Raw genomic sequence first — 72,089 nt, 5'->3', positions numbered from 1 at the left:
GCTACTTGTTGGAGAAACTGTGGCCATATTGAAACCTTTATGCATATATGGTGGTACTGTCTCAAACTACGGCCATTCTGGCCAGCTGTCCTTTATCCAACCTCAACAATTCTTGAGATTCCTTTACCGTCCAAACCTAAGCACGTGTTTTTACCCTTACTTATCTCAAACCTCCCCCCCTTCCTGGAAGAATCCTACTCCTCCAACGCTGCAAATGGTCTGCAGTCGGGTATGGCACGCCTACCAGATGGAACATATTACCAGCATTCTGAGGGGCTCCTTTGTGTCTTTCTACAAAACCTGGTTCCCATGGGCTTCATATCAAATTTAAACGTTACTCAGATTCTAATCACTACCAGATTCATGACTGGACTACTGATTAGACCACTCCTGCATTTTTATTGCGTGAACGTCTTTTCCCCACACTCCTTTCCAATTTTCCCCACACCCCATCTACAACTCTGAACTGTACCTCTTTCATCTCTACATCCTATACCCCCTTCCCCCACCTGTTTGAAATGTTAAAATTATAACATCACTGTAGTGCAAGACTGGCATATAGCTGACATAATGCAAAGGTATTGTTGAGAAGTGTCATGTATCCAAAATATGTTTATATAATGTTACTACAGAACCTCCCTTGAATAATTGTAATGTCTCTCTTTGCACTTGATGCTATTAATAAAAAGTATTTAAAAAAAAATAACAAGGTATTTATAAAAATTGCCCAATTCTCAAAGAATTTGTTTAGTTCCCTATCTTTTGGAAGAGATGCTTATATCCAATCCTTATTAAAGATATAAAGTAATTTTTCCTTAAATAAATCAAAGGAGCGGACACTTTGGATCCATCTGTAGAGGACCCTCTTCCAAATGGCCAATAAGAGTTTTTTCCCTCCTTTGGAAACTCCAGTACCCTGCGATATAGTACCTAATATTGCCCACTCTGGGATGAAAGGTAGGAAACTGACTAGCTCCTCAGTAGTGAATCTCCAGAGATGGATCTAGAAAAGCTTCATAAAAATAGTATTTTAATATGTGACACTAGTAAACCCAGCAACTGCTGACAGTCATTAACTGCTTGTATATTCTAGAGCTTGTAAAAGTACATGCACCAATACATCCAGGGTTCGCAGAATTAATGGGCTTGTACAAATGCCAAAATTCCCTGGCTTCCGGCATACACTGGGACCTGTATTGCTCCATACAAAACTGAACACAACAATCATATAGAATTCCTTTATTTAAAATAAAGACCTTATTTCCTTCATCCTTATTACATGCCCACACTTCTTCAACTTCCTCCTTCCTCCTTGTTTTCTCCTTCTTTTCCATTTTCTATTATCTTTTCTTCTTTCTTCCTTCTTCTTTTCTTCTTCAAAAACCCAATGATTACTTAAAGAAATACAAACCCAGTTGAACAATGTGAATGACAGCTGTAGGCCTGTCAGCAAGTAATCAATCAGAACAACTTCATTCTGATTGACTACAGTGCGAGAAAGCTCCTCTGATTGATTACTTGCATATAGAGCGAACATGGGACAAACCCAGAGCTTCAAATACTTCCAAGTGGAGGAAGAGATGAAGGGGTTGCAAGACTGTGCTGAGTCTACAGGGAGATGTAAAAGAGTTGAAGAGAGAAATAGCTGTCAATCTCACCTTTGGTGATGTGTACCAGTGACTCACCTATAAACTAAGCTAACCAAACTGTTGAGGAACAATGATCCTCCCCATGCAATGTTTACATTGGGTGGAATATATCCCCTGGTGGAAGCTGTGGAGGAAGGGGGACGACTATTTGCTTGATGGACACTGGCTTTCAAATGACTACTCCCCAACAATATTATTTGGAACATTTCAGCCAGGATGTAGCTAAAGTTATGGAGCTTCATTTAGAATAACACAGCAGAAAATGATATGCCTATTTCTAGTTATGTGGGTATGTTTTGAATTATTTGGGAAGAGAATGAACTGCTAGGAAAAGGTGGTGGTGAAGAAAACCTCACAAGAGAGGACGCCTGTCATCCTGGGCATAAAAGGGCTGTAAGAACTTAATGGACTATTATTCAAAATACATAGTAAAACAGACTTTAACTGGGTTCAGCAGGTCCTGTTCAAAGGACAAATAAATCACCTGAATGGGAAAACTTATCTAGTGGAACCACTGTTAACATCTCAGAGGAGGTGGTGGTGGCGGTGATTTTGGTTGAGGTGAGAAGAGGTCAAGTGAGGGTATTCCTGGTTAATCAAGTTGAAGAGTCAATTTACCATTCCAAGAACACTATAATGGCTAAAGACTTCTCTATAGACAACACTGCCACTGCTCCTGCAAGGTTAGACACCGGAGGAATGGAATTTGTCAGCTACTAGCCCAACTGTATGCCAAACTGATGAGTTGGCTGATGGCTCTTTCAGAAAAGAGCTCACTACAGTACTTGAACATGTATGTCTAAATGTTGAGTACTGACAGTCAGAGCCGCTCTGAGGCACTCGTTGCTCTGTACAGATTACTACAGAAACACTGTCCATGGTAATCTGTACTGACTGACTGAAAAGTGTTCCTGATCTCTTCCAACAATCAGTACAGACATGGAGTGAGGCAGACCACACTGTTCCCTCAGATGTCCATCATATAATGCAGAATCATCTTTCTTTAGCACGTTACACAATGCACTGCCCCACCTGATGTCTTTGACACAAACTACAGCCCCCTATTAGATGTCCAAAACACATTGTGCAGCACCTCTCTAGTCAATTACATATGTAAAGCTTCCCCTCATTGTACATTATAGAATGTAGCCCTCTTCTGAAGCTCTAGATGCACTGATTACCATCCCTTACATATTGCATACATACATCCGTGATGTCCATTACACAATGCATAGCCTGCCTATGAAATCCATAATGGAATGCATATATATATGTAAGACTGTTCTGTGGGCAATGGGTGGTGGGTGATTGAACAGACATAAAAACACAGATACAGTAGGCTAAGACCTAGAGATTGTCAAGCTATGCCTAGAATGTCCCCGTCTCTTAAACAACTTGGTAAAAAGATAATAAAATCCTTATAAATGTGGTGTATTAGGACATATTGCTGCAAGTTGTCCAGTTACTGATGAATCTATGCTATATGTTGTTGCTTATGTCAATCAAATGTATTTCTTTGGTTGACTAGCCTGTACTGCATTACAACAGGTGGAGCCAGACAAACATATGTGTGCAATTACTGTGGAGGGAAAACATGTGGAGTGTTAGATTTTAGAAGCCTGATTACCCAAGGGAAAACTATTGGAGTAAATTGTACACAATTGGACACCCGGGATTATGCTACAGCTAGGTTGAGACCACAAAGAATGAATGCAAGGTAAATCATACAATTTACCAGTCTGGGAAAGAAAACCAGAGCAGACATATCATGTAAATCTGAAAAAACCTGAAAGGATAGGCTGGCCCTCTTTTCTAAATCTTCCACTGCAGTGGGATATGTACACATAATTCCTGAAGTAAAATAGTGGAAACCCTGTCTGGAGCTCAAGAGTACAAAGCCAAAGAATTTTTCATGAGAGATTTTCAACGATAACTTGGTCAAACTATGATTCAGCATGATATTGTTAAACAAACCAGATGTTAAAGTTAATGTCCTATAGAGTGTTACGGCTGATGGCAAGTGTCATAAACTTGTAGAACAGATCACAGAGGTCTTCACCTATAGTAGCCACCTTACCTGTAGAGCTGAATGTGTTCACAGGTACTCGGATTACCCCAGGTCTTTAGCTGAGTAGTACAAGTTCTAACCTTACTGTAGCGCAGGCGAGGACCAGGTGGTAGAAACAGCAAAGTCCAAATGGGCCGAGGTCAAGAGGTACAGCAGACAGTGGTAGTGAGTATGAGGCAGAGGTCAGGGCTGGCGGCAAACAGCATATCCGGGTAACAGGCAGGGGTCAAGGTCAGAAGCAATACAGCAGAGTCCAGTAAGTGAGCCAAGGGCCATACACAGCAGAATCAATCCAAATAGACAGAGCAGAGGAGCAGAAAAAGCAGCAGGTAATACACTAGACGCAGGAACTATAACTGGCAGGGAGGTTAAGCCCTCCCTACCTAATATACTCAGGAGGACCAATCACAAGAAGGATTGTACTAATAATTATTCCCCAGCGGGGAATGATTATTATTATTATTATTATTAATTGTTATTTATAAGGCACCACAAGGCGTCCGCAGCACCGTACAGAGACAAACAAATTACAATACAATGGGAGACAGCACAGTACAGTAAACAGTAAGCACAGCAACTCAGTAAGCTCAATGCACAGCTAGAGAGGGCGGGGAAGGGGGAGGGAGGATCCGCAAATGACGGGGCCAAAGAAGGAGGGCACGGAAGACAGGGAGACCCCCAGGGGGGAGGAGGGAGCGAGAGTGGACGGGGGGTGGAGGACCCTCGAGGAGGATGGCTAAGTAGCTGGAGACCAGAGTTAGAAGTGGTGGAAACAGGAGGAGAGATGGCCCTGCTCAGAGGAGCGTACAATCTAAGGGGAGGGGTGGACAGACAGAGACACGCAGGGGAGAGAGGGAGAGTAGGGGGACGGAGGCAGAAGATAAGGTAGGAAGTTAAGTGGGAGACAGAAAGGCTTTAAGAAAAAGGTGGGTTTTTAGGGCCCGTTTGAAACTGGACAGATTAGGGGAAGTTCTGATGCAGGGAGGGAGCTTGTTCCAGTGGAGGGGAGCAGCGCGGGCGAAGTCTTGGATACGCGCGTGGAAGGAGGTTATAAGGGGGGAAGAGAGGCGACGTCAGAGGCAGAACGGAGGGGGCGGGATGGAGCATGAATAGAGAGGAGGGTGGAGATGTAGGGCGCAGTGGAGTTGGTGAGGGCCTTGTAGGTGAGTGTGAGGAGCTTAAAGAGGATTCTGAAGGGGAATGGGAGCCAGTGAAGGGCTAGGTAGAGGGTGGAGACAGAAGAAGAGCGGCGAGAAAGGAAAATAAGCCTAGCGGAAGCATTGAGAGCAGATCGAAGGGGATTGAGATGAGAGTGGGGGAGGCCAGTGAGGAGGAGGTTGCAGTAGTCCAGGCGGGAGATGATCAGAGAGTGGATAAGGCATTTGGTGGCATCTTGGGAGAAGAAGGGCCGGATGCGAGTGATGTTACGCAGCTGGAAGCGGCAGGATTTAGCAAGAGAGAGGATGTGGGGGCCAAAGGAGAGAGAGGAGTCGAGGATGACACCAAGCCAGTGAAGTTGGGGGACAGGGGAGATAGAGGTGTTGTCAACAATGATGGAGAGGTTAGAAGGGGATGAGGTATGAGACGGAGGAAAAACTATGAGCTCAGTTTTGGCAAGGTTAAGTTTGAGGAATCGAGAGGACATCCAGGAGGAGATGGCAGAGAGGCAGCTGGACACCCTAGAGAGGAGGGAGGGAGAGAGATCAGGAGAGGAGAGGTATAGTTGAGTGTCATCAGCGTAAAGGTGGTAGCTGAAGCCGAAGGAGCTGATGAGTTCACCCAGGGAGGAGGTGTATAGAGAGAAGAGTAAGGGTCCCAGAACAGAGCCCTGAGGGACCCCGACTGGAAGGGTGGACGGGGGGGGGGGGGGAGAGAGACCCAGAGGTGGTGACAGAGAAGGATTGGGGAGCAAGGTAAGAGGTGAACCAGGACAGTACTGGGCCGGAGAGGCCGAAAGACTGGAGGGTGTAAAGGAGGAGGGGGTGGTCAACGGTGTCAAAGGCTGCAGAGAGGTCAAGGAGGATGAGAAAGGAGAAGTGGCCCCTGGCTTTAGCAGAGAGGAGGTCATTGGTGACTTTAGCCAGGGCAGTTTCAGTGGAGTGGAGGGGGCGGAAACCAGACTGGAGAGGATCAACGAGGGAGTATTCAGAAAGGTAGGAGGTGAGACGGCTGCAGACGAGCCTCTCGAGAATTTTGGAGGCAAAAGGGAGAAGAGATATGGGGCGATAGTTCGAGAGAGAAGTGGGGTCAAGATTAGGTTTCTTAAGAATGGGGGATACGAGAGCATGTTTGAAGGAGGAGGGGAAGATGCCAGTGGAGAGGGAGAGATTAAAGAGGCGAGCGAGGTGGGAGCAGGTGGTGGGGGAAAGGGAGTGAAGAAGGTAGGAGGGGATGGGATCCAGGGGACAGTTAGTGTGGGGGAGGATGAGAGTGGACTTCCTCGCCGGTGGTGGTACGGAAGGAGTGGGGGGAAGGTGGTTGGGGGGGAGGACGGAAGAGTGGGAGGGGTGGAAGAGAGAGTGGAGGAGGAGATTTCAAGTCGGATGGCCTCGATATTAGAGGAGAAGAAGGAGGCGAAATCAGAGGCAGTCAGGGAGGAGGGAGGGGGGGGGGAGGGGGCCAGGAGAGTGCTGAAGGTGGCGAAGAGGCGGCGGGGGTTAGAGGACTGGGAAGAGATGAGGGATTTAAAGAAAGATTGTTTAGCGAATGAGAGGGCAGAGCTGTAGGATGAAAGGATGAATTTAAAGTGGAGGAAGTCAGCCAGGGAGCGGGATTTTCTCCAGTGACGTTCGGCGGTACGGGAGCATTTTTGGAGGAAGCGGGTAAATTTGGAGTGCCAGGGTTGGGGTTTGGAGCAGCGGGGGTGGACGGAGTGGGCAGGGGTGACCGCGTCCAGAGCAGAGGTGAGGGTGTGATTGTAGAGGGAGACCGCTTGGTTGGGGCAGGCCTGGGAGGAAAGGGGAGAAAGGAGGGTATCGAGAGAGGAGGACAGAGAGGCAGGGTCAAGAGCATCGAGGTTGCGTTTGGACAGAGTAGGTTTGGGCAGGGGAAGGGGAGCAGGAGAAAAGGAGAGAGAGAAGGAGAGGAGATGGTGGTCGGATAGAGGAAAGGGAGAGATGGAGAAGTCGGAGAGACTACATAGGTAGGAGAAGACAAGATCAAGGGAGAGACCAAGGCAGTGGGTAGATGAGGAGGTCCCTTGGGTCAGACCATGGGAGGAAGAGAGTGTGAGCAGTTTTCTGGAAGCAGGGAAGGTGGGGTTGTCGATGGGGATGTTAAAGTCACCGAGAATGATCGAGGGGAGATCGGAGGAGAGGTGGTGAGGAAGCCAGCTAGCAAAGTTGTCAAGGAAGAGGGAGATGGGGCCAGGGGGTGGTAGATGACAGTGACGCGGAGGTGGGTGGGGTAGAAGAGGCGGATGGAGTGGACTTCAAAGGAGGAGAAGGAGAGGGAGGGTTCAGGGGGAATGACACGAAAAGTACGGGTGGAGGAGAGGAGGAGGCCAACTCCACCGCCTGGGCGGGCACCAGGCCTGGCGGAGTGGGTGAAGGAGAGGCCACCATAGGAGAGGGCAGCGGGGGAAGTAGTATCAGAATCGGAGAGCCAGGCTTCAGTAACGGCAAGAAGGTTAAAGGAGTTGGATAGAAAGAGGTCGTGGATAGCAGTCAGCTTGTTGCGGACGGATCTGGCATTCCAGAGGGCACAGAAGAAAGGGGGAGAGGAGAGGTGGGAAATGGGGATGATGTTAGCAAGATGAACAGCGCGCGGAGGAGGGTGGGGAGGAACGGGAGAGGTAGGGCGGGGGGAGAGTATGGGTATGGAGTGAGAGCGGGGAGGCATAGTAGCGAGAGAGAGTAACAGAACAGTGAGATAGTGGGGACAGTGAAAAACAGGTAAGAACAATGGCAGGAAGACAATAAAAAGGTGGAAGAAAATAACGAATTAGGGCGTGGAGGGCATGGAACAACAGTACAGTGAGATAATAAGGACAATGAAAACAGGTAAGAATGATAGCAGAACAGTAAGATAATAATGACAGCGGATAACAGGTAAGAATAAGCAGGGAGACAATAGCAAGATGGAGGACAATAACCAATTAGGGCGTGGAGGGCAAGTAATAATAGAAGGAGAGGTAATAAGGACAATGGAAAAAGGCAAGAATAATGACAGGTAAAAGTAGTTGCTGGTAAATATAAAATCAGGAAAAACAAGATAAAGGCATATAAATAGTAGAATAATAACAGGTAAAAAGCAGTTACTTGTAAATGTACAATCAGGAAAAACAAAATAATGGCATATAAAATAATGTTTTATATGCAGTTGATGCAGATAAGCCAGGGATTCAGCAGGAGAAGGGTTAACTGACAAGACGGGTCGGTACACAGTAGATCAGTTGATGCAGATAAGCCAGGGATTCAGCAGGAGAAGGGTTAATTGACAAGCCAGGTCGGTACACAGTAGATCAGTTGGTGCAGATAAGCCAGGGATTCAGCAGGAGAAGGGTTAACTGACAAGCCGGGTCGGAACACAGTGGATCAGCCGGTTTGGATGAGCCAGGTAATAAGCAGGAGAAGGGTTAACTGACAAGCCGGGTCGGTACACAGTAGATCAGTTGATGCAGATAAGCCAGAGATTCAGAAGAAGAAGGGTTAACTGACAAGCCGGGTCGGTACACAGTAGATCAGTTGATGCAGATAAGCCAGGGATTTAGAAGGAGAAGGGTTAATTGACAAGCCGGGTCGGCACACAGTAGATCAGTTGATGCAGATAAGCCAGGGACTCAGCAGGAGAAGGGTTAACTGACAAGCCGGGTCGGTACACAGTAGATCAGTTGGTGCAAATAAGCCAGGGATTCAGCAGGAGAAGGGTTAACTGACAAGCCGGGTCGGCACACAGCAGCCCACCTGATGCAGACAAGCCAGGGACTCAGCAGGAGAAGGGTTAACTGACAAGACGGGTCGGTACACAGTAGATCAGTTGATGCAGATAAGCCAGGGATTCAGCAGGAGAAGGGTTAATTGACAAGCCAGGTCGGTACACAGTAGATCAGTTGGTGCAGATAAGCCAGGGATTCAGCAGGAGAAGGGTTAACTGACAAGCCGGGTCGGAACACAGTGGATCAGCCGGTTTGGATGAGCCAGGTAATAAGCAGGAGAAGGGTTAACTGACAAGCCGGGTCGGTACACAGTAGATCAGTTGATGCAGATAAGCCAGAGATTCAGAAGAAGAAGGGTTAACTGACAAGCCGGGTCGGTACACAGTAGATCAGTTGATGCAGATAAGCCAGGGATTTAGAAGGAGAAGGGTTAATTGACAAGCCGGGTCGGCACACAGTAGATCAGTTGATGCAGATAATCCAGGGACTCAGCAGGAGAAGGGTTAACTGACAAGCCGGGTCGGTACACAGTAGATCAGTTGGTGCAAATAAGCCAGGGATTCAGCAGGAGAAGGGTTAACTGACAAGCCGGGTCGGCACACAGCAGCCCACCTGATGCAGACAAGCCAGGGACTCAGCAGGAGAAGGGTTAACTGACAAGCCGGGTCAGTACACAGTAGGTCAGTTGATGCAGATAAGCCAGGGATAGATGGTAATGATGACAGAGAAATGCCCACGCGCCCGGCTGGCCAGCAGGCCGGGTCACGGCAGTAATGTAGGAGCTTCCCGACCGTCGTCATGACGATAGCCGGGGCGCGTATGTGGGTCCGGAGCAAGTCGCGCTGGTGCCTGAGCCGCCGCGGTTCGTAACATAGAGTACCAGAGGCTGATGAAAGGCTATTTCCAAGGTAATCAAAAAGTGTTGGAGTTAGGCGTAATTAGTGATGGATCAGTCACCACTGTCCTTATCCCAAAACAACATAGAAGCTTACGATTCTGCAATGATTTCTGGAAACTTATCACTATGTCTAAATTAGATGCCACTATGTGAATGAGCTCATTTAAAATATAGGAACTGGTATATCACCACTTTAGATTTAACAAATGGGTACTGGCAAGTTATGTTAACAGGGCAAAAGAAAAAGTGGTCTTTGCCACGCTGGAGGGACTTAGATTACCATATGATCCTTTAGCTAGCCAGATATGTAAATAATGTGTACAGATGCAGAAGTTCCCACAATTTAGAAATGGTCCTTAGTCAATATACCGGATCAGAAGAGTTATTGTTATACAGGTAGGGGACAAAGTAGGCCAGTATATGGTGGTATGGCATAGCACCACGTCTCTTACTGCTTCGATTGTAAAACTATCAAATTTTATTCACTTACATTTTACATACCATCACTTCTAAATATTCAGCTTTATCACCGAGTAAGGGAATATTAACTCAGCTGTTCATGCTATCTCCACATGACCTGTAGAATTCTGTTGCCCAAAAATCCAGTGAAAACCTTGAATATAGTGGCTGCAAAGCTTATGATATTTTTAACAACTTTTACCTTGTAAATAAAGCACTTGTTGCTGTTGTTAATGAATAGAGTGTGGGATAGTAATATGGCATGACCTAGTTTTTAAACTTTGGTGGCCTGCTGCTCTTTAGGATTAATTGACTTCAAGTGAAAGCTATTGCGAGGTTTTGATACTGGTTTATACCATTTGACTGCACCATACTGTAATCCTTAGCAACAGGTGCTTATTTTAAAACGTGAAGTGAAGCATCAGGTGTACTTGCCTAAGATTGCTGTTGGCGTATCACAGTCTGATTTCTCCTGAATGGAAGACCTGTGATTTCTCACCATATTCTAGCACCACTAGAACAGAGTGTATCTCCATCCTTTAGAAGACAGGCATTTAAAGTTTTCTATCTAGGGTTGGTTGAACCCAATGATGTTGTTTTTTTTTTAGTTTTTAGTTGGGACAGCTATATTCAGAAGCTTTCATACATCTAACTGCTCAAAGATGGAGACACTGCAGTAAAGGTAAGTGCTAAAGAGGGTATCTAGCAATATTTGTACCTAGGATCTCAATTATGTTGCATAATAGGCCAAGTGGGTCTATTTTGCACATTTAAAAAAAGTCCTCCAAAACTTTAATCAGCATTGGGATAAATGCAACTATAAATATTAACTTGGAATAGACGAGCTATATCCAGCTTCAGATGAATCAGGTCGTTAACATTGCTTTGCTTAACATATTTATGCTTAATTATCTTTTGAAGAAGTTCACTTTATTGCATTACATTGTTTTTTTAAACAATGATGATATATTTTGCTAACAGTAAGCTAATTCATCAAAAGTGTCTTAGAATGTCTTGCTGTAATTGAAAGTATGGGATTGCCAGACAGGCAAAGAAAATTGAAAACAAAAACATAACACATACTAAAGTACCCACTGTGGAACATATTTTTTTTTGTGGTATGTGGTGAGATTTTGTTGTTGAGATTGTGGTAAATGGAGGGAATTTATAATGATAAAAATGGCCTAGGTGCAGTGAAAACTGTTTTTGGTGAAGTTACATGCCTTGATTTGAGCTAACACAGTTAGATTTCTGCCAAAGTGCATTGTTTTATGGAGCAAGATGCTAGTTTAAAGAGGAGCACATGTTGACACAGGAGCAAGGTGGCTTATTGCTATGTACACAAGAGTAGGTGCACAAAACTTCATTTTGCAGGGTAATATTATTAAAATGAGAAATGGGGTGGAGTGGGTACATTTTTCCCTTCTTGAACCACTTAACATTTTGAGATGTTCTATGACTTAATCCCGTTTAGTTTGGGGGTAAAAATACCCTAAACTTAAAGATACACTTTCCATTTTCATGATTTGCATTTGGCTGAAGTTCAATTTCTTTTTATTGTAAGTACTGTGCGAAAATAAGGAAATAAAGAAAAACATGTGAAGATTAAAACCTTCAACAGGAACTTCCAAACCATATCATTAATTCAGGATGTATGTGGATGTACTAAGTAAAAGATATTTTAAAATAGCAAGTAAACATGTTAACTCATCCGGGCTTAGACTGTCCTATTTCAATCTGTCAAATAAGATATATATAAGATATATATATTTGCCAACCAGCTACTGAACTTGACACTAACAGCAACCAATTACACCTAAGGTGACTTTGCTGCATAGAGTGAACATATAGTATTCCAGCAATCGGCAAAAAATATGCTAAGTAATCTGAAGAAGAATGTTGCTCAGCAAAAATAGAGGAAGACATGGAGCAGACAATGAGAGTCAGGGAAAACTGAATGAGCAGCAAGATTTTAATGAAGGTCGAACAAAGTTACATTGTGTAGTGCTTTTTTTCCTCCTACCTGAGTAGCAGTGGTTAGTTACCGCATTGCTAAATACTGCATCTGCGCTCAGCTTCCATATACTATTACACTATACTGCAGATTTTGTTAAGCAGTGTATCAGCACAAACTTGTCACACATCTTTGTGTGACAATTCTGTAAATGAAGATAGGTTTAAAAATTTGTTTCTGCAGCAGTTTTTTATTATTATTTACAGACCCCTATAATTTTTTCATTTATTTTAAAACTTGCTGATTCATTACAGTCATGGCCAAAAGATTTAAGAATGACACAAGTATTGGTTTTCACAAAGTTTGCTGCTTCAGTGTTTTTAGACCTTTTGTCAGATGTTGCTATGGTATACTAAAGTAAATTTACAAGCATTTCATAAGTGTCAAAGGCTTTTATTGACAATTGCATTAAGTTTATGCAAAGAGTCAATATTTGCAGTGGTGACCCTTCTGCCAATCAACTTCTGGGCCACATATTGACTGATGGCCGCTCATTCTTGCCTAATCAATGCTTGGAGTTTCTCACAATTTGTGGGTTTTTGCTTGTCCACCCGCATCTTGAGGATTGACCACAAGTTCTCAATAGGATTAAGGTCTGGGGAGTTTCCTGGACCCAAAATTTAGATTTTTTGTTCCCTGAGCCACTTTTGCCTTATGGCAAAGTGCTCCATCATGCTGGAAAAGGCATTGTTCATCACCAAACTGTTCTTGGGTGGTTAGGAGAAGTCGCTCTTAGAGAATGTTTTGGTACCATTCTTCATTCATGGCTGTGTTCTTAGGCAAAATTGGGAATGAGCCCACTCCCTTGGCTGAGAAGCAACCCCACACATGAATGGTCTCAGGATGCTTTACTATTGGTGTCACGAACAGCACTCAACAGAGCCTGCGTGATGCGTGTGTGACACAGGGTTAACCAAAAAACAACCACCTGGTCTGTCTAAAATGATTAAATCCTTCCGTATCTATGCTACACACTAGCTTTGCAGTACTAACTATGCCACCACCAAGGTTTTCTCTGACAAGAGCTGACACTGTTATTTAGAAAGCCTTCGGTTCTCCCTAGCATTAATCTAACACAATTTACTTTAATCAGAGTTCACATAAACCACAATGTTCTCCCCGTTTCAATTATGTAGCGCCTTGACCAAACTGTCGCGTGAATTTGTAAGAACACAGAGACTTGAACTTATTAAGTGTAATTTAATATGGAAAATACATCCACAATGCTTAAGATAAAACAGTTAATAAGAAGGCATACAAATATAAAGCAAGTGTCTCTTATAAAATAAAAAGGATAAAACACAGAATTGATACCTCACTTATAATCAAGTTTCTGGTGCTGGGGAGAAGCAGGAAAAATGGGACCCTCTTCAATATCAAATTGACTCCCTCAAGAGTGAACCAGGACTTCCATTTCCACTACAGTTTTAAAACCAAGCTGCAGGGCCCCCAGCCCCCCTTCCTGTGAGGTCAGAACCAACAGGACTGTAGAATGCAAATTAGGGTTTTATGATCCTGCTGTAGAGACAGGTTTAAGTCAAGTTTTCTTTACACTGTCCTAACTTTTCAACAGTATGACGTACAAACATGATTTTACCTCCACACAACATGTCATAAGTTCCCTTTCATCTGCATGCCCCACATGCCTCTGGTAAATATAATATTGGAGAAAATTATATGATCTTTTCGTGTGACCCTATACAGCTTGAATCTGTCATTAACATACAACCCTGTCTCTGCAGTCAGCATGTCTGAGGCCTTCCAAACATGTGTTAGATTTCATTGTCTTGAAAGAGATATCCTCAAAAGTTTTCACATTTGCTGTCCTGCCATAAATGGTACAAGGTGCTACCCTTATCTACCAGCCCCCTCTGGGTAGTTTAACATAAGCAAAACCCATTGATCTAACAGCTTCTCTGAGACATGTCACACTATTTCTAGGTATTAATTCACAAACACATATTTGCAGATTTATGTCTAAAAATTAGCTTACACATGACAGCTGGCATGACATAGGACTGATGGTAGCGCTCAACTTTCCTTCTCCAGACAAGCGTTTTTCCAGATACCCAAACAATCTGTCCGCATCAAATGTGTCCGCATCAAGATACGCAAAAGCATATTTGAGCTACCATTCATCTACATCTCCAGGCATAAGGAGTTGCAAGTTATTGATGCACAAAAAACTTAATGCATACTATATTTGTGCATGTGTGCAGCACAAAGATGCATATTTTACACACAAAAAAATGGACTTGTGTCCAACTCTAAATGTGGCCATTCAACGGCTGTATTTTGAGTGTTTTGTATTTTGTATATTGAGTTAAGCATAGATTTACAAGTCATCATCATCAACTTGTAACGTAAGTAAAGTTTTGTATAGCTCAAAATAGAATGCATCTCAAAGAGTCTCGGCTAACATTTTTATGTTATGCAAAATCTATATGGAAACAGGGCCATCTTTTCCATTGGGCACGATGGGCAGCTGCCCGGGGGCCCCACGGGCAAGGGGGGCCCATAGGCACGGCTCTTAATAAGAATAAATAATCCTACAAAAGAAAAAAACCTGCAACAAAACCTTCAAGGGTCACTGAGCAAGTACATCTATCTATCTCTATATATCTATATCTATATCTGTATCTGTATACATCTATATATCTATATCTAGAGGCCCCGGTGCACTGCTTTGCCAGGGGGCCCATAATGTTGTTAAGATGGCCCCGTATGGAAACTGCTATAAGTGGATATAACAGCACTCTAAAGGGATATAGTATCATTATTTTGGGACGATTACAAATATATAGTAATCATTGCCCAGGGCAAAAATATTTTTATTAGATTAAAAATCCAAATGGTTATCTGTGAATGTTAACTATTGTGATATTAGTCATGTACGTGAACAACATCTGTGTGATTATTGTCATGCCCCCATACTCAGGACCCATTTTAATAACACAGATTTTACTAAAGACATGTGACTGCCTGAAAATATCCTGTTTATATCACAGTCCCATACAAAAGCCCATTCTCAAAATGTCAATACCCCCTCTTAGTAGCACTTTTACGTGCCAGCTATATAGTTATTATATTTGAACTTTTAACTGTGGAAAACACAATATTAACATGGAAATATCCTGATTTATCACCTGCACACTATCCTTATTTATCACTTGTACACAATTAAGAATGTCCAGTTTTTATATAAGATGTTATTCAATCATGGAAATAATTTATGAGAATTATTCCCCTAATTATCTATGTCTTTGTCTTTTTGGCTGTTTAAGACATAGTTTAAGAAACTATGAAATTATTTAAAGGTCATTGTATTGCAAATCTATGCTTGAAATTTAGATTGGGTGCCCCTGGACCCATTGGCATCTTCTGATAAGAGATTCTGCTATATATTAAATATGGTCTAGGTCAGTGTTGGCTAACTTGTGACGCTCCAGAAGGCTTGGCTAATATATAGCAGCTTATTGCTGGAAGGGTATGCTGGGACTTGTAGTTTCTCACAGGTTAGCCACCACTGGTCTAGGTGCTCTTGAACAATTGCCATTGCTCCCACAAGCAAAAATTAGATTTTATATTGTTGGATGAGATATTTCAAGAAAATGCAATAGGTGGCCATAAAAGCCCTTTTCCCTGTAAAAGGACAGTATGGAATGTTAATAATTAATAATCAAAATGAGTACTAATAATTGTTCACAATAGACAACTGATATACTATGCCTCCACCTCCAGTGTATTAAGGTTGTTATTATACACTTGCCACTTCAGTACTTCTCTTAATATCTCATTAATAAATTGCATCCTTTCAAAACTTTTTCTTGTGCTAATTAGACCCACTGCAGTATTTTACCACTTGAAAAATAAACCTTGCATATTAAACATAACTAAATAACTATATATATATATATATATATATATAAAACATCTGAAGAAAAAAATACAAAGGGATGAGAGGTGCCTCAAAGTGCAATATTTACAACTTGCAGCCTTAAGCCAAAAATTTAAATTGCATACCGTATACATGATCATAAACAGCTTGTCTGCAGTTTATGGTGATCCACTATTTATCTTAGCGCCATGTATTTCGGCACATTAACGAATATGGATGAAGATTGCAAATAAAAGAAAAAAGACAAAGAACAATAGCACAACACTGTTTCCCTCAAGACAAGATAAACGCCCATGCATGAACCACACTTATAAAGTGTCTTTATACCAAAAGCTGAGCTTTCTCATGCAGTAATGCAAATAATCTGTGAAACTTTACTGCAATTAGCGTCCCGTGGAATAAAACTCCAACTGAGCACTTTGGTGTTAAGATTGGGTCTAATCCTACTTTTAATAGGATGTATTTTGTGTTTAACAAACTTGGTATAAACATAGGGCTAGCCCCCCAAAAGTTTCTAATTTTAAAAATGGCACAATATTTTGGCCACATTCGTTGCTTTTTTGTCCAGCAAATTGAATACGTCAATTCCCACAGTCTTTTGGGTGCTTTGTAATCTGGTTTTTGTAGAGCTTATTTGACTGAGACTGCTCTATACAAGTTGCAAATTACATTAAGATCTCTAAATCCAAAAGGTCACTTTTCCATTCTAAACCTCAATGACCTTTCTGATGTTTGTCACACCGCCATTCACTGCTCACTGTGATTCCAGCCCATGGACATTGGAGACATAGCTGTTGCTTTTTGCATGCAACTCTTCTTAACTCTCTGTAGTTTGGCCCAATACGAGCATTTCTTATATTTCCTTATCTCTACAGTATGCCACAATTATATATATTATATACACTGCTGCTCTTGTCCCCACTCCTTCTAGGAGCCCTTACACACTGTAGACTTGAGTAGTTGAGTAGTTTGTGGAACTTTACATGCATGGTGAAATCCTGAATAACTTATTCTTAATGCTGCACATTGCTCTTTATCATTTAAGGAACTACCTTTTTATATTTATTTGAGTTTTTGACCTGTCTAGAACTATTCTCCATTAAAATCTGTCATCGAAGCTAAGCTGAAGTCCCTCCCTCTAGAGTAGCTGTTAAATGTTAAGGCATGTTTACCTCTCTACTTGTCACTCTGGGGCGTATTCAATTGTTGGCGGAAACGCCGAAAATCCCACGGTCCGCGCACTATTACCGCGCGAAAAAAGTTAATATGGTAATTTTCTCACTGGATTTCAGCTCGCAGCTCCCTGAGCCGTGAGCTGAAATCCAGCTAACTACTACCGTAATAACGGTAGTAGTTTTTACGCAGCGGGATCTCGGAACAATTGAATACGCCCCTATGTGTTTCTCTCTACCTACAAAGGCTAAAAGGTCTTCATGGAGCATCCTTTTATGTATTGTATTTGAATGCCTAAACAGGCAATTTGTCATACATGCTTTAAGGCACTGCATGCATTACATGGCACCATAGTATTACATTTATACATGTATAACATCACACCGGAGAGTATTCTAGCTAACTATGGGCTCTCTTTTACACTACTACTTCTTCCACAGTGGTCAACAATTGCCTTGATAACACAAGGGCAGACAGCTTTTACATTTATTATGCTAGACAATGTTGAAATGACCATGCTCTGACAACTTAAGTAAATAAATTGAGCTCCATGTATAGTTACTCTCTTACAGGTATAAATGCTTGTACAAGTACATTTTTGCACAAGTACCAATGAATAGTGAAGTCATGGCACCTTATAGCCAAAGACCTAGAGCTAATGCCCTAATCGACCATATTACAATCTGTACCTACAGGGATACTATATAGACATTCTGTATTGTTGTCTTTTTATCACTTAGTTTTCCTTTTCAGTATTTGTACATGAAGGCAACTTTGAGACACTAATAAAAATTTCTGGAGCCAAGTGTAAACTATAAACTATAATACTAAATTCTTAAAAATTGAGCAATTGCCAATTTAGTGGTTCCCATGGCCAACGAAGCACACTTACAGTGTATCCCTAATATAATATATTATAAAACAATGAATTATGCATCTTTATCTGTAATTAGGTATTGTACAAAAGTCTCTGTACTAACCATAATAGTTGATACAAAAGTGTAAAAGCAATTGTCAATGTGGTTTACATTGATTGACAAGTAAAAGCTGGTTTGAACTGATGCCCTCTGCAAACTAACTGTCAGTGTTAGGATTCAGTCTCATGACCCATGCAGGCAAAGGGTCAAGGGCTAGAAGCACAGATTGGGTGAAAAAAACTCTGTGACTATAGAAAGTGACTATAATCACAGAACTATATGTGCAGCAAAATATTTGACTGATAATATTATCTTGATTTAGTTGCTAGCTATTTAATCTATCTCTGTTCTGGAACAACAACCTCTTTTTTTAAATGGAAGAATTGTTGACTATTTGAACAGTGCATATTGTTACCTACAGGCTATGAATGACAATAAATGTAGCCAGAAAATGTTTTATTACACAGACTGCTACACCATTAAAGTAAATTATTTTGTGATTTATTAAAGAAAATTAAAATCTTGCCATGTACAGTTATATTTTTGTTTAAATATACATAGGACAGAACATGAATTAAAGTATGTGCTTTATAGTTTACACTTCAGTAATTGTAGACCTTAGTAAGTAACCATTGACAAGAACTTGCTGTGTCTACAGGTTTACAAGAAAATCAAGTTTCTGCTACAGTGTTTATTGTAACAAACGGTGAGAACAAGGCAGAAATTAAGGATCCCATGGGAGTTTGAGAAACTTTATTGTAGAGACATATGTGACAAGCAAGTCTATGGAAATTAGCTGTTCAGTTCCTAGATGTGTTATTTCTATCTATCTATCTATCTATCTATCTATGTGTTAATCATCAAGATATATGCTCAGGGCCAGAATAACCCGAGGTCTAACTGGGCTATAGTCCTCAGCAGCATTATTGATCGGTCCGGGGGCGGGGCCGCCCCCAGCCCGATCAATGCTGCTGAGCACTGTCAGTCCAGTCCTCCGCCCCCGGCGCTCAGTACTCTGCTTACTGAGGAGATCTCGCGAGTGAACTCTCGCGAGATCTCCTCAGTAAGGAGTTTACAGGGCGCCGGGGGCGGAGGACTGGACTGACAGGTAAGCACTTGGGGGAAGGGGGGCCCTCGCGGGGATGGGGGGCGGCGGGTGGCTCACATTGGGGGCCTCACGGGGGAATGGAGGCGCCCTTAGCCCAGGGGCCTCCATTCCCTTAATCCGGCCCTGTATATGCTCAGAACTCGACTACTATAAACTAGGTTATTCCCTTTCCTCATCTCATGTAATATGAATCCTTCATAGCAGTACAGTACATTCTGACATACAATAGTTATAAAACATAGCAGCTGATGCAGAGTGGGGGGTATGACAGCGGACGTAGCGTATCTTGCGTGATATTGCTCTACGAATGTTCAGAGAGTGCACACAAGTATTTGACCCTATGCCGGCTGACAGAGTGTGATTCTGGCACTTACACTTACTTGCACCTGCAGTCAAGAGAAGGAAGGGGAGTTTTAACATAGACCGAGAACAGAGAAGGTGCATTTCTGCAACTGTGTTTCTTTCAGACTGCCCGAAACATACCTACACACCTATTACACCTGATTTATGACTCTGCATATGGGCATTAAAACACCCATTTCCTGTGTTCTTGATTTTAAGAGTAAATAATTCCCATTTTGGTCAACTCTACATCAGCCCCTTAGTGTCTTCCTCCATATATTCTGTTTCAGATAAATAAATACAATTGTATGCTAATGTTCTCAATTAATATCTTCTTTAATCATCAAGCTGGCTTATTAATGTTGTCACATTTTTGTGTACGATGGGCTCGCACTTTACCACTTTTGTTTTAGGCAAGGTTAAACAACGGAAGGATCTGGATTTCTTCAGTTAGACATATTAGTATTATCTTATGTTTCATAAAGATGGCATCAAGATCATTATAGTAATGGCAGTAAGACATTGCCACAGTACAGTACACACTATGGCTCTAAGAAAGCATTATGAAATATTTCCATAAATACTGAGAGAGCATTACACAGAATATAATGACATCATTAAATATGATTAAGATTAGATACACATTTGTTTTTTGCTTTAATTCCAACAAATAGAGAAATCACTTTGTTTTTAACTTCAATTTACTGACAGATTTTATAGTTTGGTTCATCAGACAAAAAATGTATATTAAAACAAATGTTTAGCCGCACTGTGTATAACATTTGTCAAATTAAATCCGTGCTAAATTGTCCCATTCATAGACTATAGCAGTGGTTCCCAAACTTTTGTAGTTCGCGGCACCCTTAGAGTCTCCAAATTTTTTCAAGGCACCCCTCCAAAATAATTATTGAGCAGTCCTGTTTTAGAAGTAGTTGGGTCAAAAAAATGGAATAAGTATTTAGGTCAGGACAGAAATACTTATTTAGTTGTATGCAAAAATGCCCCCTCTGCATCCAGACACTCTGCCCTCAGGTACTCTGTCCCCTCTGCATCCAGACACTCTGCCCTCAGGCACACTGCCCCCTCTGCATCCAGACACACTGCCCCTCTGCATCCAGACACTCTGCCCTCAGGCACTCTGCCCCCTCTGCATCCAGACACACTGCCCCCTCTGTCACGCTGTCCCCCCTCCTCTGCTCTCTGTCACGCTGTTCCCCCTCCTCTGCCCTCTCTCATGATGTCCCCCTCCTCTGCCATTTCTCACGATGTCCCCCCTCCTCTGCCCTGTCTCACGATGTCCCCCCTTCCTCTGCCCTCTCTCACGATGTCCCCCCCTCCTCTGCACTCTGTTACACTGTCCCCCCCTCTGCCCTCTCTCATGCTGTCCCCCTCCACTGCCCCTCTCAGGCTGTGTCCCCCTCCACTGCCCCTGTCAGGCTGTGTCCCCCTCCACTGCCCCTCTCAGGCTGTGTCCCCCTCCACTGCCCCTCTCAGACTGTGTCCCCCTCCACTGCCCCTGTCAGGCTGTGTCCCCCTCCACTGCCCCTGTCAGGCTGTGTCCCCCTCCACTGCCCCTCTCAGGCTGTGTCCCCCTCCACTGCCCCTCTCAGGCTGTGTCCCCCTCCACTGCCCCTGTCACGCTGTGTCCCCCTCCACTGCTCCTCTCAGGCTGTGTCCCCCTCCACTGCCCCTCTCAGGCTGTGTCCCCCTCCACTGCCCCTGTCAGGCTGTGTCCCCCTCCACTGCCCCTGTCAGGCTGTGTCCCCCTCCACTGCCCCTGTCACCCTGTGTCCCGCTCCACTGCCCCTGTCATGCTGTGTCCCCCTCCACTGCCCCTGTCAGGCTGTGTCCCCCTCCACTGCCCCTCTCAGGCTGTGTCCCCCTCCACTGCCCCTCTCAGGCTGTGTCCCCCTCTACTGCCCCTGTCATGCTGTGTCCCCCCTCCACAGCCCCTCTCACGATGTCCCCTTCCTCTGCCCCGCTGTCACCCTCCTCTGCCCCTCCTATACCCCTCTGTCTGCCCCTCTGTCACACTCCTCTGCCCCTCTGTCACCCTCCTTTGCCCCTCTGTCACCCTCCTTTGCCCCTCTGTCTGCCCCGCTGTCTGCCCTGCTGTCACCATCCTTTGCCCCTCTGTCTGCCCGCTGTCTGCCCCTCTGTCTGCCCCGCTGTCACCCTCGTTTGCCCCTCTGTCTGCCCGCTGTCTGCCCCTCTATTTGCCCGCTGTCACCCTCCTTTGCACCTCTGTCTGCCCGCTGTCACCCTCCTTTGCCCCTCTGTCTGCCCTTGGCCGGCCCCTCTGTCTGCCCGCTGTCACCCTCCTTTGCCCCGCTGTCTGCCCGCTGTCTGCCTGCTGTCTGCCCGCTGTCACCCTCCTTTGCCCCGCTGTCTGCCCGCTGTCTGCACGCTGTCTGCCCGCTGTCACGCTCCCTCTCACTCTTCTGCCGCGAGCCAGCTATAGGAAAAAACAAAGAGCACATAAACTTGCCAATCCGCGCGGCGCCGGGACCCAGCAGACTCCTCTCTCCCGCAGCTGACACTGACGTCGATATTCAGTGACACTTGCAATATATTAATCATTTTGATACTAATTAATTGAAAGTAATTTAAATATTTTTGGTTTGTTAAAAAATAATTTTTACACATAAAAGGTTTATATAAAATTATATTTTCATCATCATTATCATCATTTATTTATATAGCGCCACCAATTATACAGCACTATACAGAGAATATTTGTCACCCACATAAGACCCTGGAGCTTATATTAAAGTAATTCTATCGTTTTCAAATAAGCATTGCATAGGCGATTGTATTGTGTTTCCAACGCACAAAGTGATTTATTTTAGCAGATGTAAATAGTTAACAATGCAATACATTATTATATTTAAGATATAGTACAGCCAATACCAAAAGATACATACATACCGCTGCGCTAAGCTGCACTAACCACGGGCACCAGTGGACAGTAATTCACCCTTGAATACTGTGTTCAGAGTAGACTGAGGCTAGTGGGGTGCAGCTATGATTATATATACAGTCAGTGTTACAGAGTGAACAATAGAGATGACGTGGCTTGCTTCTATAGGTCCAGACATCAGATGGGTCCAGGGTAAACAGGTCATAGGCTGGTTCAATCTAAGGAATCCAAAGTTGGGGGTCATCTCTCCAGGGGATGAGCTCTGTTCTTCCCGCCTGACTCTCCAGTTACAATTAGTCTATTAGCATTTTATGGTCGGTATCATATTAAAGGTTTATTCCCTAACATCAATAACTAGAGTATGCAATGTGCGATCTCTTCGCCGAATGCACCGGACAGCTGCTAGTGAAAATGGGTTTAATATGATACTAGACATGACACCTTTCTTATAACCTGAACCTTAAATAACACTGAAGTGTACATATAATCATATTATATAAACTAATAATAAACTAAATACTATCTGCTCATAAATTACAGTGTAACGGAACCAATATGAATTATATAAATAACTAAATGATGTAATGCGAGTGTGTACGTGCGTATTTTACCGTGCGATCGCACCATGCCACGCGTTGCATGACGTACAGATCTGTGTTACGTGACGTACGGATCGCAATCGCACGGCAAAACAATATTAACCAATATACTTTCGTTCATCCAATTATACGCCTTCGACACTTACAATCTAAATTCCCTAACATATACACAGAGTAGAGTCAATCTGATAGCAGCCAATTAACCTACTAGTATGTTTTTGAAGTGTGGGAGGAAACCGGAGCGCCTGGAGGAAACCCACGCGAACACGGGGAGGACATACAAACACCTTAACATGTTTTGAAAAATTAATTTTATGGTTGTCAGTTTTGACATTTTTAAACATTTTCTGGCTCAAAAAATTTGTTAAAAACATTTCTTGAAATCTATTTTCCTTAATTGAATTTCATTTTCAGAAATATTTTTATTGAATTGTGTATTGAGGCAATGTTCTTTAAAATATCATGCAGTTGAATAAGATTTAGTAAAATAAAAGTAATCGGAAAACTGTTTCTGACAACTGATTTTCATTTTCTTTGGTACCTAGGAAAATATATAATTATATATTTACAATATAAATGATCTTATTCTAAATTTAGCACAATGTCTTAGACTGGATCTCATGTCCATTTCAAGAAAAAATCCATAGTCATCAGAATTTGATATTATCATTTGATGAAACAATGGAATATTCTGTAATTTGGTAGTAATATCTATTATCTGACATTTAATAGGAAATGAATGGAACAACCTGTAATGCAGTGTCTTAAGTTTGCTTACTAAATACTTGCCTTTTTCCTTCTTGTAATAGAACCACTTGTCATCATTAGTGTATTTCTTAACTGATTGATGGAAAGGAATGCAATGTGTGGATGTGCTAGAAACAGCACATGTGAGACCCCACCTGTTTAAAGGGTGCCTCGATTAGCACTTTGTGTTTCAACTACTGCTTAAAATATATGGTCATCTGCTCTAAACATTATGGGCCTGATTCATTAAGGAAAGTAAGGCAAAAAAAGGAAGTAACTTTGTACTTTGGCAAAACCATGTTTCATTGGAGGGAGAGGTAAATTTAAAATGTGATGAAAGATTTATAGTTGGGGTAGGACATGTCCTAGATAAACTTTAAAGTTCAGTGCAAACATTAAGTTATCCAGTATTTGTGTGATATATGATAAAGAAGCCAGTATTGAACTTATGTGCAAAATAATAAATTAATTTACACCCCTTGCATTGTAACATGGTTTGTCCAAGATCAAATGTACTCCTTTGTTTTGCTTTGCTCTCCTTAATGACTCAGGCCCTATATGTGGATTTTCACATGTTCCTCACTTTAATACACTTATGTTATTTTGTAGCTCCTTAGTTTTGAAATATGAACTTATTAGAACTTTGCATTATTTTAAGAGTGCTCAGTACAAGGGAAAGCTCATCAAGCTAATAAAGTGCATGCTTGTATTTTTGCTGTTCTTTTTTTGTATCATTGTTGCCTAGCTTCCAACATGACCCATTTCACCCTATTACACAGTGTTCTGCTTCCGTTTTCCTATTTCTCTCCTAAATACTTTATGCTGAATTAAATCATTGTTGCTAAAGTTATTTAATTTACCACATAGTACTACAGAATCTAAAATGCAGGAGGATATATCATTGAAAAAATAAGTCCTTCTACAAAAACATGCTTACTATAATAACAGAGTGGCCCACATCTCCAAGCAGCAGGCCTCAAGATTGTCAAGAAACAGTCCAACATTTATAAATGTAACTTCTGTGGAAATATCATAGAACCTACCAATTCTGCAAGCTTGCTGATGACGTTATTGCTGTGTGACTGTAGTACAGACAACCCCTGCTCAGGAATACCAACCAAATGCCAGTGTGTCAGCTAATCATCACCAAGGTAACACTAGAGGATAGACTCCCCTACATTGTTGATGTAAGACTTTGAAAAGAGCAGAATTTATTACAGTGAATCAGACATCTTGCATATGTTAGCACATATTATTATTTTAGTCCGCATCTATGGAGTGCCTTTGACTGTAATAAATTATGCCCCATCTTTATAACAGATATTAAACTGATTTTTCTGCATTTAACATTTATCTGTTATAATACTGTTGAAAATCACATACTATAAAGGTAGTCATATTACTAGTACAATGCAAAAAGTATAAATTAAATTTTTGTTAATTCTTTAAATGCAATTTTCCAAAGCTAATAGAATAACCGAAAAATGACTTAGTTTTTCTCTTAGCAGGATTGTTGTTTTGCACTGACTCTTGTGGAAACTACCAACATGGATGTCATCACAGAGGTAATGAGCTGTGACAAAATCTATTCAAACTCATGCTACAGTGGCTTATCAAAAGAAAACAATAGGTATTACACAAAAAGCGTTTCCATACAAAACCAATGCTCAGAAACCTCTTTTGTCTATTGACATCTGATCTCAGCAAGAGAAACTCAAATTGTTTGTACAAAGTTATTATATTATGAATGCATTTTCCTTTTTAAAGTTTGTATCATATCAATACATTATAAACAACGCAATGCTGACAAAAATTAGCTGCTACATTGTTTCTCCAAATATCATTGTAGCTATTACTACAAATTACAAATAGTTTGTGTCAACATTTTAATTAAATATACAACAAATATCATGCATGTGTTTCCTAGTCAATGAAAAATGTCAACTGACAGTGAAATAGAACATTTATCTAACTCCAGCACACTATTGAGTCAGGCAGAGAGCTCCACACTATAGATGTCATTTTCCAATAAAATCTAATTTTTTAAATAGTCATTAGTGTTGGAGTCGCTTGGATATTAGGGTGAAGCTAGGGTTTCAAGCATTACACTTTGCCTAGAACATATATTATAATGATATTAATTGTCTTTCTAATTTGATTCACAGCACTGTATATTTGCAGACTAAAATACAAGATACAAAAATAAACATGTAAAAGATTAACAGAATAAAGAAAAGCATTGGGTATTAAGAAAAGTTATGGTACATAACTGGCTCATCTGCTATCCCTTTGTCTGTATGTTTACCTGTGAAAAAGTTAACACAGAAAAGGACCAATCAGGCAGGTCCTGAAACTCCTGAGAAGGTCATTTATGGCTTTAAAAAGGAGCTCCAGAGAACAGCAAATTGGCATTCACTTCCCATTGATAGCTGAAGTCAGGCTAGTATTGAGGCCTTTGCCTCTGCCTTGACAAAAAAAGGGACAATCGGTCCTTGGAGTATTGCCTTTGCTATGGTCTACCTCTCCTGTTCTTGGGGAGCTGTGTGTCCACCAAAAGCGGAGTGACAGTGTCTCAAGACCATTGCCTTGCTGGTAGCCTCAAAGGAGAGAGGCAGAGAAGCTTGAATGGATAAACAGCAGTCCCTGAGAGTGGCTAGGATACTGGTTGGGTGTTTTCATTATAACCTGTATGTTGCCTGTGCCAGACTGTAGTGTTATTAGTTGCAGGTTATTATTCAAATATGTTTAGTGCTGTTTGGTGCTACCAATTTGTTAAATGAACGTATTTATTTTATATCGGATATTTGCCTGGGTGATTTTGAAACTTGGATAGGTACTGGGTAGGACTGGGTAGGCCAGCTGTGCAACACAGAGGATTACATTAAACCCGTTATCTTCACAACCCTGATGTAAGTGATTGAACCTATATAGGGGGGAAAAGTACAAGAGGTAGATACAGTAACTTGGAAAGTGAAAGCAAGCAACAGAGAGTAAGAGTCCAGGTTACAGAGAAGGTTAATGTAGGAGGATTTGGGAATAAATCATGGAACTTGGATGCCAGGAGAGATATCAATTATAAACGAGAAATGTGTCAGATGAGAGACAATAGCAGAACCCTGCAGGATCAAGCCTATTCAGACCAGGACACAGCAAACCAATAACATCACTCCACTAATTTTGGACGGGTGGGGTACGGAATAATGATGCTGATTATTCCGGCCAGGGCCGGTGCTAGGGTCCACGGCGCCCTAGGCATTTTTAAAAAAGCGGAGGGGAGGAGACGGAGCAGAGAGGCGGCGGTGGTGACAAAATAGCCTCTTCCCTCCTCCCCGTGCATCTGAATGCTGTGCGGCGGCCGTGACAGGTATGGTCAGCGGTCGCCACACAGTTTTAAAGTCATTTAGTATTCTGTGGCGCCCTCCAGGCGCCCTCCAGAGCCCGGCGCCCTAGGCAAGTGCCTAACCTTGCCTAATGGGAGCACCGGGCCTGATTCCGGCAAGACTTACCCCAAGGTCTTGACACCAAAGGGCTCCTTCTCAACGAGGCTCCAGGGCGACTGATGTGCCCACCGACTGCAAGCAATCGCGATGAATGAAGAAGCCGGCACGACATGATGACATCACTGTGAACCGCGATGCTATTTTGATCTAGCATGGTGAAAACTGTTGAAGAGTGATCAGTGATCCTAATCTTTCTGCATGACAGGCTGTCTGTCATGTGGTCAAACTGCTCATTGATCTGGTTGCTTGGTAGTCATATCAAACAGCGAGATGACTACATGTATGGGATTCCTTAATCGATGGTAAATTGCTCATTAACAGACTACATAAAGTAAGGTCTATAAATGTTAACATATGCATATTTTGAAGTCCTGAAAGAAGGTGTGCAGGTATACCCCAAAGAGGTATCTGAAATTTTTTAAGAAATTCTGTTCATGTCAATAATTTTTTAGGGGATGTTTGTTCCTGGCCATTCCTGATTGCTTATTTATACTGCTGCCTATGTCAGTGTAAGAAAAAAATAAGGTCACAACATTAGAAGAAAATTGCTCATGACATAGCTTGAAATAAACTATAATGTGCATCACTTAGTACCAAGAGACAGAGACTGTCCATCCATTAACCATTTTTGAAAGCTTAATGGCAAGCATAAATAATAGAGCATGTGAGATTTCACATATATATTACATTGTAAGAACATCAAGTGAGTCATTGAAATGTGGACAAGTGTGGGAAGAGGGAAGATGAGTATTGGCTTCATAGTGTTGCTGAGCCTGGTATCTTTTAGAGTATGAAAAATAATATGAAAATTATTCAAACTTCTGTGCCAGTCCTGCAGTACATAGATTAACATAAAGACAATTTGAAAGCATTTTTATACATCTGGTGAAAATGCCTTAAGTCAGAAATGAAAAATTATTTTTTATAATGCACAAACATACTACTCAGTTCAGTACATTGAAGGAATTGTGATACAAAACCACAACATACAATGACATGAAATTGAACGTAAAGATGATGCTGCCCAAACCAGCTTAGAATCTAAAAATTGGTGGAAACCCTTGCCACCTAAGGTAGTGGAATAGCAACTTGTTGAACAACAACAACAACTGTGTTGGTGCGGATGCATGTTACTGGATAGATTCAGTGTTCTAGTGTAAGAACAATGAAATGTGAGACCTCATGAAAGACAAGTAATAAACACACAAGAATAATACACAGGGGTAGTCCTGTAATGGGTAAGAGTGTAGTGTTTGTCATGGCCAGAAACTGTAAACAGTTTTAAAAAAAAAATGCCCGTATTGGTCCTTGCTGAAGGTGCAGACACAAAGCACATCTTCGTGGCAATGTGCAGTGATTTCTGCATATGTTTCTGTCTAACTGGTGGCAACTGTGAGGATCAAAATCCAGGATTTCTTTTTACGGGAAGTTTTATTTATAGGCACACATAAAACATGTAATACATTAAAATGTACTAATGTGATACATGAAATAAAGATAGCCCAGATAATCTCTTAATCTTCAGACTTATTTAAGACATATATGAGGTTCAAATAAGCAGTATTCTAAGGAGGGTATTCATCAATTGTTAGCGATATTTTTTTTTTCCCCGCCATGTTGAAAAAAAAAAGTCACCCGCGGGTTTTTGCCGCCAATAGCGACCGTTTGGAGTAAGCACAGTGAGAAAACTTGTGCAATTCAATTGAAAATGAGGGAACGCTGCCCCCGCACGTTAAAAAAAAATTCTGTCTGCGAGATTTTAGTGAAGGGGAGTTTTAACGCTGACATGTATAACACAAAAAAAAGGTTTTGCATACATTTCCATACATTAGATTGCATTACACATTGATACACGTTGATAATATCTACATAACAGTACTTTCTTTTAGCATATTTTTTATTGAACTATTTTTTACCATACAATCATCTATACCATGTCAAAACACATTACTACATTCATATTTGTACCAAAAACATACATAAATATAATTAATTAGTGATTTGATATTTTATTTTATTTTTTTTATTTTTTTATTTCAATATTTTTTCACAAGAAAATCAACTTACACAAGTTAGGCATTAGTAATAAACATAAGTTTAACTTTTTTTCAACATTTTTACATGATTTCAAATACTTTTCAGAGTTTTTTTTATTTTTAACACACCTCAAGGAGGTGCGAGATAAAACAGCATATTTGCCTGTTTTACCCGCTGCGTTAAAAAACAATTGAATAGCTTTTAACGCGACTGCCTCTCGCACACCCTATACTTTCAATAGACCTTCTACTGGAGCGCGAGAGGACCGTTTCATGAAAAAAAATGGAATTGAATTGCGGGTAAAGTTAACCCGCTCGAAAATTATAACAAACAGCGTTAAAATAACTTAACAAGCTAAAAAAAAACGAACTCGCTGACAATTGAATACCCCCGTAAGAAAAAAATTGAAAACCTATACTTAATTAAAGAATTGGTCCAAAAGTGATAGTGACTTAATAGTGACTTTGAAGTGATTCAGTGGTGACGTGCATTAATTGAATGGGCCACGATTCCATAAATGGTTGTGCAACACATTTGCACCGAGGCACTTCCCAACAGTGCTAGATAGGAGATCATATGCAGTGTGCCCACATATTTACACTTTAAATACAACATAAAATTTAAGTTATATATTGTAGTTGCAGTGCCAGAGCTCAAATGTGTTAATAACATTGCTATTGTTAGAGTCTTGTGGGTAATTCTAAGTTTGTCATATCTCATATTTGTATCATTTGCAAGAAACATTTTTTAAAGAAACTGTGAAAATGTAAAGCATTGTACACACATATAATTATATGTAAAACTGACATCTGCACTATAAACATTAACATTAGCACAATGAGATTATTTTGACAGATGGTACAATTAACAATATTAACATAGAGACAATACCAATAAGCTAATTAGCATAGATTCAAATCACGTCAATTTAAGAAAATAATTATTTCTTTTGACAAATATATTTTATTGCATTCATCCGTTTGCTGAAGAGGATTTTATCCCATTGTGAAATTTCTTGAGTGATAAGGGTTCAAGAGGATTTATCCTGGCTGTATCTCCAGGCATGTACATCTTGTTGACCAATCAAATGTTCTTCTCTCAAACTCTCTAAGTTCTGGGACACTAATGGATTTAATTGCAACTACAAAGCACAAAAATTAATAACACTAATAACCTGTAAAAATCAATTAAAAAATCAAATAAAAACAGCTTATAATTGATGTTGAACAATAACTACAAAGTGGACAATGTCATGAGATTTGGTACAACTTTACGAATTGTACCAATAATTATAAGCTGGTAAGAAAAACGGTAAACAAGACCTGTAGAGCACCATAGAAACCATAGAAGTCACATAATTGTCTCTATTGATGGAAAAAGAAAATCCCCCAAAATCTGTTCTCTAGTAGTACCAACATCACTGTTTATTATTAATTTGTGGTATAAGCGCAGTAATTTGTATGTTTTGTTTTTTACTGTATGACTGAAGTGAATGATTAAACATTCCCTGTAAAGCACTACGTAATATGCATACTTATCTACTTTTCATACCTTCCTTTCCGGTAGAAGGTATGAAAACAGGCAGTGGATGGGACTTGATTATGCAATTTGCTTCATTGAATTGGCGGGACAAACGTACAGCAGCCCTGTCAATACTCCAGGAGTCTCCCGGACATTCCACGAGAGTAGGCAACTATGGTAATATATTATATTAATAAAGGTTAATAATATAATTGCTATCTTGTAATGCTACACAGGATTGTGAAGTTCTACTTTCACACTAAAGGCTCATGCACATGATCACTATTGTACTCCATTAATGATCCAAGAGACCTGCTTGTACATATGGCTGGTCTGTGCTGTTTTAGATTGCTTTTAATCAGGTAAGCACCTTTATTATTATTATTGCTTTATTTGTGACTTGTTTCTTGATAATTTTGTTTTAGATAATAAACTTGAAATTGGTACGGTGCTAACCAGAATGCTGTAGCTAATAAAATTGTCCAGACCAACATTAAAGTACAGATACAAATACCTATAAACAAATGAATGCGCCCTCCAATTCAATGTACAGTAAGTATAGCTGTCTATACAACTCCTTTGTGTCATGGATTTCCTAGACAGTCCTGTTTTTTTTAATTTAAGAAACGGTTAACTCAGTAAGACTAATTTCCAAGCGGGGGTGTAACAATAGGGGGTGCAAGGTGTGCGGCGGCTTGAGAGCCAAAGATGAGGGTGTCCTGGTCACCCCACCCCATACGAGAACGCCACTCCTTCCTCAAAAGAGCGGAGCAGAGGCCTCTTTTGTGTGGCGCATGTGCATTGGCGGCATGTGCTGGACCACACATGCTAAGAAGAGGTCCCCAACTCTGCTATATGGAGAGTAGGACAGAGGGCCTTGGAACAGAGAGCGGCATTGCCAGCCCCTACCAAAATGTTGCTATAGAGCCTGGTGATGTGCTGTACTGCCCCTGCTTTATAGAATCCAAATACCGAAAGCTTCATCTTAAGTTGTTACTATGGTGCCCTGTCAGTTCTTTTTATACACAAATTATGTAATGATTGTTACTATTATTAAAATCAGCATTTTACAGAATGTACAATATGTTACCTTTTCTATTTCAGCAATATATCTTTCAGGTCAAAAACATAACTGTGCATTTCCAACAGTGGACTAAGTTACTCGGAGATGTATTGCAATGAGGTGTTTCTTTCCATCTTACATAACCTATTCCAGCAGACAACAAAGGAAGACATGAAAATCCTCTGGAACGAGCCATCCTCATCTTACAGTGAACTTGCCAGGAGGAAAAGTCAGGAAAACATCTGTGCTATCCATTTACTTACAGAGCCAAAACAACCTCTAAGAAGTATTAGTCATTCCACTTTCAGCATAATAAGCTGAATAACCGTCCAAATAACCTTTTACCAAGAGATGAACAAACAAGCATGCAGACTACTACAAATCTTCACAGATACAATATATCTATCCAGGTTTGTTTACAATTGGTGTAACTAAAGCTGTTGCCTTTGAGCAGTTGAAAACCAATCATTCCTGTAGGTATTTGTTGCACAAGCAGTGAACAATGACCAACACAAGACTAAAGCATGCTACAATATTGGCTGTGAGACTGGCCTATTGAACAGCTATTATAGTGACCTCATGTTGTAGTGATTGGTCCCTAAATAAGACAGATAACAATGTGATCATTAGAATTATTATGAGGCATGTTGGTAAATGCGGTGAAGTGACTATCGGTCTGTTGGTGCAGACATATTTGGCAGACCTCAATGTGGGCCACGCTTAGCTCCTGACAGTCAGATATAATCCAATTTGAAAATCTACAAGTGTTGCCAATATGGACACCATTCTTGTCACCCTGTACTTGGACCAAGTGGCACGATTAGCACATGGAGTAAATGTATGAAGCTCCGATTTCTGCAAGTCACTGGAAAGCGTCGAGTTTGCAGGGGAAATTTAAAGCGGTGATGGCTTGTAAAGGCAAATTTGCTTTTACAAGCCATCGCCGCTTTAAGTTTCCCCTGCAAAGTCGCCGATTTCTGGGTACTTGCAGAAATTGGAGCTTTATATAATTACCCCCATGTGTTGCCAGCAAGAAAGTGAATGATAAAAATCAAATTGAAACAGATGTTCCCCTTGTTAGACCAGGACCATATTAACTAGTAAGGTAATTGCCTCAAAAGATCATACGAAAAATATAACTTTGTAGTGGAACTTAGTGAACTCACAAATTCCGTCACATAGGTCATACTGAAAAAATAATATAAAAAGTATTTTTTAAAAATACAACAAAAAAACAACAAAACATTTTATTGAGTACAACAGAAATATAAATTGGGTGTGTTAAAATAAGTTGTTACCATTAAGTATGGCTAGGGATTACAGCATTTGAGAGTTGAATAATAAATACAATTTATGCAAAACTTAACTAAAAATAACTGAATAAACTTTAATACGTATTTTCAAACAATGACATGTAGGTCTTAAACCACAAATTTTATTTTAACTGCTTCTTTGATATAATAGATGTCATTTCATCATTATTGTACCAAATGTGTTTATTTATCCCAAACAAATTGCTATTTACTGTGAATATTATAACAACATTTATTGAACTTGCTGGTCTTATCTAGGCTGTATAAAGGATATTTAATGCTTGTTCCAAACAAATATTAAAAATAATGTAATTACATTGCTTTTCTTCAATTTCAAAGGGCGTTGCTCTCTATTTTGTCTATGTATCAAAGTCATATTTGTTATATGTACTTTTACTGCCTATGGAAATTAAATATTTTTACATAATTGATATATGGAGAAAGTTTGTTTCTACGATTAATGAACCTTAGAACCACTTTATCATATAATATTTTTAATTACATGGAAAAATGAACCATAGATATTATCTCTGACCAATTTAATATTCAATTACTACTGTATGAGAACCAATTAGCAAATCACATAAAAGGCAAAATAGTTTTAACTGTTCTAATGAAGTTGCTCTATAATGATAATTGTCTTTGTGAAAAATGTCCTTGAAGGGAAATTAAGAAAATGGCTGTGGGAATGTTGCTTGAAGGCAAATCTATTTTAACAGAGGCATAGCTTTGCAGGGTTAGCCTAATATTTTTTCACATTCACCAAACAAATACATTCTTTGCTCTATGTTATATATTACTTTTCACAGATTACACACCAGAAGTTATGTTTCTCTTTAAAATCAGACAATTTACCAGTAAAAGCCCTAATACTAATGACTTAAAATATGTTATTTTATTTGGATAGAACAGTTCTTGATCATTCATAGTGTCTGAGAAGGGACCTTCAGTGCAGGGAGAGCTGTATTCAAGATGAAATACAAGGGCAAAGTGTGGTGGTGGTGGTGAATCATTTTAGCTTGATCCAAGTATTATGAGAGGAATAGGTTGAGAGCAGAGCTGCATGGAGTGAGCCTGCTTCCTTCAATTACCTGTAGGCTTCACTGTAGAAGCTGTGCTAATTCATAAATAGATGTGACCATTGGATTGGGTCTGGAATGTCACAGTTAATTACGCTATAGTTATCGAGTGCTACAAGAATAGGAGGGGATACAATCTCCCTTGCTCAGGATTGGTTCATAATAGATGTGCATCCTTACACAAGGAATGCTTGTATAAATGTATCCTGCACCCCCACCCATTATGCATCCTGACCCCTCCACATTATCTAATTTCAACAATCATTTGAATCACAAAATTATACCTCAATTTTACAAAGTTCTCCAAAATTAGGGGCACCTACTCTGTATTTTAGAAGGAACGACCCCTGTCCACTCAACATTTCTAAGGGCCTTACAAGTGTCCACAAATCTTAGCGAAGATCACTCGCTTCCCCACACATAGTGCAAGATTTTTAAATTGACATCTGCCTCAGACTCCCATTAAACTTGAGAAAAGCTTATAATGATATGGGGGAACAGCAATTCAGCAAACGTATATAAAGATGATGTTTTTATCAAAACCATCAGGTGTAAAGGTAGATTTAATAAAGGTACTCCAATGTCTTCATCCATTGTTTAACCATTTTGAATCTTATGTATATTTACTAAAAGTCGCCCAATCCTTAAAAAAAATTGCATAATTCGCTTTTCTCCAGTTTACTCTTGTGTACTGTACTCCACTTTCAAGATTAACGTAAGTACTTGTAGAATATGAGTAATTCGAAATGCTCTGGACACTGCTAAACAAGCATACTTTCAACCTCTCATCTATGCTCAGGCTTCTAACCCCAAACGTCTTTTTAACACATTTATATCTCTTCTCAATACTCCCACCCCAAACACTCCAACTACTATCAGTGCCCAGGATATTGCTACCTATTTCAAGGACAAGATTGAAAAGATTCAGCTTGAAATGGTATCATCTCCCTTGGCTAGCAATCAGCTCAATTCCTTCCCAGCATCCTCTGACATCCTCTCTTCATTTGATCCCACAAATGAAGAACAAGTTTCTACTCTCTACTTATCTTCCTACTCTACCTCCTGTCCTCTTGATCCCATACCCTCACATATTGGTAGGTCCTTGTCTCGAGTGCTCATTCCACTTCTAACTAAAATCTGTAATCTATCTCTCTCAACTAGTATCTTTCCATCACTATTCAAGCATGCAGTGATTACTCCTATTCTTAAAAAAACAAAATTCTGACCCAAACTCTCTCTTAAATTACCACCCCATCTCTCAGCTCCCATGCCCCTCCAAGCTTCTCGAGAGAATTGCCTACACTCACCTCACACGTTTCCTTTCTGCAAACAACCTATTGGATCCTCTTCAATCAGGCTTTCATTCCCAACACTCCACAGAGACTGCGCTGACCAAGGTTGTCAATGATTTGATCACGGCTAAAACTAAAGGTGATTACTCTCTTCTAATTCTCTTGGCTCTCTCTGCTGTATTTGACACTGTTGACCACTCTCTCCTCATACAGACAATTTCTAGGTCTTCAAAACACTGTTCTAAGCTGGTTCTCATCCTACCTATTTAATCGCTCTTTCAGTTTTATTTTCTCTGAAATAACCTCCGCTCCACTTCCTTTATCAGTTGGAGTACCACAAGGCTCAGTCCTATAGGGTGTTTATCATTTACTTCAAATTTGTAAATGTAAATCACATTAATGCATTTCCCTTTCCCAAAGTCAATTAACAAAATAGTTTAACTATTTATATATCTTAGCAAGTGTGTTATTGATGGAGAGTTGTTGTAAATTCAAATTCGTAATGATATATCACTGTCATTGCCATTTTGACATTTTAAGATGTTTTGGTTTTGTTTACATTATAATGAAAAGAAAATGGTTCTAAATCAATACATACAGTTCATATAACTTATATATATTAAATATATATATATATATATATATATATATATATACACATACATATATATATATATATATATATATATATATATATATACTTATATATACATATATATATATATACATATATATATATACTTATATATATTAAAAATCTATTCAGTGTATGAATTTTAGGGATATATTTTCTTGACTGCATTTTAGTACATTTGCCTGTAACAGTAATATTTTTAGACCCAGATTTACACTGTCGGTGCCCAGAGGCAAAACAATGTTGGCACTCCAGAAGAAGTCTTGTCTTGCAGAAAGCCTATGGTCCCCATACATCTGCAAAAGAAAGCCCTGACATGAAGCAGTGGCGGATTTACCATTGCTACAGCATGCGCTGTGCATCAACTCCCATGGATATAATGGGGCCTGCTGCATGGCAGATGCACTGGTTGGGGGGCCCAGCTCCCTTCTTCCCACTTTCCTCATCGGGGCCCACAGCTTGCTAGTTCTGCCTCTGACATGAAGCATTATCATAATAAACACTTGCTTTCATTTGGGTGACAAATAAAGTAGATGGGTCTCCATTTCCAGTATTTATGATAAATTTAGGTAAATCAAGATAGTAAATTCTAGCAAAACAAGTTTTGTGAGTAGAAACCTTTAATTGACTGTAGAACAAATATTTGAGACGCCCACTTAAAAGAGAATTCAGTCCCATCCACAATAGCCTAAATGTGGACAGTTGTCTGTTGTCTGGAATGAAGGCAGGTGTCATGTTTTTAAATACTTCTAAAAGTACTCACCATGTTAAGGAGGCGTGGAGTGAATGTTTCAGTGAGTAGGACTCGAAACTACAAAAGATTTGCAGCTGCTGATCTTATTCTTTGGTTCATTATCATTATTTTCTAAATCTCATCAGATAACATATGTCTGATGTAAGCTTCCTGACAGGAAGACAACATACTATGGGCTAAATAAAGATATCGTAAACTTGGCTTTCTCCGCTTCAGATTCCTGTTATTGAATGTTGACATCAATTATGCTGATAGCAAAAGTCATTTTCAACATATGCTTATAAAAGTGGCATATTTCCTGTTGTTTAACCCTTTTCCTACAAGGAGGTTGGGAAAGTTTTAGCTTAGGCTAGTCAATGTAATTTTAAAGATTTTGATGTACATCAGATTATTAATCATTCTTATGTATGTGTTTCTCATTACAAACGAATGGCATTGTAATAATAATAATTATAATCATATTAATAATAATAATAATAGTAATAATATTTGTTCTAAAAAATAACATGGCAAAAAGAGAATGATGTGCTGCAATTCCTAGCAATTTAGTCAAATAACAGCTTTGAGCAGTCTAGCATAGTTTGACAAATAAAAGCTGACATTTTACCGTTTGCTATGGGTTACAGTACATATTTACTCTTTGTGCCGTACTATTAAATAAGGTCATAATTGTAAATATATACTTGATATATTCCAGAGAAGTTAAATTTTCTATTCATACTGTATCACAGTTAAACTTAACGTCATATCTTGGCTTACGTTATAGTACTTATTTATTTTACCAACTCTCCACTTCCAAACGAACAAAAATAGGGTTTTTTAAATGTTTAAATTATTTTTTCATTATTATTACTGTACTAGAAAGGAATAAACATAAAAAAAAAATCTAAATTCATACTTGCTAGTGCAAGGGTTTGCAGCTGGTATATCCATTTTGCTATAGATTTTTATATTGAGTTAATGAAATCACCTCCCCTCCAATTTCTCTTTACTTCTTGAATGCCATAAAATGTAAGACCTTTGGTATTCTTATTATGGACTATATAGAAGTGATTAGATACATTGTGGAAGGTCAGTCCATTTTCAATATTATTGATGTGTTCCTAAATTCTCCCTTTGATCTTCCCTTTGGTGCCCCCCAGCCAGGGCCGCCATCAGGGGGGTACGGGGGGTACTGTTGTACCGGGCCTGGGCTCACCAGGGGGCCCGGTACAACAGCTCAGCAAAGACTTACCTGGGGCCCGCCGCTGGTCTCCGCTATTCTGTCTTCAGCCTGGCTGTCACCGTGACAGCCAGGCACCAGGATCCGATCGCAGGGGTGGAGGAATCATTCCCCCTGCAATCATGTGATCTGTCACAGGCAGAGCACATGATCGCAGGGGGAATGAATCCTCCACCCCTGCGATCGGATCCTGGTGCCTGGCTGTCACGGTGACAGCCAGGCTGAAGACAGAATAGCGGAGACCAGCGGCGGGCCCCAGGTAAGTATGTGTTGCTCATGGGGGGGGGGGGCCCGGGTGGCACGGGGGCCCGTACTGGACCCAATTTTTTCTGAAGGCGGCCCTGGCACCAGCCCCACATACTGGAGGCCACATGGGCACTCCAACATGTATAAGGCTCCTTCGGTATTGCAGGTAATGTGATCCTGAGTTTGAAAAGTTCTATGATTAGCTTGGGAGATAATGTTTGTAATGGGCTTAGTTATGAGGTCTGGGTGATTTTTTCACCTCTTACAGCAGAGGCATAATGATCCCCTGAAAGCAGTTTTAGAGTCTTAAGTATGGGGATAAATGTCAAAGGCTTTCTGTAAATGCCACTATATGCAAGGACAATTTGTATCTTTTCTTAATTATTATAAGTTTCACTTGTTCTACTGGAAGCCTTCTGTCTTCCCTGTCCAGAACACTCCATTCTTACCTACAGAACTTCTTCCAGTGGTGTGGCAGTGTAGATATGGGATTGTCTCAGATTCCTACAGTGGTGAAGATGGATTCACCTCCCACAAAGCTGGATTTGGTCATTGTGCAATGTCTGCAGTAAGTGGGTACGCTTACCTAATTTGCTTGGGAATTTGACTGTTAACCACATGCAGTATATAGACACTGGTATTATTATACCTAGGGTTAAGACATAAAAGTTATGCAATTGTTTTTCCTTTCCAATTGTCCTAGCTTTGGACCCAATATGTAGATTTAAGTGGAAAACTTTTTTTTTATTGGCTGTTGTTTTAGATTATTTTGGGAATTAAATATTGTATCCGTCTAGTAAATGATTTCTATGACCCGTGTATATTAACTTGAGCAGAGCAACAGACACAAGTGAATTATCTACCGTTGCTAAAGGAAGGCCTGCCTACTCTATAGAGGATGGTTGTCCAGTGAACTTCAAAGCTGAATTGTACATTCTGTTCTTGCATTAGGACTGGCTTGTTTGGGAACTTCTGTTTACTGCAAGTCGTGGCTAAGAACTGCCTGTTCAGACATTACTAAAAGCTTTCTCCTATGCACGCAAACCCTGCCTTTGATATAAGGACACCTCGATCTTGGTGTATTTTAGTTTTTCTTCATAGTAACACGGTGATTGCTGATATCAATTACTATAGCCCACAACTTAATTGAATTGTGCAAAAAAACAAGATACATGTATGAGTATTGAGATATCATCATCATCATCATCATTTATTTATTTATATATATAGTGCCAGCAAATTCCTTTTCTCTGCACTTTTCAATTTTGAACAAACACAGTAATAAAACAATACTGAATAATACAGACAGATAGAGAGGTAAGAGGGCCCTGCTCGCAAGATTACAGTCTATGAGATATATTATGTATTAAATAAAATAAACATCCAATGTTTGCTAATTAGTCAGAACTAAGTACTGATATTTATTCAAGTGTGTTTTAATAAACGTTGTACGTGATCATTTCATCAACCTGGTTGTTACTAATAGTGCTTTACTGCTGATCTTTTTTATCATAGTGCACATTCTTTGCTATTGGGCTTGAAATAACCGTATTTTTTCAGCTATAATCGTGTTAATTTATTATTATAGATATATTTATAGGTTTAACGCCACTTAGGATATATATATAATTTTTGTTTGGCTCACAAGTATATTTTCTTCTCGAAAAATGTATTAAAAATATGCACCCCATGTGTTGTTATACTGTATGCTTAATGGTGTAATATAATCTCTAGTTTATGATATACTTACCCCAAAGTATATCCTAGTACTCTGTAGAGCATAACTTAAATGGTTTTTTTTAGGTAGTTGAATTAGAAATCTTAGAGTTGTTGCAGCTGGAATTTTTGACTATAAAATCACAGATCTTGTTTTCATGCTCCTACTACTACAATATAGAGTTACATTGCATGTACTATTATGGGACTCTTTCATTAGTATTCCCTTCCCTGGGAGGGATAAACATGAGGAAGTATATGGGGAATATCCTGCATTTACCTCAGAGACCCTGAAAACAGAAGACGGGCAGGAAAAGTTTGTCACAAGAAGGCACATCCGTATGCAGACTATGTAAATGACGACAGATACTAAAATGTTAATGTTTGTACCACAATAAACTAGAACAAAACAGGAACTGTTCAATGCAATGTAGTGAAGACCAATGTAAATGTATTGCTTTGTTTTAAAATGAACTACGCCCAAAAACAAGCTTAATTACCTTTAACCAATTAGGTGCCATTGATGCAAACTTTATGGATGGCTGATGCCACCTGTTGTCAACCATATAATTTACAGTCGGTGGGTTCCACATATTGGCGCTCATTTAGAGTTGGATGCATTTGCAAACTTAGGTTAAGATGCACATAAGAAAGCCTTATTAGATGCATATATTCAGTAGGACACATCTCAAGATGCTTCCAGCTCAAAACCCAGTAGCATCTTCGCCAGCTGTATGGCAGGCTTAACAATTCGTTTACACCCCATGATAGCATAAGAATCGTGTAGAGAAAACATAGAGCTAGCATAGAGATGTAAATCGTAAGTAGTATCAACTGTAGGAGTTAGTACGCATTAATTGCATAACATTGCACTAACGCTCCAGCATCCGCAAGATATATTTCTCCTGGAGAGTGTAATGAGGTATGCGTCCACGTCTAATTAAATCACATTTACATGAACATGTCGTTACTGTCCTCGCCATAGGTTTACCCATCTCTTTCCTCGCCTATTCCGAATATTCAGGGATAAGGAGAAGCAAGTCAAAGATACACAGAAAACAGACATATATTTATCTCGAAACAGCCACTAGACTTAACCTGGCAATAAGACACAAACTAAAATAAATATTTAATGGGTGTCAAGAACAGGTGAAAGGGAAAATAACTTGAAGCTATTCTGACTATAAACAATATTAGCAGGGAATAGGGTTCTATAATTGTGTACGTGCATTTTATCTCCCCCACAAAATGTACTAACCACTGACTTTTATGAACAAGTGCATTCTTACTTTCTGTAAAATTTATCTACATCCAATGAAAATACATTTTTACCTACAAAATGGCAAGCTTAGCTTTATTGATAGGAGACTAACATATTTTTATGCACTAGCAAGCCTTATTCTCTTTCAAAACTCTACCACCTAGTGTGGTAGCAATACAGACTAATACAGTAATACGCAATCTGATACGCATTAGGAGCCGTATAGACAGCCCTCTATAAGGCCCTCACGTCACCCTTAATCTCAGTAACAAATTAAAACAATACACGTAATCAAAGAAAGAGACACCTATATATCAGTAGGCATTCTAAGCAAGTATTACAGGCTATAACAAACAAATCTGATATTAAAGGAGGAAGGAGCTGGGGGCTGCAGGTGAACTCTCAAAGGGCTTCCTGTTGTCCACCACTGGACTTATAGGTATGAAAGTATTGCAAGTTTCCTCAATTATTTGCTGGGATTAACAGGATTACAGTCTATAATTAAAGAAACATCACATTTCATATATGACTCATTACCATTTATTATCAAGTGTTTATATAATGACAGATGTAATTCAAATACTGCTAAATGTTTTATCACAGATTAGAGAACATATCAAATTAAATTAAATTCCATTTTACTAATGGGCATTTACTGTAATCAAGGTACCACTGAACACCTAGGGTGCTATCACTAAAAGAATTACATGGGGCCTGATTCATTAAGGATCTTAAATTAAGAAGTTTCTTATTTAAGTCTCCTGGACAAAACCATGTTACAATGCAAGGGGTGCAAATTAGTTTTCTGCTTTGCACATAAGTTAAATACTGACTGTTTTTTCATGTAGCACACAAATATCAACTTTAAATTTCAGTGTACAAATAAGCTATCAAGTATTTGTGTGCTACATGAAAAAACAGGCAGTATTTAACTTATGGGCAAAACAGAAAACTCATTTGCACCCCTTGCATTGTAACATGGTTTTGTCCAGGAGACTTAAATAAGAAACTTCTTAATTTAAGATCCTTAATGAATCAGGCCCATGGTGTTTTCATACAGTTTTATGCAGCAATAAATCATTTTGCCGTTTTGCATTAGTATTAAATAAACTCAGTGTACTTTGCAAACATTGACCAGATATATCACAGTTTTTTCTGCTTTGAAGTTCATTATACACATTTATTTTGCCCATTTCAATCTTCTTATAAAGCATCAATGATCTTTAATGCCATAGTATTAGTTTTTACAGGAGAAATTTCACCAGCTCAAACCAGGCATTACCCATTGGCAATGGGTGAAAAAGGGTAAAATAAAATTCCATTTGATTCCTGCGCTGTATAAGATGTCCTCCCAATATATAAAAGCAACAAACGAAAAAGAACATACAGTGCTGTGGAATTGCTTGGTTCCACAGGGTCACAAATTTTGAAAAACATGAAAAAAAGAGTCTTTATTGCATATTAAAACACATACTAACTTACTGCTCATAACGTATTTGAGTAGGTGCAAAGAAAGAGAATTGTATGAATATAAATTTCATATTGCATGGTAAGCGGCAGTACTCAAAATTCCTTTTAACAATTGAGACAGTACTATCACTTGTTATCACTTATAACGTATAAACTCCTCTTATGAGAAAAGGATTATTTTCCTTCAATTAGATATGGGATCCTTAAATTTCCTCTGAACCTATTTCCCTCCAGTTTAAGTGCATGTCCTCGTGTTCTAATGCTTCTCTTCCTTTGATATATTTAAAAGTTTCTATCATGTCCCCCTTTCCCTTCTTTGCTCCAAACTATACATATTAAGATCCTTTATTCTTTTAGGGTAAGTTTTCAGATGTAGGCCATGCACCAGTTGAGCTTCTTTGTAAAGCAACTAATATATTTATGCCTTTCTGGAGATATGGTCTCCAGAACTGAACACAGTATTCTAGATAAGGACGTAACAATGACTCATACAGTGGCATTATTACTTCTTTCTGCTACTGATTCCTCTCCCTATGCAAACATGCATCTGACCTGCCTTTCTCATTGCTTTGTTACATTGTTTTTAAGTAACTTGAATTAGTGACTTCTAGCTCATCATCATCAGCAGCAGCTATTTATGTTTGAGATGCTCTGGTTCGGTTCCCGGAGAACCGAACACACCCGAACTCAGCAGATCCGAGTACCGAGCTGAGCCAGCCCGGTACTTTCGCGCGCCCTCGGAATTGAAAACGAGGCAAAATGGCATTGTGACATCGTTGGATCTTGCGGGTTTTGGATTCTATAAATACCGCCCTCCACGGCGATCCAGTGCCATTTCAAAGAGGGACACAGAAGGTGTAGCACAGCTCTTGACAATCCCTAGTGCAGTTGGGTAGCGTCATAGGTAAAAAAGAAGGAGGAGGGGTAGCAGTGTTCTTCAAAGTCTCCAGTGACATTCAGCAGAGCTCCATTGCTAATTGTCATTGCTGAAATAGAATTAATAGGGCTGGCAGTCTTGGTGTAAATCTGCAGTCACATTGTACTGTGTTATATAGGAAACACACAAAGAGGAGAGCTCCATTGCTCTATTGCTAATTGGCATTGCTGAAATAGAAATACTAGGGCTGGCAGGCTTGGTCTTCTGAATTTGCAGTCAAATTGTATAGTGTTATATAGGTAACACACAAACAGGAAAGCCCCATTGCTCAATTGCTAATTGACATTGCTTAAGTAGAAATACTAGGGCTGGCAGGCTTGGTTTTCTGAATTTGAAGTCCAATTAGACAGTGTTATATAGGTTACACACAAAGAGAAGGGGTCAATTGCTTCATTACTAATTGTCATTGCTGAAATTGAAAGACTACGACTGGCAGGCTTAGTCTTCTGAATTTGCAGTCAAATTGTATGGTGTTATATAGTTTACACACAAAGAGGAGAGCTCCATTGCTCCATTGGTAATTGTCATCGCTGAAATAGAAATACTAGGACTGTCAGGCTTGGCCTTCTGAATGTGCAGTCAAATTTAATGGTGTTATATAGGTAACACACAAAAAGGAGAGCTCCATTGCTCCATTGCTAATTGTCATTGCTGAAATAGAAATACTAGGGCTGGCAGGCTTGTCCTCCTGAATGTGCAGTCAAATTGTACGGTGTTATATAGTTTACACACAAAGAAGAGAGCTCCATTGCTCCATTGCTAATTGTCATTTCTGAAATAGAAATACTAGGCTTGGCCTTCTGAAGTTGCAGTCCAATTGTACGGTGTTATATAGGTTACACACAAAGAGGAGAGCTCAATTGCTTCATTACTAATTGTCATTGCTGAAATGGAAAGACTACGACTGGCAGGCTTAGTCTTCTGAATTTGCAGTCCAATTGTGCAGTGTTATATAGGCAACACACAAAGAGGAGAGCTCCATTGCTTATTGTCATTGCTGAAATAAAAATACTAGGGCTGGCAGGCTTGGTCTTCTGAATCTGCAGTCCAGTTGTATGGTGTTATATAGGTTTTACACTATTAAAGTAATTCTATCGTTTTCAAATAAGCATTGTCTAAGCGATTGGTGTTTCCAAAGCACAAAGTAATTTATTTTAGCAGATGCAAAATTTAGCAGTTCAATACATAATTATAATACAGTACAGCCAATATCAAAGATAAATACATACATACCGCCGCGCCCTTCACTGCGCAAAGCTGCGCTCCCTGGTACCAGCTTACAGTACTTCACTCCAGAATACTGTGGTCAGAGAAGACTGGGCTAATACCAGCTAGATCTGTATTATATACACTCAGGTTTACAGTGAAAACAATGCAGATGGTGTGGCTTGCTTCTATTGGTCCAGGTATCAGGAAGGTCCAGTGTGCTGCAGGTCATAGGCCAGTTCAAACCAAAATATCCAAAGGTGGGGGTCATCTCTCCAGGGGTTGTGCTCTCACTTTCCCGCCAAGACTCCAGTTTCAACTAGTCTATTAGCATTTTACAGTTAGTATCACTCTGATAATTTATTCCCTAACATTAATAACTAGAGTATGCAATGTGCAATCTCTTCAACGAATGAACCGGACAACTGCTGATGAATAGGGGATTAAAATGATACTAAACATGGCGGGCCTGAGTCATTAAGGCAAAAAAGGAGTAAATGTTCTCTGGGACAAACCATGTTACAATACAAGGGGTGCAAATTAGTTTATTATTTTGCACATAAGATAAATACTGGCTGTTTTTTCATCTAGCACACAAATATTTGCTAGCTATATTATTACACTGAAATTTAAAGTTGATCTAAGACATGCCCTACCCCAACTATAAATCTGCCCCACATTTTAAAATTACCTCCCCCTCCAATGCAACATGGTTTTGCCCAGGTGCAAATGTTACTCCTTTTTTATGCTTTGCTCTCCTTAATGACTCAGGCCCTGCATGCTTCCTGTAACCTGAACCTTAAATAACACTAAAATGTACATATAATCATAATATATAAACTAATAATAAACTAAATACTATCTCCTCATAAATCACTGTAGAACAGAACTAATATGAATTTCAAATATATAAATAACTAAATGTTATACTGCGCGTGTGTGCGTGCATATTTTACCATGCGATTGTTACATGGCATACTGATCGCAATCGCACAGCAAAACAATATTAACCAATATACTTTCGTTCATCCAATTATACGACTTTGACAGTTCCACCCTTTGATAGTATAATAAACTATCACCTTAAAGATGTTATATGCAGGACATCAGTACCACGTTTCATTGCTCTGTAATGTAAGTCCCCCTTGGTGTATGACCACGCTGTCTGTAGCATAATAGAGAGTCTTAATCCTCAAAACAATTTTTTTCTTTTACTATAGACCGTATACCTCTGGAGCTTGAAGATAACCCTTTTTTATGCCCTTCAAGGGTACAATAAACCATGTAATACATTATTTGGAAGGGTACAGAGAACAATAGAACATGTATCAGTTATACAGATTACTCTACTACAGTTCTTCATGTCTAACAGGTTCATTTGTCCAAAGCATGTCTTTTAGCTCAGACAACATTTAGATAGTACATGTTATTTATAACATCATCCTATGTCTATCAATAATGTCATATACAATCTCCTTCAGCTTGCGTTAGTATATACACTCTAATAATGTCATCAGTTCTTTTCATCAACATTTGTGGGGCGGGCTATTGCCCGTTCGTTCTTCCCAGTCTCCCAATACTCAAGTTTCTTTGTACATGAAACAGTGGTCGGCTTGCCAAATATTGGGAGACTCCAGACTAAGGGACCTAGGTGTCGTACTTTTCCCCTAGTGACCTCCCACCCATAATTCGGGTACCTCAGGAATATTTAGTGGAAACAGAACTAGTCCTACTCGATATAATCTCTGAGGCATATGAGAGCACATCCAGCACTTAGTTTGGTCTAAAACCCTACCCACCCAAGAATGATAATTTTCAAGGATGCCTGCTCAAGTCCGAATATTACTGGACTGGCATCGCTGGATGTACCTCTCTTCAACTATGGGGTCAACATACTTATCTTATGGACGTAATACTACTCAGACAATAGCCCCTCGCACTTTCTCCAAGCTCCAAGGTTTCCAAATTTTCCTTTACCCCTGAATTGAATAGAGTATTTGGCTGGACTGATTTTGCTACCAACTTCTCCTTTATCCCCAACTCCTCAATATCATTACATTAACCAGCCTATGTCACCTGTTCACAATTAAAACAATTGACTGTTCTGAAAAGAGAATGAAATGAGAGAAACACAGAACAGGAAAAACTACAACTTCGTGCTGGACAACTGTCTTAATCATTGGCTTAGGTGCTACTAACTGCATTCGAGGCCTCCCAGAACAGATTCATGAGTGCACTTGGACCCTTCTCTGGGTGTTGGCTCTTCTGCAGTGGGTGGAATGGGTACCAGTGTGTCTCTGCTACCCTTGAGGTTGTGATTCTGGTAGCCTACACTTGTTACCTGTCTGTCAAATAACCTGAGCCTAGGAAATTATTATTCCACAACTTACTCTCCCGGTCTAACGTCCTGACAGTTAGTGAAACTTTTCAGGAGACAGTGTTTTGAACGTTCTCGGTTGCTGTTTCACTATTTACCTCTCCTCTCAAGGTCTAGACCAGTCTCTCAGTTACAAACTCATCACAAGAAAAGTCATAAACATTTCAAAAGTCGACAGGTTACGAGGCAGCCCAGGAGTGATCTTGATAGTGGGGAAGGACTAGTGGCCAAAGCTACCAGCCACTTCAATCAAGTTCCAACCCTCATTCTATTCAATTCGTTCTAACTAGTACCGTTACTTTATGTTCACACTGGTTTCTGGCTAATCAAAAGTATGTAATTTGTTACCACTACTCATACATTATACATTTATTATCAATAACATGAATACCCCTATTACCTATTATAACTCTATGGCTATCATATTGAATAACAAAAGCTTTGAGTATGACACAGTAATACATTAGACACATTTCAATAAACCTTTACCCAGATATATTTCATTGGTACACCTGTGTATACTTGAGGATCCTGCAAAGTGGTAATTGGATGACGTGGATTTGTTTTACCTGGAGAAAAACCCATCTGCAGGCGGGATATGGGATGGCTCTATTGGTATCATGTTCCTGACATTCTCTTAATCAAGACAGGATGTTGCCTTCCTACTAGTTTGAGAAGATACGTCTGGTGCGCCCTAATGTACTCTTACCAGCTTGCACATACCTTCTGTACCCAGCTGAGCCAGACCATGTGCTCCCTCCGCTAGGTCTGGAAGATACACTCTGGGAGCTACTGGTCTACTTTGTCCATCTCTCCAGGGTCCGCCAGACTCCTAAACACATTTCTTCACCTTCCAGACAGTTTATTCTTCAGGTAACACAAATCTTCATATATTAACTAACATGTGTATGCGTGCATGTGTGTGTGTATAAGTGTGGATTTTGCTAGCAACTACTTTAGTTGGTAACTGTGTCACTGTATCAAGTCCTATATGTAATGTCCTACTCATGTGCTAGTATTGCTATAAAAGATTTTTAAGTCACCTCAACGTCGCCCCCAAGACTAGAAAAATACTGAAGACCAATGTATATCAATCGATTTTTCCTCTGCCAACTCACATGCCATTTCAGTACCCCACATTCAGCTATTTGGCTAAGTGAGAAGGGCAAAGGGGTCTGTCTCTATAACACTTTCTTTAAATATAACAGTATCCAGTACATGTCTGTCTAACAGTGAAAAAATATAAAACATGAACATTTTACATTTTATAGGGTTTCACATTATGCCGCATCTTGTGGAAAAAATCCTACTCCAATGTTATACACAGAGATGCATATCTGTATGTCTAACCTCTAGCGATCCATCCACCCTTTGTGTATAAATATAAAGGCACACTTTGCCCATGAGACAAAAAGGAAGATATGCAATCTATAAAACATGAATCATATTTCCACAACAAAGACCTTTCTGCTTAAAATTAGCAGCTTCTATACACATAAAAGCAAACCCCTAGCTGCTTTTGTGACTTATGTAAATCTAGTGTTTGTACCCCTGAGTCCGTCTTATGTCACAAATATCTTAGCCCCATGAATGAGAGCGTGTCTACGTCTTTTTGTACCTCTATACAAGAGAAGAGTGAGATACTAACAGGGATGTAAAGAATGAAGAATAGGAGAGCAACGAATAATAACAATACAAAGATTTGAATACAAGGGTTCGAAAACAAACAAATGCAGAAAGGGAGATTTTACAGTAAACATGACAATTGGATTGGACACTATGGGAAAATGGCTGTATTCATTCCCCTAATCCCCTTAGCTATTTGCTAAACTATGACCCCTCCCCATACTTGACTAGGGGGTCTTATGTCAACCGTGCAATCCAGTGTCGCCTGTCATTTTTTCATTAAGAGCTCGGTATCACCATAACTATATACCTTTGTGACAGACTTCCTGACTAATAATAGAGAAATGAAAAATTAACTCTTAGTGACTCATACTTATCTGAGATACATAAAACGATACTTTAGAGCAGGCCTGTCCAACCTGCTGCCCTCCAGATGTTGTGAAACTACAAGCCCCAGCATGCTTTGCTGGTAGACAACCAGTTGATAGCTGGAAGGGCATGCTGGGACTTGTAGTTTCACAAAATCTGGAGGGCCGCAAGTTGGACAGGCCTGCTTTAGAGCAAAGTATGTGCATACTTCATTTTTAAATAATGACTCTCAGCCAAACAAATTATCATGAGCCACTGCAGTCTAAAACAAAGAGTGTTAAAATGATCTTGTCTTTCAAGAGAAATTTTTTTCACTTCTCTATCCAACCCCCTTAATCACTAAGTCTATATTTCTTTTGTTTACCCTTATCTGTGAGAAGAAAAGACAAGATAGTTATCTTTAAACAACAAATGAAACAAACATTTTCATTCCTTACCATCGGCCAACGATCAAGAAAGCAAACACAAAACAACATAAAACAAACAAGCACTAACAACAAAATATACTTTTAAATCAGTCTCTTTCTAAACCTACACACTGATACTTACCACAGATTAACATTTACCTTGCCTGGTTGTAGGACTGTCACTCACCGGACTGTGAGTGCCATTTCTCCTGTGTTCAGGAACCGTGGCCGTCCGCCATCCTGAGGGTCTGCGCATGTGCAGCCCTTATTAAAACCTTCAGTACCTGTTGCTTTTAATTGATTGGATGATCAGGCAACCCTCCCTATTTAAACCACCTGTGATCATTACCTGGTTGCCTGATCTTAGAGTCTCATTCCCCATGAGCCTCTGAAGGTGTTCCTGTGTTTCCTCAGTGTATTCTGATTCCTGTTTTCTGCGATTGTGGTTTCCAGACCACTTCAACTCTCCTGTGTTCATCGTGCCTGCGCTCAGCTGATTCCTATCTGCTACTACTACCGGACTTCAGTCCGCCTCAACTCTCCTGTGTTCAGCGTGTCTGCTCTCCGCTGCCTAAGTTACTACTGCAGGGTTCCAGACCGTCTCAACTCTCCTGTGTTCATCGTGTCAGCTCTCCACTGATTCCTATCTGCTACTGCTACCGGATTCCAGACCGCCTCTACTCTCCCGTGTTCAGCGTGTCTTCTCTCCGCTGCCTCCGCTACTACTGCCGGATACCAGACAGCCTCAACTCTCCCATGTTCATCATGTTTCCAGTTTTACTTACTACTGCTTCCTGAGTATTGCTCCGTTGATACTGGTTACCTGCCTTGCGCTGCACCAACCTGATTACCGCTTCCATCCTCCAGTGGTCTCTCCTCCTGCCGGCCTTCAGCCGTTCAGGTATCCCTGCACGTCTCTCTGACAGCCTGCTCTCCTGAACCGCGGTATGCATACTTTCCATTGACTTTGCTTTTGTATTGCATATCCGTCTGGACTGTGTTGTGTTCATCTCCGGAGTCTACTATCCACTGAAGCTATTGTTACCATTGACTTTGTTTCCTATTACCTGGATCGCTATAGTGACTTTGTATACTTCAAGCAGCGCTTGTCAGTTATTATTGTATTGTGGATATCATCGTGGGATCAAGTTCTGTGTGTCCCGTGTATCCTCTGCATTACATTCATCTCCTCATGCCCCTCCTCACATATATATAGCAGTGGTACAACTTGCTGACGCAGACCACTGACTCCTGTTTCCCTGTGACACCAGTTTCAAGTATCCTCTCACATAAGCAGTGGTACAACTTGCTATACGCAGACCACTGACTTCCCCGTTACCTACTTGCACCTGGAATCCATTCCTTCACTATAGACAGCGGTACAACTTGCTATACGCAGACCACTGACTCTCATTACCTCCTCGCTACTCCTGGACATTCCTCCTCACTATAGTAGTGGTACAACTTGCTGTACGCAGACCACTGACTCTCCTCACGTTTACTTGTCCATCTGGTTCCTCGTGTACATACATCTACTCATTACCAGTTGCTGCTAGTCATAGACTTTCCTTGAGCATTCTCTCACCATCTGCTGATTCTTCTGTTCCGTTGTCACACTGCTACCAGAGAACCATAGTACCAGCTATATTACTCTGGTAAGAACATCATCTGGTGATATCCTGGGCAAAGACTCCTAGTGCCCGTGACAAGGACTACAGGTGAGACCTGACTTCTAGAGTTGACTATAGTTCTCCCTCAAAACATTTACTGCTTTGAGGTGTGGCGGCAACTGTTTCACATTACCAGCATGGGCAATGGCCGAACTGATGGTGGGTACATTTCCTTCTTCTAAAACATTACTTTTAACATGTCCTAATACAACATACAAGTTACTGGTTGCAGTTTTTACATTTTTGGCATCGGCTGTACTTATCGCCCCGACTGAATTTGTCGCGTTTGCGCTCAGTTCTTCACGCTTTGCAACACACACTTCCTGAACGCTTATTTCTGGTACTCTTACTTCCACTGAGCACGCGCTTCCTTGCCACGTGTACCCTTTTTGTTGCCACAATTTTAAACAGCTATCATGTTTAATTCTTGTTTTTGTTGATTTAATCAATGGCACTTTATCTCCAACATTATTTAACACCTCTGACTCGAAACTACCTATGTTTCACACACTCCCGGGTCATCTTGACCCATTTGTCGCAATTTGCCATTGCGTATGTACCATACTTTTTAAACATACGGAACCTTGCCGAACCAATTGGTCCTACCTTAGGCAGCACAACATCAACCATCTCTAACGGTTGCTTCGCACCCATTGTGAAAACAACCTATTTCTCAATGCTATGCATAATGGGCCTCTTTAACTGTTCTCCTTTCAAACAGAGCCTATTTGTGGACGGTTTCACAGGCTACGTCCACACACATCTCCTAACACAGAAATAAACTTTGCAATTACTATTGGGTAGTACGTTTCAAAAGCCTCTTTAATTGTTCCCCTTTCAAACAGAGCTTTTGCTGCCAGTATACCTAACCTCTTCAGACGGCAACCGATATCCCTGTTTTTTCAGTAAATCAACTTTCACTTCAAAATCATACAATCAACAAACACATACACCTTAGTTTTCTGCACAGAGAATAGATTTCCCAAACAATAGTAATATCTTTTCAGAGGTTTTAGCAAGTCATTGTACTATGCATATATAACAGACTATGAACACGATTGTTTAAACACGTGGCAATAATACCGGAAGTACACATACGCAAGGCAGGAAGTACACATATGCTATGCAATGCAATACCTTTAAAAACGCAAAACGACAATAAAAGAAACAGTTTTCTTTCTTGTCCCTAGATTCAAGTTAGCGCTCCTTTAGATTATGCAACAACGGACATTCGGTTTCACAACACAGAATGAACAACAGGTTTTGAACACATTGCATTCTTTCCCGTATGTGACGCATCAATCCACCCTTTATTGAAGAGCCGAAATCCGTATACGTTGCTTATCGTCCAGTAGCGTATCCTCCCCCAAATTATTAAAGTAATTCTATCGTTTTCAATAAAATATCTGGACATTTCCGGCATTCGGCAACAGCATGTACGAGATTGCAGCAGCTACAAGAGCAATTTAATTTGCCCTGCCACCAACTGAAGTAAGAGGTGGTGACAAGGTGGAATTCCACCCTGTATATGCTTCTGCGGATGGAGAAACAGCGAAAAGCCATCCACGCTTACTTCACAAGCCATGACATTGGAAAAGGAGGGGGGATGTATTTTACTCAAGCGTAGGTTTAAAAGCTATGTCTTCTCTTTGTGTCCAACTGACCCAGATTTGAAGAAATTCAAGGGTGAGCAAGGTGACAGCTCAAGTGTTATGTGACAGGTTGGCATCTCCTTCTTCAAATTCCCACACAACTGCTGCTAGGACAAAGCTTAGCTTTCCCATAAGACCCAGGGATGATGCAGATGACTCAGCACAACATTTTGACATCTGGTCTATTCTAAAAGAATTGACCAAAAAACGTGACAACTCTGCTGTAACTCCACCTGATCCTAATATCAACATTCAAAGGATGGTGGAGGATCATTTTCACGACAGCATAGAAATAGACACATCAGACAGTCCCTTTACATACTGGGAGGAAAGAAAGGGAATTTGGAGACCCATGTACCAACTTGCTTTGCACTGCCTAAGCTGCCCGACCTCCAGTGTGTACTTGGAAAGAGTTTTCAGCACAGCCGGGAACCTTGTCAGCGATCGGCGTAAAAGGCTACTTTCTCAAAATGTGGAAAAGGTTATGTTCATAAAAATGAACTTTTCCGTGAGGAAGGCCTTTCCTGTCAATTGCATCAAAATACTGAGACTTGTGTAATGGTGGATTCCAGAGGTGATGAATTAATAATGTCTGAGGATGATGTACAAACTGATGAGGGTGAGGATGAGGCTGAGGATGAGGATGATGACAACAACAACTTGCCACAGTAGAGTTCATTAACAGCACTGTTACCTTAGGTGCCATTGGCCCATTGTTAGCTTGTTTTGTGGGGGCCCAAACAAACCAAGTACTTCAGCCTCAAGGAGTGCCAGTTTTGTGACTGAAGTACTTGGTTTGTTAAAGTGTGCATGTCCTTTTTAAGATCCATCATAAGGGTGGGTGGGAAGGCCCATTGACAATTCCATCTTGCACCACTTTTCCTTTCAGCTACTGCTGTGTGCCAATATTACCTACATGTGCTATATACTGTTGTGTGCTTAGTAAAAATCTTAGCCACCCATTAATGATGCAGATGATTCAGCACATCATTTTGACATATGGTCTTGTCTACTGTAAAAGAATTGACCAGAATTAGAGACACCTCTGCTGTAACTCCACCTGATCCTACTATCAACTATCAACATCCAAAGAATGGTGGAGGAATTTTTTTAATGTTTTTGAATGGTATAAAGGCAACAGTTTTATTAACAAAGAACAACGTTGCTTGCAGAAGTAATGTAAGCATGGATGTCTAAATAGACGTGTATATGTATTACCTTCCACTTTGCTGCTGTTTCATCAAGTGTTTGTAATCTGCGCTTACGTCAAAGGTATCTAACTACATTATAATTTTGTGGGAATTGGGGTTGATTCGAAGCTCAGTGATGAACTCGCTTTTTGCTGTGAATTACAATGGCTCTTTTTAGTGCATTGTCTGGCAACCCAGATTGGTCTGGGTCTGATACAAGCACGCATCCTGGAGGGGTCAGCGTTCGTCGCCATGTATTAGCTGTAAAATTACCACAGTTATCCAAGAAACGGGTGGAGCGATCAAATGAACCATAACTGGTTTCATGATCCAATGACAATTCCATCTTGCACCACATGTCTTTTCTGCCACTGCTGTGTGCCAATGTTTCCTAGATGTGCTAGGAACTTCCATGTGTTTCAGTCATTGCTCTGTTGCTTAGCATCCAGCCAGGTTGATGCAGTCTTTGTTTGAAAGTGTATGAAAATAATATTCTGAGATGGTCAAATTTGATCGCAAATGACTTGAAATTAGTGTTATTGAGGTTAATAATAATGTAGGGGGAAAAAAAAAGCAAAATTATGTGATTTTAGAAAAAAAATAGGGATTTTAGAAAAAAATAGAGATCCAAACCAAAAACCAAACTCAAAACATGCAAGGGCGGTTTTGCCAAAACCAAAACACGAAATTAATCCAGATTCAAAATCAAAACCAAAACCAGAACACGTTGGTCAGTGAGCATCTCTAATTTATATAGCGCTACTAATTCGGCAGCGCTGAACAGAGAACTCTCTCACATCAGTCCCTGCCCCATTTGAGCTTACAGTCTAAATTCCTTAACATACACAGACTGAGAGAGACTAAGGTCAATTCCCTTTTCTCCCCAGCAGTTTCCATTAAGGTGTCAATAATATATTTAACCTTTGGGTTTTTGAGACTCAAGTGTATGATTTTGCATTTTTTGGCATTAAGTTGTAGTTGCCACATTCTGTACGGTGGGAAAGGCAGTATGGCTGTAGTGTGGGAATGGTGCCGAAGGTATTGCTGTGAGGGCGAATTTATTGATGTAATCAAGGGTGCCAATAATGTAATATATAGAGTGAGTATTGATGTAATGGAGGTGCAAATAATGTAATGCTAGGGTTCATTAGGAGCATAGATCAATGTTTTAATCGTTAATTGCTATTGATTTAATGTTTGAGCAAGTTATGGGTTTAAAGTGTTTATAAACTGCATACTGTTGACTGCTCTTCTTCATTGCACAAATCCTTTCTTACCATTTATCCTTATACTCTAAACCACTGTTTCTCAAACCCAATCCTCAGGACCCCTAACAGTGCATGTTTTTCAGGTGACAAGGGAAACAATTATATCACCTGTTGATCTGTGTCAGTCAGTAATGAATACACCTGTGCTAAAGCAAGGGGATATGGAAAACATGCACTGTTAATGGTCTTGAGGACCAGGTTAAAGACACACTGCTCTAAACCACCCATAAATAAAGACACTGGCAACCATTTCAATTTTGTCAAATAGGTCACAGTTTATTGAATTAGATAATGGCGGCGAAAGCTAATAGTGAGTCAGCTGACAACTAATAGCAAAAACAAACAGTGTATGGGCACTTGCACTAACCACTGGTCCCATGCCAGGTCAAGGGGTTCCCAACACAAAGGGACCAAGAGCCAGGGTGCTTCATGCAGCCAATCAGCGATAGCACAGTATGAATTAGTCACTGACTGCAAAAGCTTTCCTGCCAAGTGTGCTTCCTCTAATATCGGGAAAAAGAATGTGACATCACACATAAATGCAGGGAGGGAGGGGAATTGTGCAGCAAAAGAGACGCAGCAAAAACTGGGGTAAGAATATATGGACCAGCCTCTTTCCCAGTGTATACTATTGGCTGGACAATGTCAGCAGACTTAACTCCTAATAGGTAAGTGAATGACTCATGCTCAAACATGTGCATTTAAGTGTGTTTGGCTTATAGGCCTTACTTGTTGTTTAGTTGCTTAACTTTCTAGGAGGTGCCTTTTCCACACAGAAATGCAACAAAATTGCAAGAATGGGTAGGAAAGAGGCTATTTGCCAACTACTCTCACTATTGTGGAGGGACAGGAGGGCAGGGGCAGTAGGCTGAAGCTTTGCCTAGGGTACCAAGAAACCCAGGAAAGGAAAGGGTCAATGGGTGTGATGTTGGGAGAGTTTAAGGGCATAAGAAAATATTTATTTGGGTCTGAGATCCCTTCCCGGGTTTGTGAATTTTCAGCAAGCACAAGTGTATGGAAATGGTTTGGCTTATTTTTTATATTTTATTGTACTTGTGTTTTACACTATAATGCTGCTTATTTTGTTTATTTTGGATTACTTTGCTAGTTTTAGAATTATTACTTCATTGCTTTCTAGTACTTTGGCTTTTTTGTTTCCATCTCACTTTCCCCCCTTTCTTTTTCACCCTTCTAATCGCTCTTCCCTTTCATTTTACCACCTTCTTTCCCTCTCTTTATTGCTTTGATATGCTCCATCGTAAGCTCTCCATCACCCCACTCTGCTCATATCTGTGATGTTGCAGGCCCCATATGTGTGTATTACGGCCTGCCTCTGCTCCCAGTATTTGATGAGACTTTAGAGGCCCATCAGTGCATGTGAATCATGTTGCCCCCCCTTGGGTATAATGTATAATGCAACAGCTCCTCTATAGAGTGGATGTCTCCCCTCCACTCCTCCATTTGGTTAGCAAGCTGGGATATCTTCTCCTCACTCAGCCACCACCATGCCAGTCTAGTTGATTCAGTAGTTCTGGCCCCCTACCTGCTCCCTGCTCCACCAGGTGTTGTTACTCTCCCATTTCCTGGTTCTCCTTCTTAGCCCTGCTATTAATCCCAAGATGCTTCATTTCCCCTATTCAGCTTTCTTCTTCTGCTTATCAAACTGTCCCCTCCCCCATTAATCTCCATTTGCATTTTCAAGCCCAGACTTCTACTGCACTATGGTGCTCTGTTTCCCAACCTCCTCTCATCCATATTTTTCCTGGCCTGGCAGCACTCTTCACTTTGCTCCAGGTCAATCTTTTTATGCTTTCCATCCCGCTGCTTCCTCCCTCTTCTAGCCATTCTTTGTCATTACTTTCCCACAGTCCTGGGTATTTGCCCCAATTTGCTTCTCCAACCCACCAGTCAACTAACCCCACTCCCAACTGCATCTCCAAATGTGGTTATGCCCAATGACACAGTTCAGTTCAAGGTACAACTATACAGTTCCACGCTATGTGGCCGGATAGAGCAATATTATCTCAGGACTATCTTAACGCTTTTTTACTCCCTGTAGTTCATGTCAGCAACTGGGGAGGCCTTTGTCGTGTGTCAGCATGAGACGGGAATGGGTGGCCCCCTTTTCCCCACCACTTCAGCAGTGGAGGATTCTAGCCAGGTTAATTCAGGTGAGCATGATTTCTAGGTTGGGGTAGGCCAGTCACAGGCAGATGAGGATTTTAGTGAGGATTCGTCTCAATCAGAGGATTACCCAATTAAGCTAATTAAACTCCTTGGAAAACATCTAAGGTGAAAGGGCAATAGGGCAGTGAGTGTGAATAGTGGTAGTCTGAGTGATTGTCTTGGTGACGCAAGTGAGATGGTGCAATGTGTAAACAGGACCATTGCTTAAGCTAGCTACACACTACAGAAATTTCGACCCACTTTTTATGCCGAGCAATTTTACATGCGATCGATGGTCCGATCGCTCGGTCCATGGACTGCATACACACTAGCCTTGTTTAGGACGAGAGAGGGAAGAGCGGACGTCCCGTTAGCGACTTTTTACAGCCATGTTGTCGTGAACAATGATTTAAATTCCGTACACACTGCAGCGACATTTGCGGGGAAATGTACGAGATACCGAAGACATTAGCATAAAGGGGCAGAGCTTTAGCTATAGTTAACTCCCTTCATTTCTATTAAATAGAAGTTTAGTAATATACATTACATTTAGAAAAACATTTAACTGCTAAAGTGGAATGCAATGAATAGTCCCTAATAATAAATAAATAATAAAACCCCTTCGTATGTAATGGAATGCTCCATTCTCGACGTGCATCATCGCTGATTGGTCCACAGCAGAAACAAACGCCCATGTCTGAGTGTATAAAATGACAGAGGAACCTGTTTGGTGCCGAGGAGCGTCAGAAGATGGAGACAGAGAAAGTGACAGTGGTGGTTGCGGGTGAGGAGAAGATGTCAGTGGGGGTCGCGGGTGAGGAGAAGGTGTCAGTGGGGGTTGCAGCTATGGAGACGGAGATAGAGTCAGAGATGGTGCTGGAAGGGCCAAAAAATGTTGGAAAAGTTAAAGTGGGGGATAGAGATACTCAAGAAGAGCAAAAAGCAAATCCAATGACCCCAAGAGCGGTGGAGATGATGGTAAAAGTACTGGACCAGAATGACATTAAATAAGGTCAGTAGCAGATGTAGTGTAGCTGTATTGTAGATGTATATGTAGTAGATGTAGTGTCACATAAAGCAGTAGAAAATGCTAATTTATAACCTAATTTTTTATGTCAGAATTAGGATTTAACGGTGAGAAGGCCTGTTTAGATACCACTGATACCACTAATGTTAGCAAACAAGGAGAAATTGAACAAGAAAAAAATACTAAAGAAGTTCTACACAAAGGTATTTCAGTGAACATGTGTAGACATGTAAATGCTTTGGGCACATACCTGTACCGTTATAATAACCAAAATGGTGCCTGTTTTCCAGAATGCTCGGAGGTTAAGCCCGCTACTATTGCGATTTCGCAACAGGGAACAAAATATAGATATAAACTGATCTCGAGCAGTGTGAAAGGTGAGAAAATGAGAGTATTTATGAGGTAGATTGTAAATTACATATATAGAATTTAAATGATAAACAATTTAATTTCCTTGTTTCGTAGATAAAGAAATCAAAGGGAATGGAAACGACATCAAGACCTGTTCTGCCACAAACCAGTAGCACCTTTAAAAATACCTTAAAAATAATACTCTGCAGTATTCAGCTCTCTGATTGGTATGGGCACGCTCACTTCTCATGCGGATCTTTCTGACAGCTGTGTGTGTTACAATTTGTGTACCTTTTTCTTGCAATAAAAATGTTGCTTGAACACTCTGTGGTTTATTCTGGGTAATTCACAATTATAGGTTAATAAAGGTTAATATAAATTTAATAGGTTATAAAGGTGTAAGTGTATAAAGAGTAAATATGAATACAGAGACGCAAAGGGTAATAACACACGTGCTTTACACAAGTGTAATGGTCTGCAGCCAGACAGGTGCAATATACATCGATACAAAACACAGTGATGTGCGGATTCCGCACCACGTGGGACTGGGATTGACATAAAAATTAACATACACACGCCCCCCAGGTCGAGGAAGTATCGGAGGATTGTCGTGGATCCGTCGGAAGTTCATACACACTACACAGTGGTAACGAGATTGGAACGAAAATATTAAACGGTACGACCAACCAAATGAGGTGAGAATCGTCTATTTGGGCAGACTTTCGACCATCGTGTAACTGTACACACTGACCCGACTTTTGAACGAGCGGTCGTATGTCGGCAGTTTGACCCGATTATTGGATGAAAACAGTGTAGTGTGTACCCAGCTTTAGGATCTGCACTGTAAAGTACAAGATAAGATTGGGAAAGTGAGGTTTGTGGACATGTTTGTCATGTTTGTCATAACAGAAAAGGCTAATAAAGAATTGGATGAGACCAAATACAAAAGGTGGACCAGCGAGGAGGTGTACAATACGTAAATTAGTTGGTTAGGTGATATTTATGTTTATTTATTTTGTTTAATATAAAATGGAAAAAAAACATACAAAACAAAAGCACCATGTACTGGACGTGCTCACTGTATGTGTTGAAAAAAATCCATATTGTATCCATATATTTTATTTTGTAAAGTAACTTTGATAGTGGTCACCTGTCTTATAGTTGTCCTATGTCATACTGAGCATGCATCTGATCAGGACAGTGGCATCATCACAAAAAGGCAGAGTCTAATGGTGCATTAGGGAAGTTGCAGATATTGACAAGCTAGGTGGGAGCCACAGTGCTTCCTGCACTTTAAGTGTTGGTGGAAAAGTTGTAGGAAGGCAGAGGGAGGTCCCCAGCAGAAAGAGGTGCACGGCAGCAAGGAGCAATTTTTAGTCCCCAATAAAGGGGCAGAGGTAGTGGTGCGTGGGTTTTCTTCGGGAACTCCGGTTTTCTCCCACACTCCATAAACATGCTGGCAGGTTAATGCTGCTATCAAAATTGACCCTAGTTTGTGTGTATGTTAGGGAATGTAGACTGTAAGTTCCAATGCTGCAGGGACTGATGTGAATGAAAAATATGCTCTGTACAGCGCTGCAGAATTAGTGGCACTATATAAATAAAGGATGATGATGATGATGAAAAGATTGGAGAGCTTTCAGATGAAAGTGCATGGAAGAGAGGCATTGACAGAAAGAGACCCTTGAAAGGGGTAAGTGTGGTATGGCTAAAACAACATGTAATGAAAGAGAGCACTCTGTGCAGAGCCCTCTTGTAAAGACCCATATTGTGGGGGTGTTTGATGCAGAGGCAGCGTCGCTAGCAGGAAGAAAGGGGTCTCCACAATGAGTTGGGCCTATTGAAGGATCCTAACACAGTCCCAACTCTGTCAAACCAGACTGAGGTCTGGATGCGAACGGTCTGCCCTGGGGACAACGGTCTCAGCTGATGAGAGGTTTTGAAGTGATTGGCTTTGAGCTGTAACCTGGACTTTTTCAGAGCACTCTGCACATTGGTCTCAATGGTTGGTATAAGCTTGGCTTTGGTTGTAGGAATTATAGTGTGAGTGCGTCTTTACAGAAGGCGTTGAGAAGGAGAAGGGAGCTAATCCCTTGGGGTATTTCTCAAATTAATAAGCGCCATAAATACATCTGAAACATATCTGTAGCATTTGTCTAGCAGGTGCTTTGCGGAACCCTTTCTGCTAGTCCATTAAATTGTGGATAGTGTGGACTGCTAGTGACATGTGAGATGTCCCATTCATTGGTGATGGACTGGAACTCCCCACTCATGAATTGCATGGTGTTTTCAGGGAGCACCATGCGTGGTATGTCATGGGTAGAGAAGTGTCTTTTCATTGTGTTAATGACTGTGGCACTCGTTAGTTTAGAAAGATAGTCTATCTCGAACCAACCAGAGTATGAGTCCACTAACACAAGGAGCTCATGTCCCCTTCATACAAAAAGATCTGCAGCAACGAAGGACCAAGGGAGATCAGGTACCTCATGGATAGTGAGTGGTTCTTTGGCATGATGGGGCCGTAGATCATTGCAGGGGGCATAAACATAGACTAGCCGCTCAATGTTAGCAGCCATAGAGAGCCAATACAATGCATTCTTAGCCCGTCGCAAAGTGGCCTCCCGCTCGGGATGCCCCTGATGGGCTCGCTGGGCATAAAATCCTTGGAGAGCATATGGAATTACAAACCACTGACCACACAAGAGGATCCCCTCTGAGATAGTTAACTTTGTCCTGGAAAACAAAGAATGACTTGAGGTCACGAGGTAATTCCCTGGAGGAAGTAGGCCAACCATGCAGGACGATATGCAACAACTGTTGGCAAGGTAATCCCTGAGTGTAACATCACGCAGCTCTTTCATGCGTCGGGAGGGAAGGACTTCAAACTCCATAACATCCATGTCTTCGTCAGCATCAGGAACACCTGAGTCTGGAAGGTGAGCATGTGATAAAGCATCAGCTATGTGGAGGTAATTTCCATGCTTGTACACCACATCGAGCTGGTACCTTTGGAGATTAAGCATGAGCCTTTGGATACTTGTCGAAGCAGTGTGCATAGGTTTGCGGAGAATAGTGATCAGTGGTTGGTGATCTGTCCATAGATGAGCTCATGGAACTTTTGACAGGCAAAGGCAAGGGCAAGCAGTTTATTTTCAATCTAAGCGTATCATGACTCAGAGTCTGTAAGGGCCCTGGACGCAAAACTGATGGGTTTGTTGCGCTGAAAACATACAGCATCAAGACCATGCTGGGAAGCATCAGCAGAGATGACCACAAGAACATGTACATCAAAGAACTGGAGCACTGGGCTAGAAGTGATCATAACTTTGAGGAGAACAATAGCATCAGCATGACAGTCCAACCAACACCATTCAATGTCATTGTGTAAAAGCTGGAGGAGTGGAGCTGTGACGTCACTGGAGTGAGGCAGAAATTTTTAAAGGTAATTTGTGTGGGTTCTTCCCCCTGAACCCTCCCTCTCTTTTTCTTCCTTTGAGGTACACTCTATCCGCCTATTCCACCCAGTCCACCTTCGTGTTGCTGTTATCTACCGTCCTCCTGGTCCTGTCTCGCAAATTCTTGATCACTTTGCCACCTGGCTCCCTCACTTTCTCTCCTCTGACCTTCCCTCCCTGATCTTGGGGGACTTTAATATCCCTATAGACAATCCTTCAGACCCTGCTGTCTCCAAACTTCTCTCCCTCTCCTCCTCCCTTGGTCTCTCTCAATGGACCTCCTCTCCCTCCCACCGCAGTGACCACTCCCTAGATCTGGTTTTTTCACACCTCGGTACTGTCTCTGACCTCATTAATTCACCTTTTCCTCTCTCAGACCACCATCTCCTCTCTTTTAGCATCTCTCAACCCCTCTCATCGTCCCCATCCCCCAAGGTTACTCTCACCAGGCGTAATCTTGACACAGTTGATCCTACCAGTTTCTCCTTCTCCCTGGGCTCACTCCTCTCCCCCATCACCACTCTTTCTTGCCCTGATAAGGCTGTCTCCTTCCACAATCACACTCTTACCGTTGCACTTGACTCTGTTGCCCCGGCTGTCACCGTCAAGTTTCGTCGGTCCCCGCCGCAACCGTGGCACTCTAAACTTACCCGCTATCTTCAAAAATGCTCCCGCAGTGTAGAACGGCTTTGGAGAAAGTAACGCACTCATGCTGACTTCCTCCACTTCAAGTTCATGCTTGCCTCTTATAGTTCGGTCCTATGCCTCTCTAAAGAATCTGTCACGGGCACTAGGAGTCTTTACCCAGTATCACCCGCTGATGGTCTTATCAAAGCAGTTGAGTTGGTATATGATACTCTGATGGCAGGGTGATAATGGAACTGGAAACAGCAGATGGTTAGAGAATGCTCAGAAAGTCTATGACTAGCAGCACTGGTAAACAATAGGTAACTGAACACGAGGATCTGGATGGACAAGGACACGTGAGGGTAGTCAGTGGTCTGCGCACGGCAAGTTGTACCACTGCTATAGTGAGAAGAATGTCCAGGAGTAATAAGGAGGTGGAAGTCAGCGGTCTGCGTATAGCAAGTTGTACCGCTGTCTGTAGTGAAGGAATAGAATCCAGGTGAAGGTAACGGGGAAGTCAGTGGTTTGCGTGTAGCAGGTTGTACCACTGCTTATGTGAGAGGATATATGCAACTGGTGACACAGGGAAACAGGAATCAGTGGTTTGCCTCTAGCAAGTTGTACCACTGAATATATATGTGAGGAAGGACACGAGGAGATAAATGCAATGCAGAGTCTACACGGGTACACTGAACTTGATCCCACGTTGAACTGCACACAATAATAATAATGAATGAACAGCACTGCACAGATAAACAAAGTCACTAGAATAGTCCAGCAAAAGGAAACACAGTCAATAATAGCAATAGTCTCAGAGGATGGAAACTCCGGAGGAGAACAACTCAGTCCAGATGGATATGCAATACACCAGCACAGTCAATGAGAAGTATGCATACCGTGGTTCAGATGAGCAGGCTGTTAGAGATAGCTGCAGGGATACCTGAGCGGCAGGAAACAGACGAGATGAGAAGTCCTTGCAGAATGGAAGCGGCAGGTAGGTGCAGCGCACTGTAGGTAGGCCAGCAAGGACGACAAATATTAAGGAAGCAGTAGTATATCGAATTGAACAGCAGGAGACCACGGGAGAGTTGAAGCGATGTAGCAGAGCTGGAAGCCGAGGAGCGTAGACTCGATGCTAACAGGCAAGTTGACACAAATGGACACACTGTAGAAGCAGTAGGCAGAGGGTCAGCTGACGGCAGGTAGAATGCAGCCTGGAGCGCTGAGACGAGCAGGATTCTGTAGACACGCTGAAGTAGCTAACAGGAATCAGCTGGAACAGTAGCGATGTCACACAGGAGAGTTTGAAGTAATCTGTAACTGTAGATATACGGAGACAGCGGATAGGAATCAGCTGCTGGAGTCACGATGAAACACAGGAGAGTTTGCAGTAATCTGTAACTGTAGATACACGGAGGCAGCGGATAGGAATCAGCTGCTTTAGTCACGATGAAACACAGGAGAGTTTGCAGTAATCTGTAACTGTAGATATACGGAGGCAGCGGATAGGAATCAGCTGCTGAAGACACTAGGAACACGAGGAATAGAAGTGGTCTGGAAACCACAAACGGCAAACAGGAATCAGCATCAGCTGAACACACGAGCAGGCACTGGAACAACTTCAGAGACTCATGAAGAATGAGACTCCAAGATCAGGCAACGTGGTATTGACCACAGGTGCTTAATATAGGGAGTGTTGCCTGATCAGCCAATTAAGTTAAAGGAACAGAACTGAAGGTTAAAAGGGACTGCACATGCGCAATACCTCATTATAATGGACGGACACGGTTCCTAGCTACCTTAGAAGTAGCACTCACAGTCCGGTGAGTGACAGAATCTTTCTTCAAAACTCTCCTTTCTTCCCAATCCTCCAACCCACGTCGGCTTTTTGCCACCTTCAACTCCCTCCTCTCCCCTCTCCCTCTCCCACTCCCCCCCCACACTCTCTGCTGTTGACTTTGCTACCCACTTCACCTCCAAGATTGAGTCTATACGTCATGACATCTCCCAGCAGTCCCTTCTTACCCCACCCTCTCCCCCCTCCATGCCTATTCTGTCCCCATTCTCACCCTCCTCTGCTGCTGCTTCTGCTATCTCCTTTCTCCCCTCCCCTCCAGATAGCTCACCCTCCTTCTCTTCCTTCACTCCGGTATCTGCAGATGATGTCCATACCCTTCTCTCTTCCTCTCCCCCCTCCACTTGCACACAGGACCCAATCTCCTCCCACCTCCTCCGCTCCCTCTCTCCCGAAGCCTGCTCCCACCTTGCACACCACCTCAACCTCTCCCTCTCCTCTGGAATCTTCCCCTCCTCTTTTAAACATGGTCTTGTCTCCCCCATACTCAAGAAACCGTCCCTTGATCCCGCCTCTCTCTCTAATTACCGCCCTATTTCGCTTCTTCCTTTTGCCTCCAAACTCCTTGAACGGGTTGTCTACAACCGTCTCACCTCCTTTCTTTCCACTCACTCACTCCTTGACCCGCTCCAATCTGGTTTTCGCCCCCTCCACTCCACTGAAACTGCCCTCACTAAGGTCACTAATGACCTTCTTCTCGCTAAATCCAATAGACACTACTCTCTTCTTATCCTTCTTGACCTCTCTGCTGCCTTCAATACCATTGACCACACACTCCTTTTGCAAATTCTCAAATCTTTAGGCCTATGTAACACTGTCCTCTCCTGGTTTTCCTCTTACCTCACCAACCGCTCCTTCTCAGTCTCTAATCATGATTCTACATCACCCCCTCTTCCCCTACCCGTTGGTGTTCCTCAAGGCTCCGTTCTTGGCCCCATGCTTTTCTCCCTCTACACCTCCTCCCTTGGTGTCCTCATCCACTCCTTTGGCCTCCAGTACCACCTCTATGCTGATGATACCCAAATCTATCTTTCATCCCCTGACCTCTCACCTTCCCTTCTGTCTCGTGTCTCCTCCTGTCTCTCGGCCATCTCATCTTGGATGTCCCAACGCTTCCTTAAACTCAATATTTCCAAGACCGAGCTTATAGTCTTCCCCCCTGCCAGGACTCTCCCACCTCCCCCCTCTCTATTTCTGTTAATAACACTAACCTCGTTTCTGTCCCCCAAGTCCGATGCCTTGGGGTCATACTTGATTCCTCCCTCTCATTCAAGCCTCACATTCTGTCCCTCTCAAAATCCTGCTACCTCCACCTTCGGAATATATCTAACATACGTCCCTTTCTCACCACGGAAGCCACTAAACCCTTGTTCACTCGCTTATTATCTCTCGCCATGACTACTGTAACCTTCTTCTCTCTGGCCTACCTGATTCTCGCCTTGATCCTCTTAAGTCTATCCTCAATGCTGCTGCCCGCCTCATTTTTCTCTTCCGCCGCTCTATCTCTGCGGTCTCCCTTCAACAGTCACTACATTGGCTCCCCATACCCTACAGAATTAAATTTAAACTCCTCACCCTCACCTTTAAGTCAATCTTCCCCTTCCTACATCTCCAATCTCATCTCTACCTACACTCCTACCCGCCCCCTCCGCTCTGCATCTGACTGCCGCCTCACTACTTCACTGATCACCTCCTCTCCCTCTCGTCTTCAGGACTTTACCCGGGCTGCTCCCCTGCTTTGAAATGAAATTCCACTTTCCATCAGGTTAGCATCTACTCTCAAAGGCTTCAAGCATGCCCTTAAGACTCATTTCTTTATTCAAGTCTATCAGTCCTCCTAACTTCCTTGTCCTGGCTCTCTCCCCCAGTTAGTACCACCCTTTATGTGTCTCCCCCTTCCCTTTAGGGTGTAAGCTCTCATGAGCAGGGCCCTCTTTCCTTGTGTGCTCCTTCTACTGTTCCTTCACCCTCTGTACCTCTTGGCCTGCTTCGCTAGCCCTGTTTTCCCTGTTTTATTAAGCTTCGGCCTTCTTCTTGCTGATTTCTACGATCCCTTCCACTAACTGTCAGATATAATCTGATTTTCTTTACCCTGTCACCTGTGTTTTTTATATATTTGTGTATCATGTTGTGTCTTGGTTCTGTTTTTTGTATATGTAATGTACGGCGCTGCGGACCCTTTGTGGCGCCTTATAAGTCAAAAATAATAATAATAATACTAGAAATCGCTGCAAACTCAGCTTGTCTGTGGGGTTAGGCATTTGCTGGATGGCCCGTGTCTTGGCTGGATCCAGCTTGACACCATCTGATGATAGAAGGTGGCCAACATATGGGACCTCAGTAACTCTGAAACGACACTTGTCAGGGTTTAACCGCATGTTGATTTCATGAATCCTGTGGAGGATTTTGCGGAGGCGCATATCATGTTCCTCCATGGTGCAACCCCACACGAGGATGTCATCAATTATGATTTCACAAGGGTATCCCTCAGAGAGGTGTTCCATGCTGTGTTGGAACACTTCACTGCCAGTATAGATGCCATAGGGCATTTGGAGGAATGCATGTCTGCCCAGAGGTGTCATAAATGTAGTGAGTGCACTTAGCATCGAAAGTGGTGAATATCTTTGCTTTTGGCATGTCGGCAATGACTTGCTCCACGGTTCTGAGGAGTTGATGCAGTCTCAGAGCTTTTTTCAGATGCACAGGGTCAATGCAGATACGTACTGAACCATCCTTTTTAACTGCAGCAACCTTGGCGGACACCCAAGGGGTGGCTTCTACCACTGGAGCAATGACACCTAAAGCTGTCCCACAAATTATTTCCGCTATCACCTTATCTTTCATGGCCAAAGGCACTCTTCTGGAAGCACAAACTGTAGGAGGTCTCATCAAGACTTATGTGATATGTGACAGGGAGTTTTCCAATGGTCTCACAATCGAACAGAACAACAAAGTCTCTAAATTCTGGGATACCCTGGTGCAGCACATGCACATCAGCACTTAATGTTATTAATCCCAGTTTTATACTGTCCGGCAGACCTAGCAAAGGTTTGACATTACTATCCACAATATGAAACTGCAGTGAGACACCTGTGGAGTGAAACATGGCCATACCCACAGTTTTGATTACCTGGCCACCGTAAGCAATTAGATTTACTGTGTGAAAACAGTCAATAGGTGTCTTGGGGTTTGTGCGTTGGTGGAGTTCATGTGACATGACATTGCATTTGGCGCCAGTGTCAATTTTAATTTTGATGGCGTTATTTGTCTTCTTATGAGCTATGGTGGTAAATATTTCACCCTTTTCAGCCCTGAGGTCAACACTCGCACAGTGTAGACCGGTGTCAAGATTGTTTTCTGGTGGTGTATCTACTGTATGGATTCGGTGTGGCAGGCTGCTGGAACGTGCACTGTAGTGTTGTCTGGTGTCAGCTTTGGGCTTGGACGTGCACCAGTGAGCAAAGTAATTTTGTTTACCACATGCATTGCAGCGTTTATTGAAAGCAGGACATTTGTGACGTTTGTTGCTGCTCTTGTTGCCGGAGGTCATATATCTTAGACTCTTTTTTCAACTTGATTGAACTATTGCAGGACTGCTCATGTAATATGCATATATGTATAGCAGTGTCCGGTGTCAGTGTCTTCTCCCACAGGAGATGCGTACGAGTGACATCATCAGAAGTCCCTCACACAATTCTGTCCCTGATAATCTCACTTGATAGGTCACCACATTCACATTTCTTTGGTCATAGTTTCAGTATCTGGCAGCATATGTCTGGATGCTTTCAGAGGGGCTGTGCACAGCAGTGTTAAATGCATGTCTGCCCATTATGATATTTTTCACTGGTAAGCATATCTCATCAAATTTTTTATTAGTGTGTCTGGATCCTCCTGATCCTCCTCCTCTGAATAGACAAAAGTGTCAGCTTTATCTTTAGCTTCAGCACCAGCTAAATTGAGCAGGGTGTATGCCTGTACCTTTTTTGATTTGTGTGAGAGTCCAGCACAGCAGTATACATGCCATTCCTTCTTGAATTTGAGGCATGCATATGTGATGGCGTCGTCAAAAATAAGTGAATCTAGACCTTATGCCATCACAGCCAACCTTCTGACACCATATAGAACTGTCTGAGTTCAAATCAAAAGCAGAGGCTGGAGAACTGTGAGAACATGTCTTTACTGTGTGGTATATAATGAGAACTGAAGATGGCTGCCAGGTATTTCCTGTCACCCAGCACTTCCTGAATGGCAAGTGGATGGCACTTCCAACAAACACATATAGCATACATACTTGTTTTTTTTCCAAGTTGCTGGTTTCTTTTGCTGGTCGCTGGTTGCGGGTTTTTGGGCTTTACAATACACGTGTGTCAGAACCTTAATTTTTATGCCTTCCCAGCTATTTCCTCCATTCCACTTCATCCTCCTTCCTAAAAGGACACTTCGTGTGTCAATCACTCAAACACCCGCCTGCCTCCTAATGGCTGAAAGTCATGTGAGAAGAGATGGGCTGGGCCATATACTAAGGCGGATTTTGATTGGCTGCTGTGTTGTCAGTTAGTGGCTCACCAGAAAGACGGATCTGCAACAACCTGCTGAAATAAGTGCCGTGTCTGTACGATCGCTGCACTTATAGCAGGTAACACTGCTATATAACACTCTCCCCTCCCATTCAGTAAGCTGGTCATGTCAGATGACTGCTTTCAGAGCCCTATCTTATACTGTTATATCATGGGGCTGTGTGGTATAGACATACCAGTGTCCTTGCATACATTATACTCAGTTCACACATGTTGTGGATCTAGCCTTTTTTACTTGCCAGGGTGATGCTGTGGTGTAATTATGGTTAATAAAAAAACTGTGTGTATTTGGGGATGATTATTGTATCAGCAGCCATGTCGGTTTCCCCCATTTCAAAAGGGTAATTTACTGCATTTGCTTCTTCTTTTGCCATATCAGTGTAGAAATGTGTCCTCTTGTGTTTATAAAGGTTTTCTAAATGGAGATTCAGTGTAGAAATTAGTGTTATAGAAAAGGACAGTCCCCTGCAAGTTGGGCTTTTTTGGGCTTTTTTGGATTGGTTTGGGCGTGTTTTGGGCTTGTTTTTCTCTAAACGGTTGCTTGTATTTCATTTCAGAGTTGGCAACCCTGATAGCATATATCTACAATCAGAACTGAGAGTTGGACAAGCCAAATTCAGAAAACTACAGCAAATAGACAGATAAAGGTCAAGGGTATGAACTGTAGTATGTATGTGGAGAAGTGCCCCGTCCATCGGCCCGGGAAGAGGGTGAACATAGCAGAGGAAAGAGACTCACCAGACCTTTGCTCCCTCGGTGAGTATCCCCTATCTTCTTTTACAGGTCCCGGCGGCAGCGGACAGGCGAGCCAATCACGGCTCAGCTCTCGCTGCTGGCCATTAAGAGGCCGGATCGGCGAGCCAATCCTGGCTCGCCTCCGGCCATCCAAACTACTGGCGCCACCGCCGCGAGCCAATCAGGGCTCGCAGCGACGGCTGATGATGTCAGCGCGCCGACGGCATTATAAGCCACCAGGCGCCGACACGAGGGGAGTCCGGCGGCGGAGGAGAGGAAGAAGGACGTCGCGTCCGCCGGTCCAGAGGAAGAAGCGGCAGGGAGCCCTTGTAAGGGCTGTGAGCTACCCTGCTGCCCGAAGACTTCAATCAAGACGCCGGAGCAGCGATCGCCGGCGGAGAGCCTGGAAGACCCGAAGACGGCGGGTCAAGCTGAGCTTCCTGCGCGGAGCAGGTGAGTATTAATTACTCTTGTAAGTCGGGCACAAGGCCCAGGGGCACCTTCAGGCACTAGGCCTGTGGCACCGGTAGGGTGGCCATTGTAGGTGTTAAAAGGGCACAAGGCCCTTAGTTGTTAGGAGGGCACAAGGCCCTAGTTCCTTAGAAAGGCATGAGGCCCTGGTCTTTAGAGGGCAAGAGGCCCTAGTTGTTATAGGGCAGGAGACCCTCAGGTAGAAGCACGGCTCCCCCGCAGGGCACAAGGCCCTTAGGTGAGTACAGGGCAGGAGGCCCTCAGGTAGGAGCGCGGCTCCCCCCCACAGGGCGCAAGGCCCTGAGCTTTAACAGAGCGCAAGGCGCTGGACTGTAGGAGGGCGCAAGGCCCTCTAGTGCAGAGAGGCATAGGCCTCTGGTAGGGAAGCAATAGGCTTCCATAAGTGTAGCAGGGCGGCTGCTCTGTAGCTTGGCAAGGACTCCGGGTCCTTGCTGGTAGCGGGACATAAGGTCCCTGACTGTGAGCGGGCAGTAGGCCCTTGTAGTTGGCAGTGGGCATTCGGCCCAGACCTAGCAGGATGCTAGGTCCTGACATAGAGTAGGGAACACTCGGTTCCTACGTAGGTACGAAGTGAAGTCCTGGAACGGTGTTAAGAACCCCTCCATCCGTCCGGAAGGGCACCTAAGTCCTGAGCCCCAGGACAAGGCGGGCTTAACGGCCGGGGCTTGAGCCACGGGTGTAGGCCTGTGGGGGCATAGCGTCTCAGGACGCGAGAGTGTTCAGTCGGGGGTAAAGTAGGTTGTGGTGAGGTCCATAGCGTTCCCTCGGGATTGGGTAAGTAACATAGGTGTTGGGGAATGACTGTTGTAGTGTTGTCTTTCTTGTCTTGCAGGTGCTGATCGTAAGACAAGGTAGCAGGCAGGAGTCAAGGGGGCATCAACGGAGAGTCGCGTACGTGAGTATAGCCGCGGCGAGGCCTGTTCCCTTGGTGCACTCACCTTGTGGAGCTGTCCCTCCCGTATTCCCCCCCCCTTTCCCTTACAGCAAAACGAGTGCCCTTTACATGAAGTCAGGGGCCTTCTCCCCCTGTGGCGTTTGGGCGCTCGGACATTCCCCTCCCCCCGTGGGCACCTCACATGTAGTCATATTATAGCAAGGAGAGTAGTCAGCTTTGACTTCTGAAGGACTAGAGCCACTAAGAGTTTCAGTAGTTATCTAGGCAGGAGGTTAGCACTGAACATGGTATATGGTTGGATAGCTGTGGCACCAGTCCACTCATTCTCTTGTGAGTACTCAGTGCAGCAGAAAAATCTCTCTGCTCTGTCAGTGGCCCTTATACAAAATCCCAGGATATTGCATGGTTTGCTGCTCTCAGCCATGGACAAG

This window comes from Mixophyes fleayi, chromosome 3 (genome assembly GCF_038048845.1).
Source record: "Mixophyes fleayi isolate aMixFle1 chromosome 3, aMixFle1.hap1, whole genome shotgun sequence".
Taxonomy (NCBI): Eukaryota; Metazoa; Chordata; class Amphibia; order Anura; family Limnodynastidae; genus Mixophyes; species Mixophyes fleayi.
The sequence above is the reverse complement of the archived record's forward strand: the minus strand, read 5'-3'. Positions refer to the sequence as shown.